Raw genomic sequence first — 72,089 nt, 5'->3', positions numbered from 1 at the left:
TGCAGCACTACTGGTACTCAGTTCTGAGTTTGGACTTCTGTCAGATGTTGAGTCATCATGGTCAAGAATACTACCAAGTATGTGCATCATATCAGAATGATATAATAAAACATGCTGCATGTGTGAATGCCATATTAAATCGTTATCATAACAAGGAACTATAAATGTATTTGAATTTTCTTTTTTAATTGTAATCATTATTTTATAACGTTTAACGGCATTCTGCAAAAATTTTGGGTCTCTAAAATGTGGTAGTGAAGAGTTATAATTAAAAACTCTTTGACGCATTGAAGCAGCAACAATATCATAGGAGCACTTAAAAGATTTTGTTGAAATAAGTGTTGGATTTGAATTAGTAAGATCAACTTCAAATGGAATGTCTTTATAGGTCTGTGTCCAATACCTTTTGGATGTTAATATCTTTTCAATAGTGAAATACATAGGAGCATGATCAATAACTTTGCCAAACAGATTTAAGCAATCACGTTGGTATGCAATAGGATTTAATATATGACAATGCCATACCCATTCTATGTCTAATGGAGCAGGCAATAATTCACTGTATTTGACAGCAAGAGGGAGCCAGTAATTTTCATATCGATAAACTGCATTACGTAATACATTTTCACAGTATAACACAGGATGCTGGTCAACTAGTCGCAAAAAATCATATTCCAACTGAGCTTTTTCTACCAAATTTAGTTTTGATGATATTTGAACTTTAGAAAAATCGTTACCCATTTTAAAGCTTACATGATGGTTCTGGAATGCTGAAAAATTTTTATTACAATAACATTTTATGCAATTTAATAAAAGTTATTCAAATATATTTAAAAAAAAAAAGTTATTTTACTTTAATAGAAATATGTAAAGGTTTAGTCAAATAGGTAATTATATTTAATAGTATTTAATATTATAATATTATTTATTAATATTAAAAACAATAGTTGGTTTATAAAAAAAAATATTAAAAAATTAATATAATGCACTTTATTAAAATTACACACAAAAATTTAAAACGATTTTGTTCTTAAATTAAAATGTTACAGTTGTTGAATTTTTGAATTATTTATTATATTGTTGATTCATATTAAATTTCTGAAACAAATAACTTTGTTTGAAAGTGATGCACTTCAGGCTTCGAAAACAATACACAAGATAACATGAGTAAATATCAATGGGCAAATGCAACAGTTAAAATAAATAACAAAAACAGCGATAAAAGCTTAATTTCAAAAGGAGAGTTTTTAAGTAAATTAAGGCTAAAGTGATTCTCAGTTAGTCACAAAAGCTGCAAGACTATGATCTTATAAACCAAATTGCTAAGATAAACGTGTTGATAGTCACGCATTATTTTAAGATGAATGTTTAAGAGCCGTTTTTTCTAAGAATCAGGCAAATTCCTGAAACTGTGGAAGTGACCTCCTCCAAATTGCTTGAATTTTTTATATATTGATCAGAATATAGAAAAAACCTGTTAGGGAAAAAAAAAATTTTCAAAAATGTTTCGTTCACTCGGAATCTGGGCTTAAATTTTTGAGATTTTTTTAAAAATTTTTAGAAATTTAGTTTTTGCCACCTTTGAACCCATTTTTTTGGCAAGGCAAAAAGTTGCACATAGCTTTTGTAGTTAATATCAGACGTAACCCAAAAGCTCTCTCCAAAAAATATAAAAAAGTTGCGTGACACTGTGCGGTTGGCTAATTATCATAGTTCAAAAGTACAAAATCAATCAGTTTTGTCAACTTTTAATCGGAGTTAATTCTAGCGGCGAAGTGTTGCACACAATTTTTCTTCTAGGATTTGAAATTATCAAAGGTATTGAGTCTAAAAATGCAAAGAAAGTTATGTGATACCTAAGGCCTATTAATATATTAAGGCTTGAAATTGGAAAAAAATGTTTTAGTATACTTACAAAATGAACCATTACGGCAGAGGCGCTTAGTTTTTTAAAAATGTAAACATATCCAACTGTCAATACAAAAAGGTCCTAACATAATAAAAAAAAAAATTCTTGTGATTTTGTCACACGCATGATATAACATGAATTAAAAACTGAACAAAAATCTAACATCAAGATAACTATATTGCTAATTAAATAAAACATAAATCAAACATTTAAATGTTTTTCCATTTAAAAATTAGTTTTTCATTTATTAATAGAGTCATTTACACACATTATCCACCACATCACACATAATTTCTACTCTGCTGCAGTAAGTTTCTCTAAGAATAATGATATGACTGTATTATAGTCTTCTTCGGATAATGAATAATCGCCACAACCACTGATTAGAAAAGGAGCATTTACTAAACAGATAATTTTATCAGTTTGGTTATTTATCTCCTCGGTAGTAACTGGCCAGCGAAAAGTATTCTTCTCTTGCCCGTTAATCATACAATTAACTCTGATCCCAGTTATAGATACCTAAAAGTATTAGCGCAACATTTAAAATAATATAATAAAGAGTTTATGATTTGTTTATTTTTGCTTACATTCAATAAAACTTGTAAAGTCTTATATAATGTCATTCTGAAATTATTTTTACATTTTATTTATATTCCTTTTATTTTAGAGCACTGTTTTGTAAAACAAAATAAAAACTTGAAACTAATATATACTTTGAATAATATTACCTCCACAATATATCCAATATTCCATTGTTTTTCATATGCAACAGCAACCCAATCATTCACTTTCCATACAAGACAAATTTCTTTTGCAAGATTGGCGATGTCTTCCTCATATTTATTATCATCTTCATTGTCTCCTGCCAGATTAAAGTCATCATTTTCGCCATAAACTTCTTTGTTATCGTTAACCTGACTATTTTCATTATTTTCTGTTGTCGGTTCTACCAGCTTACCTTTTCTTTTCAGGTTACTAAATCTATAACAATATCAATTGTACATATTTTTAAACATATGTAAACAAACACACAAAATTATAACTTTCACCTAAATTTTAATTTCATATTTGTAAAAGAACTATTTAACAGTCAGAAACATAATCTAATTTGCAAAAGTTTTGATAGCAACAATGCCTACCTTGAAAATAAAGATCTTATCTGTTGGCTAGTTACATATTGATCAGGCGGAAGTTCTCTCCTCAGCTGCATGTGAACCTGCTCAGGGCTCATTTTATTACCTGATTCTTCTCCACGAATAAAGTATTTATACAACAGTTCTTCCTGCTGATTTGAAAATATAAAAGAACTTCGAACTGGTAATGCCCAACCTTGCAATAGAAAAATGTTCATGCAATGTGGTTTGTCTTTTACGGAAGCACTGTTAGAGGATGAAGAAATTGGCATATTTAGTTGTGAAGTAATTTTCATCTTATGAACAAACGAGTTGCGAACTTTATCCAATGATGTTAATGATTTCGGAACTGTATGAAGACCGGATAGCATGTGTTCTTCTAACTCAGCATCGCTTTCAAATGATAAAGTACAATTCATTTCAGTGCAAAATCTTAATGAATATAATTGCCTGTCACTTCTTTTCTGTTTTTCCTTAAGTGACTTGTTACGCCTAATTGAATTATCTGTTTTGCTATATGGCAACAACAACTTAATCGAGGGTTGAATTTTAAGATTTCCATACTCTTGTTCAATTCCCTCACCGATATTGAAATAACGCCACATCTTCATACTTTTCTCACCAAACTCAAATGAGTGATAGTTGCTAATGTTCTTAATCTTTGGTCCAGTAACTACAGTTTTATCATTGCTAATTTGAGCAACTGCTACTTTTGCATCTTTAGCGCCAAAACTATAATGCATAGCCTTGTGTATATCTTCAGCAGTCAAAAGATTATTGCCAGAGTCAACGTAACTCCTTAAAATTGTCTTTACAACTGCACTCTCCCTGTCACATTGATCTTTTCCACAACAGGGTTCATTATAATCATATTTCAGCAACTTTATATCTCTCTCTTTGCATACATTGTAGATTGCTTCAGCTGAAAGATTTCCCTGATAGCAGCCGGCATTATCAGATTTGGTAAACATTTTCTTGATATGCGGTTGATCAATTCTGAATTGGTCTAAAACTGCAGTGGCTAACGAAACAACATCACCTATTCCCTGATCATACCTATACATTGAAGTAAAGTAAACACGTTTGAATAACTTTCCTGCTATTTTTATGAAGAATATATCCACATGTAAACTCATTCATTTCTTGCCAAAATACTCTCTTTGGCCCTCTCTGTATCGAACCGGAAGAATTTTTTGACAAAAATCTTTAAGCCAGAAAGCAGTTTCATCGTTTAATTGCTTAAAAGCTTCGATTTTTGCCTTTTTCTGTTGAGAATCTCTCATCAGGTGTTTTATGTAGTTGAATACATCCTTTACAGCAATTCACAAATCATAAATAGAATCAGCATCGTCAGAATTTTGAATTGTTAGTTCTTTGATCATCTCGATAGCTTTGCACAAATCATAGCAATCGGCACATACCACTTCTGATATCTCTGTGTTGGATTGAAGATTTTTTTCAGATGGATCTGATAAGGCATGTTTTGAGCTATGAGAAGAAATGTTTGAGTCATTGACACTACAATTGGTTTGATAACTTGTTTTCAAATACCTTTTTCCTTTTTCAAGGGCAGCTTCGAGAGATTTAGAACTAAATCTTTGTGCCAATTTTTGTAATGTTTGAAAACCATTCATGCCTGTAGCAGTAACATCATCTAATCCAGCTAAGCTTTTTCGACTTGAAGGTTTTATTGCATGCAATACTTTCCACAAACTTGAATCAGATAATGGTATATAATTGTTTTCACTACAACATTTTCGATAGAACATGATAGCGTGGCTATATTTTGTCGTCAGTATTGCATGCACTATCTTTTGTTCTTCACCGCTGTCGTATTTTAATTTGGTTATTCCATAAGCAACATCATGCAAAATACCGCTTGTAAATATAAAGTCTAAGAAATGTTCACACTTTGTTTGATCAAGACTAGATCGGACGAATACTTTCTTCTCTGGAAATGCCAACCCTTTATGAGATGCATGCCATTTTCTTGCTGTTTCTATACGATGTTTGGTACACTCAAATGTGTTCATTATAAACTTTTTGGTATACTTGGTATGGTCTAATAATGAGAGGATAACTAACTTTCCCATGGAATCACTTTGCTTATATACTTTCTGAGCACGAATAATTTCAATTGGGAGAGGGCTATTTATTTCATCAACATTTTTACTGTTAAGAAAATCTATAAGTATTTCCTCTTGTCCAGGAGCAACAGCTTCCGCAAATTTTTTCTTTAATAAGTTTTCTAGGCGAACATACTTGCGTTTTAACTTATCTTTAGTAGTATCTTCCAGATATTCGAACTTCCTTTTTAATCTAAATTTTATTGGACTTGCATTAAGAACCTCAGTTACACTCTCACGGCTTCTTAGAGATTCGTCCAAAATCTCCTGTGAAACATTAATTTCACCGGGATCAAATTCTTCATCTGGAGTAGCAGGTGTCATATATGTTTGTTCTTGTTGTGTTTGTGTTTCTGTACATAAATTGGTGTTTTCGTTGACTCTAGATAAAGCAGTTTCTTGCTTTAAATGGGTAAAACACAGCATTGCACCAACTGAAAATACTTCATTGTATCGCTTTGACATTGATATGACGACATGTATTGGTGACGCCCTTAAAGCGGGAGATTTTTTTCCTTTTATATTTAGATGGTGAGGATGAAAGCATGTTTTTGGAGGACTCCATGCAATACCAAACGTGTACCGGTGAAAAGCACATATTTGTTCATCCTTTTCAAGATTTCTTTTAAGTCTATTTGCAATAAGTCCATTTTCTTCCCAAATATTATTATCGTTTAATCGCATGACCTAAAAACAATTTTTTAAACAATTATTAAGTGTGTCATTTAAAGCATTGTTTATAATCTGACTCTTCACGAAAAATGTTTACAAGTTTGAAATACTTTGTTGTTATTATTAAAATACAATATTGCAAGAGTGTGATTAATTTAGTGATTATTTATTAAAAGAGTGAGGAATTAATTAAAACAGCTATTTTTTTTTGTTTAAAGAACTTTGTCTCAAAATCTTATCGCAGAGAAGTTATAAAGTATGTAATTATAAAAATTATATTACAGTCTGCGTAAATTTAAAATACATAATTACCTTTAAGTTGATGAGGTGTTTCTTAACATCAACATCTCCCAGCTGATGAATGTAGAACATTTTGTTTATAATTTTATGTTTTTTGAATGATCCACAATTTCCTTTTGAAAAGCAACAATAGTTTTCATAAAAATATTTGTTTTGTTTCATACTCAACTAAAAACAAGTTCTATTTATGCAGTACCTATTTCTCAATAGCAATGATAAAATATCTACTCTATTTATGCAAATTTTAAAGATCGTTAAAATAAAGTTAAGACATTTTTATGGTAAAGTAAACAACCGCCCACTAACTTGTTTCTCCACAATCGTGACATCAGCGATTCTTCTTCCATTCGATCACCACAAGTTATTTGGTTATGACGTAAATTTAAATAATTCACTTCTGATCATGTATTGTTTTTTATTATTATTTATTTCAATTGTTATGATTTCTATATCATAGTCAGAAACGCTTAAATTTTTTCTTAACATTACGTGCAATGTTTTGTGTAATGCTAAATGCTAATTTTGGATGATAGAAATTTTATTGTGAGCGAAAACCTCATCTGTGTGTCCAAAAAAATATCTCTTCGTACTTAATCATTTTTAACAATTTGTACCTTTATTTTTAACTTAATATCTAAAGATCACACGAATTTTTTTTATTATTATGTTAGGACCTTTTTGAATTGACAGTTGGATATGTTTACATTTTTACAAAACTAAGCGCCTCTGCCGTAATGGTTCATTTTGTAAGTATACTAAAACATTTTTTTCCAATTTCAAGCCTTAATATATTAATAGGCCTTAGGTATCACATAACTTTCTTTGCATTTTTAGACTCAATACCTTTGATAATTTCAAATCCTAGAAGAAAAATTGTGTGCAACACTTCGCCGCTAGAATTAACTCCGATTAAAAGTTGACAAAACTGATTGATTTTGTACTTTTGAACTATGATAATTAGCCAACCGCACAGTGTCACGCAACTTTTTTATATATTTTGGAGAGAGCTTTTGGGTTACGTCTGATATTAACTACAAAAGCTATGTGCAACTTTTTGCTTTGCCAAAAAAATGGGTTCAAAGGTGGCAAAAACTAAATTTCTAAAAATTTTTAAAAAAATCTCAAAAATTTAAGCCCAGATTCCGAGTGAACGAAACATTTTTGAAAATTTTTTTTTTCCCTAACAGGTTTTTTCTATATTCTGATCAATATATAAAAAATTCAAGCAATTTGGAGTATTTTATAGTATTGTTTAACGGCTCTGAGGCGTAACGTATCGTCGGCTATATAATTAACAAGGAATGTTAATATTCGATACTAGATCTATAAAAAATTTGGTTGTCTAATTCTATTCCATTTTTAACTGATTACAGCACATAGCACGCGTCAAATTATTAGTAAAACAATTATAAAATCTGAGAAATAAAAATGAATTCAAATTGAAGTTTAAGTTTTTTTTTATTATAACCTAACTAACTTAGTTTATTAAATTATAATTTAAATATTAAATATAGTGCAATTATTTAATCATTTAGCGCTGCTTAGAACAACAATCTGTTATAAAAACAATAATGAAGTGAATATTACAAACTGTAATAAATAAAATTTAACTCTTTATTTAATTAATTACACATGAATTTAAAAAGTTAATTAAAATTGTTCTGCTTCTTTAAGACTATCTTGAACTTAAGTTAATATCATAAAAAAATAATTAAAATCAAAACTTGAAATTCATGCAAGTACCTAACTATAATTTTTTTCATTAGTCCAAACATAAGTCCAAAATCATGTCAGGAAAACCAATGAGGGACAGAGATATAGGAAAAGCATGGGAATCTGGTGCATCAAAAAGAAAAAGAAAGACTGAAAAAGAGAAATCAAACAAAGCAATGTATCAGCTGTGACCTAAGAGTTTGAACACAATAAAGATTTAACAAGTGATAAAATTTGTGACTCAGTAAATCAAGAGCAAGCAATTAGAGGAACATTTTATTCTAGCGATTCATTTATAAACTAAGATGCGGGAAAATGGACGCTACCAATAACCGACTCTCAGCGTTATGGCTTAATTCAAAACAGTCCCCATATAATATAGAGAAATCTGATAAAAGTTACCCTAAAGACGCAAATAACAGACATTTTTCTAAATTTTATTTTAAGCGAAAACTGATTAACGGCGAAACTCAACACAGCTGATGGTTAGTTTACTCCATGTAAAAATATAGAGTTCATTGCTTTTCTACTAGACTTTTTTTGCATACACTCAGATAGTGAAAGAAGGATTTTGTGGCTGGAAAGATCTGAGTAGGATATTTCATAGATATGAAAAAATCTAGGACACATGGAGTGCATAGTTAAATGGATGGCATTTAGAGATCATCGTAAATCACCTAACCTGGACAGAAAAAATATTTGCTCGATTGCACCAGAGATACAACTATATTGAACAAATGTCAGTGATATTAAGATTTTGCCATTCCTCAAATGGAGCGATGGAGGAACATTTTATTGGTTTTATTGCCGTTACAGAAACTACAGGAGAGTATTTAGCAAACTCAATATTACAAGAACTAGAGAGAAATGATCTGTGTATACAAAATTGTCGAGGACAGGGATATTATAATGGCGCCAATATGGTTGGCATTAATAAAGGTATCAGAAAAAAAATACTCAACATTAATCCAAGAGCATTCTTCACACCGTGCGGGTGTCATAGCTGGAATTTACTTGTAATAGATGCAGCTAATTCTTCTTCAACATTTTTCGACTTTATTAATAAAATCTATGTACTCTTTTCGAAGTCAAGCAAGCGTTGGGAACTTACAAAAACTAAATTGAAACTAACACTAAAACCTCTTTCAGAGACATGTTTGGAGAGACACGTTTGGAGAGACATGTTTGGAGAGACATGTTTGGAGAGACATGTTTGAAGAGACATGGTGGAAGAGTAGAATAGGAGTAGTAAAAGCTGTTGCATTTTGATAATGTTATTAAATGTGTGAATGACATGAAAAATAAAACGGACGATTCGGAACCTCTAAGCAACTGCAAAGCAGTTTTAAACGAACTGTTAACTTTCGAACTTATTGTCGCTATACTCGCGTGGTATGAGATTTTATTACATGTAAATAATATAAGTAAACTATGGCAATTGATTCCAGTAAACTTAAAAGTTTCTGCTGATACTTTACGTTCATTTTGTACTTGGATTCAAGAATTCCGTGATAGTAGATTTGAAAAAAGCGTTGCAGATGCTCGATTTTTTGTGGAAAAAAGGTCTTACGAAATTGAGTCACAATTTAAAGAAAAAAAAGTAGCACAAAAAAAAAGAATTTTTGATTATGAACACATGGATGAACCTATACAACCTGCTGAGACACAGTAAATTTTTTCAACACAGTGATAGACACAGTCATAGTCGACACTGAATGTCGATTCAAAGCGCTTAATAAATATTTTGACCGTTTTGGTTTCTTTACGATATCAATTATTTGAAATTTTTGCCAAGAGAGGACTTGCTCAAGCATTGTAATAATTTAGATACAATACTTCGGGAAGGTGAAAACAACGACATTGATCCTTTCGAACTTTATAAATAACTTCAAAATTAAAAATCATTTTTACTGGAAAATATAAATGATGCAAACCAACTTATAAAGTTTTAGAAACTAATTTAGAAGAAATATCTAACTTTTACATAACAATAACAATCAGAAACATGATCACAATTACAGTAAGTGCAACTTTTGCTGAGAGAAGCTTGTCAAAGTTAAAACTGATTAAAACCTACTTAAGAAACACGATGAGCCAGGAAAGACTATCTGCTTTATCCATTTTTTCCATTGAAGTTGAAATAGCAGCGGGTGTTAGTTGTGACACAATTTTAAAAAGATTCAGCGAGGCTAAAAGCCTAAAAGTTTGTCTTTTTTAATTTGTGTTTGTTTATGTAAATATTGTTAATAATTAATATCATAATTAACAATAAAACTTATATGCTTCTCCTAAATTTTTCAATCTAAATATTTAAACTTATAATGAAACCTAATATTTAAATATTAGGAATAAATAAGTGTGAATACCTATATCAAAATTAAGTGTAAAATAAATATGTCTAAAATAATTTACAATAACAGCTCTGACTTGTGTTTATAACATGAAATATAGTACTCAATAAAAATTCAAGCCCGGATATTCGGCCAAATCAAGGTTTATTTTTAATAGTTCTTTTTTTTTACATAAAGGGGCCTCGCAAAGCTAATAAAAAAAAAACAACTATAAAATGGATTAAAAAAATATTGATGTTCGAAAGAAATCTAACGAAAAGGGGAATACAGATGAAACACAAATATCAACAATTGTTGATATTTTTCATGAAATGTTTTCAAAACAGCAGACAGATGTCTTTAAGCTTATCAGTGGTAACCTAAAAATAACTAACGATAAAATAAATGAGCTAATTAATGAAATACATAAATCAAAACAAATTTGCGACTCTTTAAAAAAAGAAAACAAAAAGGTAAACACAAAACTTAAAGAAACTACGGAAAGAGTAGGAATCCTAGACAAATAAAGATATCGAAGAAAGCCTAACAGTTACTCAAGACATCCAAGAAAAAAAGGTATGCGAATTAGAAAAGAAAATTAAAAAGAAAAACAGTATAGGTGAAGAGGAAAAGAATAAATTATGACAGCTAGAAGATAGATCCAGAAAGAATAACTCTCGCGTTGACGGGCTTCTCGAAAACGATCAAGAAACCTAGGATGAAACTGAAAAATAAATATTAATTTTATTTGAAAACGAATTAAATATTAAGAACGTTGATATCGAGAGGGCTCACAGAGTTGGAAAAAAAGAAGAAAATAAAACTAGAACAATTGTTGTTAAAATTCTACATTACAAAGACAAAATACAAGTATTACATTCATCTAATCGACTTTAAAAGATCAGGAATATCCATCAATGAAGACTTCTCTTTTGAAACAATGGTCATAAGGAAAAACTCGTAGAAAAAATCAAGATACATAGAAAAAATGGTAAATTCTATAAAATATGATAAACTTGTAGTTAGAAAATTTAGGAAAAATAAAGCGAGTGTTTAATTACTTTATAATTAGAATTTTTTTTTCTTTTTTTCTCTTATCATTATTTATTTTATTATTTTTATTTTTATTATTTTTCTTTTTCTTTCTATTTTTTCAGAAAAGTAATAATTTAACAGTTTATAAAAAATACCCTACCTATGAAGATAATGTTAAACTTAACTCAAAATTTAATTCATTACAAAATAAAAATAGGATACTTCTAAATAAGCATTCTGACCCGGATATTAATTATTTTAGTAATAACAAAGTATTTCAAAATATTAATACTTAATGTTATGACCCTAAAACTGAGCACATAATGCAAGGACTATATGCAAATTCATTTTCAATTTTGCATTTAAATATTTGGAGTTTTTCAAAAAATTTTGAATTATTTAAACAATTTTTATGCGAGGTTAAATTTAATTTTAAAATTATTAGTCTCAGCGAGACATGGTGTACTGATGAATATATCGAGACAAATACAAATTTTCAGCTGCCAAATTATAAAGTGATTCATCAACTTAGAGGATCTGGGAAGAAAGGAGGAAGTTTGTGTGTATTTATAAGCATGGCTGCCGAGAGAGGTGGGGGTAGACGGGAAGATTCCTGGGGCCCCGTGTGTGTACAAATAATTTTTTTTCATGAAGTCTTATTTATTCATCACTTATTTTTTGTCTTTAAGATTTTTAACAAATATTCTTCTTTTTATTCTTGCTATTTTTCTTTTGTAATATTAAAATTCGAATTTTTTCAATCGAATTTTTTTAATCGAATTTTTCAATCGAATTTTTTCAATCAAATTTTTTATGTCAAATGCGCGGTGGTCAAGCCATTTGCTGAAAAAATTAATGAAATTAAAATATCAATAAACGCTGTTTTGGAATTAAACTTAACGTCAGAAACTCGATCAGATCTTATTAGAATAAAAAAATATATGGAATCTTTTGAATGCTTAATATTGGCAAAAATATGGCACAACGTTCTTGCAGCTATAAACTACAGAAGCACTTTTTTACACGCTCGCAATGCAACAATTGATGTAGAAATAACCAATTTGTCGAGTCTTCTTGTTGAATTAAATACGATAAGAGATAGTTGGGATACTATTCTAAATGAATGTAGATTGTTGGGCACATTTTTACAGATGAACATAGAATTTTCGGGGAAAAAATATACTAAAAGAAAAAAAATAACACACGAGTTAATAAGGACACCGGCAGAAGAATATAGAATTAATGTTTTCAATGTTTTCATGGATAGCATTATTGGAAATATGACAAGAAGATTTAATGCAGCAAAAGAAATAGATTCTTTATTCAATGTATTGTGGTTGTTCCGTGACTTAAATGATCAAGAAATACAAAGTAAGTGTGAAAAGATGCAAAAAATGTATGAAAATGATATTGATGATCATCTTAGAGATAAAATACTACATTTAAAATCAATTTATGATGCCAATATACAAAATATTTCTCTTAAAAACAAACAAACTGGATGTGCTGTTTCCAAACATTATATTTGCAATAAGGCTATTTTGTACAATTCCAGTGACAGTTGCCCGAGCAGAAAGATCTTTTAGCATGTTGAAAAGAATAAAAAAGGTATTAAGATCAACAATGACACAAAATCGTTTACATGACTTGGGACTTTTATCTATTGAAGCCGAAATGGTTATGAAAATTAATTTTGAAGAAGTTATTAATTTGTTTGCGAGCCGAAAGGCTCGCAAAGCTCTATTATGAAACAGTGTTTAACATTGTTTTTAATACACTTTTTCCTAACTTTAACTTTTAAAAGATTTAAATAGTTATAACTTTTAAAAGATTTAATTAATTTTCATTTTTAATTTTTAATGACCAGAGCACGCTTTCTGGTCCTGGGTATATGATTAATCATATTGAGGGCCCGTAACGAAAACTTCCCCAGGGCCCGAAATTTCTCTCGGCGGCTTTGGGTACAGTATCAAAAGTTGTGTAACCAAGTAGAGTATCAAAAGTTGTGCAATAAAAATTTACTGTTTTGCAAAGTCGTCAAATTTTATATTAAAAGTTGTAATATAAATATTTGTAATATAAAATAATCCACAAATCAAGATTTAGGTATTTAGTTAAACAACTAAACTCTCTAACCTTTGTCAAATGTTTAAATTACTACAAGATATTTTAATATTTTAGTTAATATTGCATGCTTTTTTTTTATAAATTACATCTAAAGTTAAAATTACATTTTTGCTGATGACTCAACTTTTCCTGTCTTGACAATAAGTCTTCTTGTTTCGATCGCTTAGAACAGGGAGCCGATCTTGAATCTGATCTCACTTCTGTAACAGATTTGGGATTACAGTGGATTGTAAATTTTAACTCAAACAAAATTCAGTTATTTACTGCAATTAACTATCGCAGTACCGTCGACATTCCTACTTTAATGAATGGCAACTCTCTCACTAAGTCCTCTTTTTTACGTCTTCTTAGATTATTGTTTACTACTGACCTTTTATGGAAACCTTATATACAATCGATTGCTAAACTAGCACTTGTTAGGGTTGTTTCTCTTTATCGCACTTGCCATTTTCTCTCTCCTGATTCCGTTCCCTAACTCTACAAATTTCTTATACTTCTCTATTGTCATGTTAAGGTTGGTTCTTCTAATGATGCTCTTTCTCTTCTAGGCGAGGTCCAAAGACGCATTGTAAACGTAATCGAACCTGCTCTATCTGCTAAGCTTGAGCCTCTTTCCCATCATCATAAAGTTGCATCTCTTTCTACAAATACTATGATGGTCGCTGCTCAGAGAAGTTATCATTTCTGGTTCCACCAATTACAACTTATTCTCGCTTGACTTTTCCTTCAGCAAAGTCTCATTCTTATACTGTATCTGTCCCTGCATGCTCTTAAAAATTTTAATAATCTAGTTTTTTTTCCCGCACCTCAACTCTTTGAAACTCTCCCATCTTTATGTTTTCCTGAATCATGCAACCTTCAACTTTTCTAGTCATTTATCAACCGTTTCCTTGCTCTATAACTCTATTCTTTTTTTCTAGTAACTCCCAGCTTAATAATATTTACTTGCAGCCTTGTTGACCTAACGTAAGTGTGATAGCTGGGTATCAATGATTTATTAAAAATAAACTTCTCTTTGTATCATTAGTAAAAACAATAGTAGTTATAAATTATGTATTAATTATTAAATTTTTGCGAATATATTTCTATTTATTCCTAAATTTTTGCATATTTATTTCGATATATTTTTTAACTCTTTCTAACCGCTTTACTAAAGTCATCCTCAAAGACCAACTTTCTTCTTCATTTCCAGTAACTTCTCAGACACCTCATAATTCTATCCTTGATCCTGTTTTATTTATTATCTGCATTAATAATCTTTCTGACAGTCTTAAACCGAAAGTGACTCTATTACGCCTTGTATAAAATACTGTTGTCATATTTGTGCTTGTTCTTCTAATAATGCTCTTTCTCATCTGGACAAGGTCTAAAAACGTTGTAAACTTTGTTGGACCCACTCTATTTGCAGCTTGAGCTCTTCTACCATCGTAGTAAAGTTGCATCTCTTTCTCTTTTTTTATAAATTCTATCATGGTTGCTGCTCAAACGAACTATCATCTCTAGTTCTATTAACAAAAACTCATCAACTAACTTGTTGTTTAGCAAAGTCTCATTCTTTTACTGTATCTGTCCCTGCATGCTCTGAAAACTGAAAACTTTTTTTTTTCTATCCTAATTTCATATTTTTCTGACGCATACAACTTTGAATAAAAAAATTATTAATCACATGGCTAGGCCAAAACAAAGACAATTTTTGTTTCATTCACACACCCTATAAGCTGTAACGTACTTAGAAAGTAAGGATAAGTTAATATAATAACTTGAAGAAAATTAAAAAAAAAAAACTTTAAATGAATTTAATTCATTAACATCAATAAGAAGTTTTGCTAAATTTTTTTTAGGCACACTTGCCTCACAAATGTAAGATCAGTTGTTCAAACCCCACTTTATTTTTTTTTTATAATTCTTTTTTTTTTTGTTCTTTTTTTTTTTGTTATTTATTACAATATTTATGATACAGATACAAAAATATAAAAAAAAAGAAAAGTTAACAAGTCAAGATATCGTTAAGAAATAAATAATAAAAACAAATATAAAGAATGCGGAAACTCAAAGATGACCATCAGGTCTTGTCACAGAGAAACCGCTATTGAAAATATTTGAACATTTTTTTTTTAATTTTTAATGGTTATTTCTTTTTGTTATGGTGTTTACGGCATGATCAATCAAACTACTATGTCTTCCGAACAGCTGACTCATGCGAACAATGATGTCCATAATTTACTAGATGAATCACTTGCGCACACTGAATCTAATTTGCCGAAAATAATCACTGAAACTTAATTTTCGCTATATATTATTCACTATATATCACTAAATATAATCAATATAAGTTAATTTCATTTCCAGACTGAATATAATGCATTTCCAGATTGTTCAAAAAGTTGTGCAAAAGAACCTAGATAGCCATAAGATGGTTATCGCTGTGTGTTAAGAGAAATTACCAAATTTCCGTTTACGCTTCTGACAACAAAAAACACCAAGCCACTGCCAAATATATAAATTAACGTTTACTCTTCTGAAGACAAAAATGCCAAACCACTACCAAAAGATGGTTCACCTCCAAACGCAGCCAACATACATATATTGGGAGATACGCATACATTCATTACTTTTTATTTTCTTTTTCTTATATATATTTTAATATTTCTGTATATATATTTTTTAAATTTATTATTGTTATTGTTATTATTTTTTTTTTTAATGTTTTTATTCTTGTTATTTATTTATTTTTGTTCAATTTTTTTATTACAAAATTAAATTTAATAACAAAAGTATATAAAGTTCGTAATATAACATGATAAATTAAAATAAAAATAAACATACAATATTACAATAGAAAAGTTCTGAAACTTAAAAACTAAAACATGTTAAATAATTCACTAAAACTAAACATGTTCAATGGTTGCTTGTTGATAAAAAAACAAACATAAAATAAATAAAAAAGAATATAAATTAAATATATAGATATACAAATATAGATAGGGATTTTCAAAAATTTAAAAGTAGGTTAGTATATTTTCAGTTTAAAAAATGAGTTTTTTAAGATTTTGTTTAAAAGAATTAAAATTACATTCTTGAGAAAAATCTTTGGAAGTATTTAGAACTATACTATTCCATAAAAATGGTCCTCGAAATGAAATAAAACTAGTTTGAGAAAATTGTTGTCGAATTAAATTATCGTTCCTTAAATATATTTATTTCCATCTCTTTGTAAATACAAGTTACGAAAAGAAACGGGTGATTGATGGGTCTTGCATTTATGCATAAAACAAAGATTACTAAAAACATTTAACTCATAAATATTGAGTGCTTTCATATCATATAAAAGAGATTTGGCGTGAACAAAATGGTCCTTGAAATTTGTAAGGCGTGCTACATGCTTCTCTTGCCGTTAGAGAGATTTAAGTTTACTTTTATAAGTGCTACCCCAAACAATGTTTGCATAGTTAATATGGCAATGAATTAGCAAATAATATAATTGAATTAAGGTATGTTTATCAAGAACGTTTCTTATTTTAAAATGCCTATACTCTTTGAAATTTTATTGCACAAGTTTGCAATGTGGCTTTTCCAATTAAGATTTTCATCGATATATACATCTAAAAATCTTATCACTAGAACTCTTTTAATAATTATGTTATCGATAAAAAGAAAGGGTAAGTTGCTTGGCAGCTGGTGCTTTTTACCATAAGGATGAAAAAAAATTTCATTTAGTTTTATCAATATCTAATGATAGTTTGTTTAATCTAAACCATTCGGAAATTTTAGCTAGTTCAATGTAAAAATGTTTTTATGAGAAAGAATAAAGTTAGAATCATCAGCAAACATAATTGTCATTAAGTTAGAAGCTTTTGGTAGATCATTAATATATATTAGAAATAGGAGGGGTCCTAATGTATGTTCTTGAATAACTCCACATGAAATATTTAATAAATTAGATGATACGTTATCATCCGCATAAACAAATTGTTTCCGATTATTTAGGTATTTTTTTAGCCAAATTAATATATTTCCAGTAATTCCGTGCCACTCCAACTTTTTAAAAATAATTTTGTGACCAATAGTATCAAAAGCTTTTTAGTGGAATTATTTTTTCGGAATCCATACTGATTGCTGTATAATAAATTGTTTATAGTAAGACGATTATAAATTTTATTGTACAAAATTCTTTCTAAAACTTTTGAGAATACAGAAAGTAATGAAATTGGACGATAGTTACTTATATGTCACCACCTTTTAATATTGATATGACTTTTGCTAATTTTAGAGCTTGTGGAAAAATTCCCTGTTTAATTGATATTGAAAAAATCTCAAAGAGTTTCTTCCGTAATATGTCTTCAAAAGTTCTTCCGTAATTTGTCTTTTATCATCTAAAAATTCATTATTATGTTTAACCATGTTAGGCAAAGGGGACATTTTTTGCTGCGAGTAATTTCTCTTATTATAAACCAAGTTTAAAATTTATTTTATATTTATCTAGTAAGTTTGAATTTTGAATTTGATTTTATTTAGAATCAATAAATTTACAATCAATAATAATTTTTTTTTTAATGTTTTTACAAATTCAATAATACTGTAAATTAGACAATCATCAATTATAAAGTATATTGACGAAGAGATGCAACACCAGGCATCTCTATACTAACTAATGTGTAGGGCTAATTGTCAACGAGACAAGATGCCCATCATGATAGGAAACTTTTGAATAAGTTGACCGAGTGAGTGTCAATTGCTTCCTGTGGTAGCTTATTCCAGGACGGTGTGACACGATTAGTAAAAAAGTGATGTCGCTCTTCGCAATCGCTGACAATTTGTCTGTGTAGCTGTTTATTGTGACTCCTCCTGCAATATACGTTGTTAGAGATCCTTTGAGGAACAAAAAAGTTAACATCATCAATTTTATTTTTAATTTTAAACTGTTCAATAAGATCTCCTCTAGCTCTTCTCTCTTCTAGTGTTGTCACTCTAAATATATTTAAGCGTTGCTCATATGGGAGATATTTGATTGAGGAAACTTTTGTCGCTCTGCGCTGAACTCTTTCAAACATATTGATATCCTTTTTTAGCTGAGGAGACCATGCTTGAATAGCGAATTCCAGGTGTGGGCGCACATATGTGATGTAAAGCGTTCGCCAGAGATAAATGCTTCTGCTTCGGAATACTTCTTTTAGTAGGCCCAATTTGTAATTGGCTACTGAGACTGCAGACTCTACCTGGGCACGGACTTTGAGGTCATTTGATATCAGAATACCTAGATCTCGTTCAGTTTCAGCTTCTTCCAGGTTTCGACGAGTGCCTTCTGTGTTCGTCATTGGATAGACTTGATTAGATTTTCTGTTACCTCGACCGACATGCATTGTTTTCCACATTAAAGAACATCAACCATTTGTGAGACCATTTTATGGCTTGATCAATGTTTGATTGTAAAGCTAGCATATCTTCATTCAATTTTATCATGTTCATAATTTTACTATCATCTGCGTAGAGCTTGAACTGGCTGGTAATGTTGTCCGGCAGATCATTTATAAATAGTATTAAAAGGAGAGGGCCGAGGACACTTCCTTGAGGGACGCCACTTGTAACTTTTTTCCAATCTGATGTGAATATTTTAGCAGTTGAGTGAGTATCAATGACAACACGCTGTTGTCTATTGTTAAGCCAAGCATTTATCCACATGAGTGCTTTCCCGCTGATGCCATATGCTTTCAACTTGCTCAATAGGCGATTATGTGGGACTTTATCAAACGCTTTTGCAAAATCAGTGTAAATCATATCGACTGGATACTTCTTGTGTGCAGCTTCTGTGAGGAAGTCGCGAGTTTCGAGGAGATTAGTCAAACAGCTTTTTCTTTGAACAAATCCGTGTTGTGCAATGCTTATTAAACGGTTTAAGTTACAGTGTAGCATTATTTTTTCATGAAATATACTCTCGAATATTTTGCATGGTATAGATGTGAGAGAAACTGGTCTATAATTTGATGCTCGTTGTTTGCTTCCTTTCTTGAAAAAGGGGCGTGACGTTAGATTTTTTCCACAGGTCTGGTATAGTGCTGGTTGAGAAAGATTTCTTGAAAACTAATGTTAGTGGCAATGCGAAAGCTTCTGCGGGGTGTTTGAGTACACGAGGGTGAACGTTATCAGCACCAAGAGATTTAGATTCGTCTAGGTTTGCGAGTCGAGCACGGATATCGTTGATTGAAAATATAATCTCGTCTAATATACACTTTTTGTCAGTTCGGGGTTCTAATTTCGGCACAGATCCGTCTGGCTCGTTGACAAATACTGATTAGAAATAATTTTTCAGGGTTGTGCAAATAATTTGAAGATCTGTTAAAATTGTTCCATCAATTGTTTCTATGGAGTTGAATACACATTTTGAGTTGGTTTTGTTTTTGATATGAGCGTGTAGCTTTTTAGGGTCGTTTTTATATAAATTAGCTAGGTTCTCTTCATATTTTAACACTGCTAATCTCAAAGTTTTGGTTACATTTCTGCATGCTTCTTTGTGCTTGTTTTTGAGCTCTCTATGTGTATGGCAACCAGAGGCAATATATTTATTCCAAAGTTCTTGTTTTGTTCTAATAGCTTTTAAAACTTCGTCTGTTATCCATGGTTCGTGTTTCTTCTTGAAGGGAAAGGTAGTCGACGGAATGAGTTCTGTTGCTAGTTCGTCGTACACTTCTAGGAATAGATTGTAACATTCGTTAGTTGAGCAGTTTTCGAATAAGCCTTTCCAACTGGTTAAACTTAATTTTAGCGAGAAATTAGCGTAGTCGGCTCTGCTCCAGATATAGCGTTTTCACTGCACGATTGGTGGTACTTTTATCTTGTCGTTCAGAACAAATCGACCCGTGATTAGAGCATGAGATTGTCCCATTGGAGTGTCCCCGAACGAGTCTTCTTCTTTTATTTCTATCAAGAGATCTGGTTTGTTTGTTATTACTAGGTCTAGAGTACTGTTCGGCTCTGAAAATCTGTTACTACATATGTTTTGAAGGTGATCAATTGTGTGAGTAGGCATTCGTTTAAGCAATCTTGAAATTTCATGTCTCCTGGTCGTTCATTTAGCACGCGCGCTGTTGTCGCCACGCCACCGCCAATCTCAATATACTCATAAAATGTGTTGCTAAAATTAAAGTCCCCATAGATTATAATGAAATCACACTCTAACCTTTGGGCGGCAGCTTTCGAAGCTTTGATAGATGCTATACGGTTTTTGAGATTTAGGTCGTGTGGTCGATATATACATCCGAGAAGAATTGAGTTGTTGCCAAGCCTAATAACGCGCCACATTTTTTCAATGGAGTCTGAGTTCAATTGTGCAAAATTGGTTTCTAATGTAGTTATCTCTTCTTGTATATAAATGGCCACGCCACCTCTTCTTCCGTCTCTATCTCTTCGATGAATTTGATAGCCTGGTATAACCGTGTCGCTTGTTCCGTTGTACCAAGTTTCGGTGAAGAATAAAATGTGAGGAGTATTTTTAACTTCTAAGTTGTGTAAACGGGCTATGGCTTCGTCGCGTTTGTTTTTATTTAGCATGGATTGTTGGCCCAAAAGTGGAGATTTACAGGAGATAGATTATTTTTATTTATTACAGGAATGCTGGGCGTTACTTTGGTGTGTTTTTTTTTAGGTGGACGAGTTTTCTTAAGCGGTGCTTGTTGTAGCTTAAGAAAACTCGTCCACCTAAACTTCTTCGATATTTGTTGAGAGCTGTAGTTGTTGAGGCGAACACATATTTCTTTTGCTCGTTTGACATTGTGACATCAATACAGCATATTTGACCGGTTCTTTTGTGGATGACATTCCGAAACGGTTGGTCGAGAATCCCAGCATCTTTCAGCTCTTCGTTTTACTTTTTAAGTCTAGCTCGAGTTTCGTTGAACGCTTCTTGCTGAGCCGGAGTTCTGTCTTCTCGTGCGAAAACTCCGTTAAATTGTTGTAGTTGATGGCGATTGCAGAGATTTAAAACAGCGATTTGTTCCATTTCGTTTGCAAGAGAGACTTGAATAATATTAAAGTTATGAACAGTTTGTTTTTTACTTGAGTTTAGGCGTCGTGCTTGTTTGATTGTAAAGTCATCAAGACCACAAGCCTTGATGAACTCCGTGACGCTTGTCTTGTCGTCTTTGTTCTCGGTTTTGGGTAGACCAACCACAATGACATTCATGGAACGATCCTGCCTGTCTTTGTTTTTGGCAGTGACAATATTTATTATTACGTTTCTGTGTTTGACTGTTTCAGGTGCGTTTCCTTTGAGTTTCGAGGCGTAGGTAATAGATTTCTTGTCTTCCAGTTTCTTGTTGAGATCGTAAATTTGGGCAGTTAGTTTAGCCTCGGTTTCTTTATTCAATTTAATTATCGGTGTGAGCGCAAAGATTATTGCCACCTTGAGCATTTCGGCGACGCGGTTTTTGTAGTTTTCGTTGAATGTTTTGTTTGTGAATGTTGTTGCCATGGTATCTCTTATCGCTGCGTCGACTATTGATACGCAAGTTGTGTCGAGAGCTGCCGCAGCAGCCACTATTGATGTCATTTGATAATTGTCAATTTTAATAATTTACAATTATTAAAATAATAATAATAAAAATTTTAATAATAATGATAATAATAATAAAGATATTAAAATAATTAGAACTTAGTGTTTATAGCACAATCAATATATATTACGTCGTCTAGCAAATAATGTAATTTAATGGCCTTTACAAAATTATACAAAAGGAATTACGTCAATTAGCAAGCTAGAAAAATTTAAATATACTAAGAAATTTATTGTAGTTTAGAACAAAATTAACAATTAATAAAATAAAATAAAAGTTAGGAAGATTTTTCACAAATCACAATATAGTAGATAAACAAAATAAAACCAAAAATATTCAAATATATTATAGCAGTCAAGATAATATAGCAGTCAAAAATATGTACAATTCCGAATAATTATAAACAAGGAAAAAAGACGATCTTCGTAAAATATATATATGTGCAAAAAACTTTATAAATTATTGTATAATTATTTCAAAACAAAACCTTAACAAAATAAAACCTTAATTAACTAGGAAAAAAGACTCAAACAAAAACAAAACTTAAAACAATATACTAAAAAGAGATAGTACAATAACTTAGGAAAACAAATATATATTAAATACTAGATTTAAGTTAAAAAAAAAACAAAAAAAAAACTTAACAATATAAAACCTTAATTAACTAGGAAAAATTAGACTGAAACAAAAACTTTACAATATATTTAAAAGAGAGTACAATAATCTTGGAAAACAAATATATATTAAATACTAGATTTAAAAGTTAAATCTTACGCAGAAAAAACACGTCTTATCACTTTTGAAGCGGAAGTCCAAAAAAATTTAAATAATATATATATATATTTTTTTGAGGTTTGCAAAAAAGTTTAGCGTAATTTTTATGTATAATTTTATTTTCATTTGCTTTACATTTTAAGTAATTAATGTATAATTTTGTTTTAATTTTTGAAGATTTCCGCAATTCCTTTGTAATGCAAGGCAATTTAATACTTTTAGCTTTGAGATTTAATTAACTTAGGGAAATTAGTGTCGTAAATATCACAGAGAGTTTTAAAAAAGGAGTTATAAACTAAGTTTGTATTATCAGAGGCGTTAATAATGCTCCAATAAATTAGAGATTATTGTTCTTCAAAAGATTCAAGGTTTTTATTTGTAAAAAATGCGTTTTTTGAATGCTCGTTTTTTATTAGGAAGTAATTTATTATCTATATTTATAGAAAAGAAAATAGGAAAATGATCAGATATATAATTTTTAATTATGCTTTTTTTAAGGATACGTTAAAAGCATCAGTGGTTAAAATATTATCAATTAAAGAAGCACTTGATTAAGTAATTCTTGTCGGTTGGCTAATCAAAGGAGTCGCGCCATTTTCGAAAATGTCATTGTAAAACTTTTTAATGTTATTATTAACGTGGTATTGAAAACAATTTAAAATCAATTTTGTTCTCTGTCACTCTTGTATTTTATAGTTCTCTGTCACTCATATTGGCGAGATTATCTATTTATAGCACCAGTTAGAACTCTAGCTCAGGACCGAGAGGGTCGAGGTTCGATGCCGGTGTAGTATGAGATTTTTACTTCCACGTTTTTACTTCCCAGTAAAAATTTTATATTAAACTTTTGCTCTCTAGTAAAATTTAATATGGCATCAATTTTAATATTGAACGAAATACATAAATGATGATTTATAAATTGTGTACAACTTTAAAAATTTTTAATTTTTCTGGTCTGGTTTGATTTTTAAGTATTTATAGTGAAAAAATTTCTTTATTTTTCCATTAACGGAAACATTAATGTAATCAAAAAAACATTTTTTTAATAATAACAATCAGATGTGTTTAATAATATTTAAAATAAAGTTATTAATTTCTTTCAAGAAACAGATATCCTGACTATTAATAAGCCTTTTTTAAAACGCCTAATAAGTTGTCATGTTTGAACCCAAAAGTATATCCTGGATACGTGGAGGCAGTTTGTTTTTTTCCCAAACAATCACTACGTTTAGTAAATGCAAAAATTATGAAACAATCTTCTGCTAGCTTTTAAAACAAGTATGTAGTCAAATTTTTGAAAAATGTCTGAAAAATACAAATAATTCTAAAACATTAAATGAATAAACTAAACATAGTTAATTACCTAAAACACATTTTTTCGTAAACATTATGTTAATATGTTTGTTTAAAATAAAATAAGTATGAATCCTTTTTTTAATTTAAAAAGTTATGCAAATTTTTAAGTAAAAATTTTGAAAAAAAACACACGAAGACTTAATATATTGAAAGCCCTTATGGAAGGTTCTAGCGAACTTGCTTTTGTATGTAATTATTAAGCTTGGTAGAGTGAAGAACCTATGTTACAAAATAAAAAAAAAATGTTTAGAAGAATTGACAACTTAGTACCTTTGGTCATGAAAAAAAAATTTGGATAATTGTGCACTACGAGTTATTTTCTTAAGTGAAACATATGTATGAAGGAAACATTATAACGAACTACATTTGCGACAAACTGTTTCTTGACTTAGCGCTTTAGAAACTGTTTTTAGATTGCTGTTTCTAGAAACAGTTTCTATTTGCGCTACGAGGAATTTTCGAAAAGAGTTATTTTCCTAAGAAAAACCTATGCAAAAAGACATACTTAAAATAAACTACATATGCGAAAAACTGTTTATAGACTTCAAAAATGCATTTAATTTATGGTTTTTTTTAAAAAAAATTAAAGTTTAAAAAGCTTTCAAAAAGTACACATGAAATTTCCAAATTAGTTTTTTTTATTAATTTAATTCTACTTTGTTTTCTGTAATTTTAATGGTAAAAGTGTATATAAAATAAAGCCATGTTTGATAAATAAATCATTCACCACCACCTCCTCCGCAGCTACTACCACATCCTCCTCCCCCTCCGCAACTACTACCACATCCTCCACCACCTCCAGAATTACTGCCACATCCTCCTCCGCTTCCACAACTACTTCCGCAACCACCTCCACTGTTATTTTCACAATTATTATCACCAACACCTGCAGCCACACAACTACTGCCGCATCCAGTTCCACTTCCACAACCGCTAGTGTTTTCTATCCAATAAGTGTCACAACCATTAAAGTTAATTTTTTCAGAATCAAATTCGCTTTCACATTTATCTACACCACAATCATAATCATTGTCACCATTGTCACTACCATCATAATCATTGTCATTATTCTTACATTTAGAAACTTTAGGAACTTGAATGAAATAACCTCCCAGTGTCCCAACATGATACCATTTCGGGAGAGTAGTAGCATACAAGCCACCAATAACAAGCAAAGGCATTGCATCTAAATTTAAACGCCCGGGTTGACTTGGCGGTAAATAAACACCACCTGCTTTAGGTGGTGGAGGGCGCGGCTGACAAAGAACAAACAAAATAGCAATTGAATATGCAACACATAGAAACTCAGGAACATCCGAAACACTTCCAGAAAATCGAATATAACCACTAAGTAAGTCTACACTTCCACGTCCTTGTTCTGTAGCCCACTCAAATTTAACATCATTTATCTTGTTCACATTTTCGTACTTAGGGTTTTTTCCATTTAATGTAAACAACTTTATTTCCATTTCTCCGGGCTGACCTCTACGATTTTTTTTTGCCTTAGTAAATCCTTTCCATCGTGATTTTAGTAATCCCCAATCTTTTTTTGATCCTCTGATCAACATAGATCTTTCAAAAGATTGCTCATGCGTAAAAACATTATGAGATTTTAAAACCTGTTTTTCACTTGGTAAAGTAAACCTTCCTACTGTGTGAGAAGTAGCAAGTACATTTTCAGATAGATCAATAACTTCAACTACAGATAATATAGGATCGCGTGAATGAACTACTCTAATTTTAAAAGCTGATAATCCAAATGTTGTTTGCAAAATGTTGTCATTATATTGGCATTTAGCTTCATTTTTGTATTCAGACCCAGGAGATATCAACTGCAAGTTGTGCACGACATTTTTGAGATGAGGTGAGTCAATAAATAATCGATTAACTGATGACGCCTCAAATGAGTAGTTCGATAATGTTTCAGAATAACGCATTGTTAAAATGCAATTAATCATCTTTCCTGTAAGACTGCACTGTAACTGAATAGTTATTGAACGTAAATTCAGATCTTCGGGAACAGCTAATGGCGGAAACATCACACGAGATGTGTATTTTCTAAGCGCAGCAGGATATTCACAATATATTTCTAACGACCTACTTTGCTCAGTGCTGTATTGAAAATGACCCTCACCTAAATATAAAAAACATAATATTTAGGTATATAACCCTATAAAATATCAAACGTTACTGATATAATAACTTATATAAATATGTTATATAAGGTATTAAATATTTAAAAAATGTATTTTGCTAAATTTATAAACATTATGCATAAAATTAAATATCTTTATAATTTGTTTTTCAAACTTTTTATTTCGTTTATAAAAAATTATCGAATATACTTAAAAAATACTATTATTAATATATATATATATATATATATATATATATATATATATATATATATATATATATATATATATATATATATATATATATATATATATATATATATATATATATATATATATATATACGAAGAGCACAATGGAAAAAACAGCAGAGTCACATTTTTCACATTTTGAGAAAACCTAAATTAAAGGTTTGAAACCTTTTTATTACAAATTATGTGAGAAACTGTCAATTCTTTTAATTTTTAAGGGAAGGTCATCCATTTAAGCATCAAATTTTAACAAATAAATATTCTGAAAATTATGTTAGCTCATGGAAAATTTTGTTTTTTCAAAATGTGTTCAGATTGGACTGTTTTTTCCGTTGATTAGGACTTTGCCTGTTTTTCTATTGTAACACATAAGAAATAACTATATAAAACCATTAAATTTTAAATTTTTTTATTTTAAACAAATAAAAAAATAAAAAATGCATGAACATTCACTGGTCTTGAGCCTCATCTTCAACTTTATCGTCATACGGCAGAGCATCATAGAATGCCTCATTGGTGGTAAATTTTTTGAGGACTTGGAGGTCTTTGTACTTTGCAGCTGATATAGCCAGTCTGTCTTCATACAAAGCTACTGGCACTGCTGTGCATACTGAAAAATTATTTTTTCTCGTTGGAACAATGATGTTTGTTTTCAAGAAAATACCGTTCTATGAGTCTCTGTGACAAACGGTCCCTGGACCTTCATCCTTGTTAAAAACCATTTCCCGAATGGGGCGCGTGGGAAACGGGCAGCCTTTCTTATACAATGGCCTTAGAAAGCCGGAGAAGTTTTTGACCAGATCCTGTTTAACATCAGTCACGTTAAATGGTGTAGGATGTTTTCGTGCTTCACTAAATATTTTTATCCAGTCTTCTGGAACACTAGCACTAGACTTTGTATTTACTGGACCCATGTCCCTGTCACACTCCATATAAGAATGTCCGCGCTCAGGGAATGTCGCTGTCACTGAGGTAAACCTTTTTCTATGGTGCACCAAATAATCTAAAAACCGAATCAGGGTATAGTTCTTATTATGTCCTAAGCAGGAATTGCAGAATAATTCAAGGTGAGTAACCTCTTTGCTGACCTTGGTTGTGATGTGGTCATACAGGAAAGAAGCCACCTCATCTGAACCTCTTCTAGCGACAGTCTCATCATAGCAGTAAAGAAAAACATCATCAGTTGATAGTTGGTGAATGTTAATGATTGGTATGTGAGCTTTCTGTTGTAGTAAAAGTCATTGGTGGACTTGTTGGGTAGGTTGACATTTTTTTGGTAGTCAAACGTAAAGGCCTCAAGATGAGGTGTAATCTTGGCCCTTCGCTTAGCGTCTCTTTTTCTCCGGTAGAATGTGTCAGCCTTTCGCTGGTGGAGATCTTTTTGAAATTTTAACTGCTTCAGGTCCCTTATGAGGACTTCATTTGTTGGGTCTGATTCAAGAGTCTTTGTAGCAATTTCTATTTTTGCCAAGAACTGGTCGCAGGCTGAGCAAGTGTTGGTTCTTGGGTACCCAAAGCCAATGTTAAAATCGTTGTTGAATATAAGCCTGTATGACTCATACACTAAACTGACTCCTGGCCACTTCTCTTGATATAAATCAAACATCTTGGAGATGCTGAGTTCTTCTGGCAGGTACAGCCGTCTCGTCTTCTCTTGTGAGTAATGAGACTGCCGACCCCTAAACGAAGAGATGTGGTCTCTTATTCTCTGCCGCAGTTCATCAGATATTTTGTGATGACTGCCATGCTTTCCTCGTCCATCAACAGGAGGCAGGCCTGGGGTGAGTAAAAAAAATTAAAAAAAAATTAAAAAAAAGTTATAAAAATACATGTTCAGAGAATAACAGCACTCTTTATGAATTTCAACATTTCTTTTTAAATATTGAAAAATATTAATATATAGACAAGAAAGGATTATAGAAAAATGTGCATTTTTTTTACATTAACTATGATAAGAAAAAAAATAGCTTTTTTATTCCACAAACTGAAACAAAAAACTATTGCTAATAGTATAAATTACCTGTAGTAGCAAGACTTCTCTTGATAGTCTCAAGTCTCCCTTTCTTAATTCCAAAGATGGAGATGAAGGCTTGAAAGCAAACATAGGCAAATGAATCTGGGTCAACATCATCTGTACTCTTCAGGAATACTTTATAGTGATAGCTGTGACTGTTTGCACTTTTAGGCTCTTCCTTTCGAAGTCTTTTTCGGCTAATCTCCGCAACTGTGATCAGTGAAGCAAGATAGGAATCCTGTAAAAAGAAGCAATATAAGATTATTAACGCAACCGGTCACACATCTTTGGAAACACAAGCATTTTTATAAAATTTAAAAATATATAAGCCTACCTACTTTGTTAGAATTAATAAATTTGTATCCTGCGTTCAAATAGAACAATGAACTGTGATATTGGGTCCACCCCACTAAAAAACTAAGTCAAAAATGCCTATTAAACATACAATACCAGCCTTGGGTATCATAACACAGTAATACAACCAGATGTCTACCATGGTTATGATTCAGATGTACAGGTCTAGCTATTCTAGACCTAACTAAATTTGAATGAAAATGAGAATGAGAAACTCTTTGTCTTATTTAATCAACATGTTCATGGTGGAATAACAGGTGCATTAAAATTATGAATCTAGGTCTAGACCTAAATCTAGAGCTAGTATTATAAATAAAAAAATAGTCTAGAACTATATTTAAAGAGTTTAATTTAAAACTTAAAAGAAGAACTCACCTGAGCATCCTTTGTTGGTAATGCATTGAATGACTCGAGGAGCAAGGCTCTATTCTCTTCTTTGACTGTTTGAAAGCATTTAAGTCTTATACATTTACAGTCAGGGCCAGTTACATGAGATGACAACCTCTGTTTCTTTGCTATGTCTTTCTTACTGCCATTTTTCTTTCTCTTTTTTGGCTTGTCTGTACAATAGGTGTAGCATCGTAGTCAGCCATTTTGTTTTAGTATAGATTCTTTGTGTACTGGTTACTCAAATGAGCTTGTGTACTGGAACTCAAATGAGCTTAATAAAAACACCCTATTTTGATCCTTATGAATTTAAAATCAAAAAAGATTTAAGTTTACTTTCTATATTACACTTAAACATAAGAAGCATGCGGCAAAGTTTTGAAAAGTTTAAAGAATTTCTATCTATTATAAATTACACGTTCGACGTCATATCTCTGTCAGAGACTTGGCATGATTCAGAATGTCCTCTGGAGTTGAATTCTAATTATAGTTTGGCAAATTACAAACTAATTAGCCAACCACGAGGAAGCAATAAAAAAGGCGGAGGCATAGGTGTTTACGTGCTCAAAAAGTATTAATTTAAAATAAAAAAGCCATTAAGTGTAGCAAATAATAATTATGAAATAATTAAATATATGAAGATCACAATGGAAATCAAAACGGCAGAGTCACATATAACGTTATTATATGGACCCTGCCTTTTCTTTCCTTGTCACTGGTGGACACTGCTGTTTTTTCCATTGTATACCATATTTTCTTATTCCATTTTACCATAGACTATGTCGGTTTTTTCATTTGAAACGGCTTAAAAGAAGCATTTTTCAATGCTTTATTACCAAGGGCCATAACTGAAAAATTATAAAAATGTGACTCTGCCGTTTTTTCCATTGTGGTCTTCATATATATATATATATATATATATATATATATATATATATATATATATATATATATATATATATATATATATATATATATATTAATAATAGTATTTTTATATACTTATTTAATAAAATATATATTTTCTAGTTTGATACTTTTTGTTTTATTAGATAATTTTGATAAACTTTGAAAATAATATTTTATTTATATATAATTAAAAAAATTGCCCGTGGCATATAAGTAGACATTTGATAATAAGTATCGTGTAACTCGATACCGTTATCTAACGTAACGTGATACTGAAAAGAATGGTCTCCTATCGTTTAATTTTGCTTATATACTAATGTCGTTTACCATCAGTATCGGTTCGATATCACGCAATACTGATAGCAAAAAGAATTATAGGGTATCGAATGGTCGCATAGTTACGATAAAAAATAAAACAAGAATGTGATCTTTTGGATTTATTATTAACGAAATACAAGTAAAGTTGCTAATCAGAAATTTAATTAATAATCTTTAGTTAATAATTCCACAGGAAGCATAACAAATGATGATTAATTTACTTTAGTTGTTGAGTGTTAAACACAGAACGATATCAGACGATAATTACGATTCCAGGCGATATTTAATTAAAGTAGCGATACCGGATAAAAATTAAAATACAGAAGCGATACCACACAGCTAATTAAATTAAAATAAAAACACCAGACTAGAAATTAATTTAAAAAAGCAATATCACACAGTTATAATTAAATAAAAGTTACGACAGTAATTGAAACATAAAATTATAAATATGATCTCATCCGATACCACACAATCCTTGAGATTTTTTATTATACTATATAGTATATAGTATAATAAAAATTATATAGCCATATATATGAGAGTAATACTATATTAGAGTTATGTGAAATAAGATGCGGAAGAAGTGGGACATCACAAAAATTCCAATTATTATATAATGTAAAAATTAGATGACCCCCCCCCCCCCTTCTTCATTTAGCAAACATCGCTTTGTCTGTCTGTGTGTGATAAAAGCGATATCTTTCAAAAGTAGCCCAAAAAACAATTTTCAGAGCGGTGAAAAAAGCTAAATATTTATCTCCCGATTCACTTTTTTGTAATTAATGATAGTTTTTGTTAACATGTTGTAAATAGCACGTTTGTCCTATATCATCTCACGGCTGTTCCATTTTACCCCAATAACACGGTTCAACTCAAATCAAAAAAAGTGTTCTATATTATAAACTGGTCTCAATCTTAGGAGATAGAATCAGTGCGCCAAATTATTTGTTAAAACTTAATTGGTACAGTTCATACATTATATAAAAAAGATATTAAAATAAACCCTCTTACCAACTATTGTATTTTAAAAACCAAAAAAAAATTTAAAATTTTTATTTTTATTTTTATAACTTATTTTAAAAGTTTATTAATAGTTACCAGTTCATGTTGTATTTTATTCATATTATAAGCCCACAGTAAGAAACGCTGCCTTCAAACCCGAAGCCAGCGGTTTGTAGCCAGCATTTCTTACTGCGGGTTTTACATGAACAGAACAATACCAAGTTTTGCTATTGAAAAGATCAGCAGTATTAGCTATGGTTTCTCTAGAAATAATTGTTCTAGATATTGGAGAGTAACTGCATTCAAAAATAGAGGTCCATCTAACTGGGTGCAAATAAAATTACGAGAATGAAAAGACCTTAATTTTGATAGCAAGCCTATGCCCGCTTCATAATATTTTGCAAAATACTGTTTTTTTTAAACAAAGATAACCCAAAAGTAATAACAAAAATGCATCTGTATTTATAATTTGCTTCATTATGTAATCGTACTAAAAAATTACTAAATTAAAAAAAAAGTACACGCACTTAATATAACTTCAACTTTCATATAAACGTTTGATAAAGTTCATGTCATAGATAAATAAAAAAAAAATAATGAAAAACGCAAAATTTATTATTTATAGGTTTTGCTAAGAGCTAATGAGCAACTTTTGTAAAGTATATTGAAAGTTCTGAGAGCTTCAAAAGATATTCATAAATTTAGTATATATAAGGGAAAAAGTTGCCTATGTGTATTTGAATCAAATTAAATAAAATCTCGCGGCATTAAGATATCGCGAAAAATGGGCGACGTTAAAGATCATGCAAAGCACTTTTTTCTTAACCTGCTTCAGTTAGCAACTCAGCAACAGAAACCACATGAATTAAATGCTATCGGATAAAGTTCGGTATCGAGAAAACAAATTTAGTTATTAAAGCTGATTATTGTATAAATATTAATGTTGTAGATATCATTAATGTTAACATTCTGTAAAAATTAATGCCATTAATATTTGCACTGCAGGTGCTATAAAGAACATAAATAGTTGCTTAACTAGGAGATAAAGAAGTTTACATGTGCCTAGCGTCTCCAATAAAGTTTATATTTCAGTGTTGCAATCTCCCTCGACATTCCTAGAATAAAGGCTGGAACGCAAAACCGCTCTTGTTATGGTAACTTGTTTTAAAGTTATTCTTAGTTATATTATGAAATTAAAAAACTTTTAAATAACATTTTATATTAATTGAATAACGAGGGTATATATAACCATTAAAAGAACGCGGGACACTTGCAGAAGACCAGATGGTCTTGTCATCAAGAAACCGCTTGTACTAGTAATATTTTTTGTATTTTAATTTTACTTGTTTCTAGTTTCAAAAAATATAATGGTAGCTCATTTTATATTGGATTCACATATAATAAAATGTAAGATAATAAATAATTGATAAATGCTAGATTTTGTACACATAAATATATAATTAGGCATAAATAAAATTATATTGATTTATATATTTTTTATATTGATATTTGTTTTAGAAGTTTTTGGGATTTTCGTTTCAACGTTAATTTTGGTTCTAGTTTCAGTATTAGTTTAGTGTAAGTTCCAGTGCCGGATTAATCCTTAGGCAAATAAGGCACATGCCTTAAGGCCAGCAAAAAATCCAGGCCACAAAAAATTTTTACATAAATTTATATTTATGTCTTATCTTATTATGTCTTATCTTTATTGATGAAATTATTATAATTATTCCAATTATTATACACATTTTGTTCATATATCAATTTTACGATGTCAAAAATTGTAACTAATTCATTCTTATAAGTGATAATTTTTTTCTTCTAAATATCGATTTAAAATATTTCGAATAAAATATTCGAAAAATATTGTGTTTTTTTATATTTTTGAAATTTGATAACATTTGTTTTAAACAGTGGAACTCTTTCGTAAACAATAACAAAGCGTAGTAATAAAATTAATGGTTTTAGCAAATGAATATACTTTTTGATATAATTATTGTTATAAAATTGTAATCCTTTAAATTTATGAGTAGGTTTAAAGAAGAAAAAAGCATCACATTTACTGCAGAAAGAACTGGGTATAGCTTTTTTGTTCAACATGCCATGTTTTAAAAGTTTCTATCAAAACATATTTGTCACATATTTTATTTATTGTTGATATTAATATAATAAAGCTCACTAATATAATATGGATTAGATCCATGTATCTCAACTATACTGAGTGACTTTCATTTTGACTTTCACTATCATACATTATTATCTATATATATATGTATGTATGATTTGTTATCATATATATATAAAACAATATGTTTAATCATTATTATTTCACATATCCATTTTACATATTCTAATTAATATTATTTTAATTTATAAATTAGTTCTTGCTATAACATAGAAAACGTATATACACTATACATGTAGAACTTCAGTTCTGTGACCTAAGGGTATAAGAAGCAGATCATTAATAAGTCAAACAATCAATCCCATTGAGTAATTTGCATGAATTTTTGAACACCATGCTCCTGAAATAAACAAAAATAAAATCCTTCACTTATAGGAATTTATAATTTTTAATGAATTATGTTGACGCTGTCATCATTATTGTTAGATTTCTGTTGTAATTATTATTTTAATTGAACAAAATATAAATTCTGATCTTTCCAAGTTGAGTCTTTGTCTATTTATTGATGGATTACCTCTCTTTAACAGCACGGTGAAATGTTTTTTGGTTATATGTGGGTGCATTCTAGAAATCCCATCATCTGAATTCATAATTGGTGTTTATTCTAGTAGTTCAAAACCAAATTCATCAAATGATTTTCTTCTGGTATACTGGTAGTTTGATTTTAAACTATTATTTCGAATATTAAAATCTATATTATATATAGGTTTTGTGTGTTCTTATTATGCAGTTCACAAGAAATCAATTTTTAAAATTTTACATCATTTTATGATATGACTTTATGAATCAATTATTTTTAAATCGAATAATTATGCTATTGAATACATAAAAATACGTTTTTAAAGATCACTTTTACGTTTTACTTTTAGATTAATGTCGATACGTAAATGTGGTTGGGAGCGAGCAAAGAAGTTAGAGAAGAAAATGCATGATGAAGATGAACTGTTAAAGAAAATACTCAAATTCAATTCATTTTTCACTGCCACGAACAAGGTTGATGCTACTGATAATATTACTCTCAATTCCCCACCATCCTCATCAACATCTCAGGTAGATATTGATCACAAGGAAGAGGCTGCAAAAATTGCATTTGAACTTGGACATACTAAAAAATTTGAAGACAGAGCTGATACTGGTTCAGGAACCATTCCCAATGATGTTGGGAGTTTTGGTGACATAACAGATCATGTGCGTAACATGTGGATCAGCCTTAGAACAATCCATTTTCGAAACTTAGCAGACATTTATCCAGAAACAAAGCGGCAATACAGTGGAGTGAATCGCTTCCTAAATTCTAGTGTCTTCAACCGGGTTTTGCCAAATGGTGATATCGTTGATCGTGACTGGCTTGTTTATTCTCCAGCCAAGACATGTGTCTTCTGCTTTCCGTGCATTCTGTTTTCATCTGACCGGTCACAGTTGTCTGGCTCAGGATGAGGTAGGAATAAAGTTGTTGGCTCCAAAGAAAATGGGAATTATTTGGGCATCTTGGAGCTGATTGGTCAATTTGATCCATTTTTGTCCCAGCACATCTGTACTCATGGCAATTGCGGACGCGGTCATTCATCATATTTATCAAAAACAATCTGTGAAGAATTAATTACAATGATGGGTGAACAAGTTATGGGTTTCATAAAGGATGACATTTCAAAGTCACGGTATTTTTCAGTTTCAGTAGATTCCACTCCTGATATTACCCATTGTGACCAGCTGACCATCATTCTTCGTTATATTAATATGGTGGATTACCAGCCTGTGGAGCGTTTTTTGACATTTATCAATATATCCAAAAACAGTTTAGTGGACTACATTCCTTGTGCTGCCCACTCGTTGAACCTAGTTGGCCAGTCAGCTGTGGATTGTTGCGTTGAAGCAGTTTCATTTTTTAATATATTGAATCGCCTGTATACTTTCTTTGTAGCATCAACACATCGTTGGGATGTCATGATGACCCATGTTAAAAACCAACCAGAATGCCTTGTTCCAAAATACCCATCAGATACCCGGTGGTCTGCTCGAGCTGATGCTGCAAAAACAGTGTTCAAGGGGTACCACCAATTACAAAGTGCTCTTCAGGAGATCTTAGGTGATTGTAATCAGAATGGTAGCACAAGGAATGAAGCGGGTTCATTGGCCAAACACATGGATACTTTTGAAGTTGCCCTATTGTGTGAACTTTGGAATGACATTCTGCAGAGGTTCAATATTAATAGCAAGTTATTGCAAAGTTCTACAATCGAATTAACTCCAGCTATTGGTCTGCTGAAGAGCTTGCATATATTTTTGGATGAATGCCGAGAGAAGTTTGACGATCATAATCAGAAAGCAGGTGATAGCTGTGGCAACAGCACATATAAATCTAAAAGTCGAAGACAATCAAAGCGTAAGAGACAAATCAATGATGGAGATGCCGCAGATGCTATGGAAGGGATGTCAAGCCAGCAAAACTTCAAGGTCAATACCTTCTATGTCATCATCGATCAGCTGAAAAATGCTTATAAAGAAACGCGTTAAAGTTTACTCAATTGTGCTGCAGAGATTTTGAGTTCTGACTGAGTATGACTCCATGACCGATGAAGATATTGACATTGCTGTTAAGGAATGGTTACTGTGTACTCGAAAGACCTTTGTTCTGATTTTCCAACAGAATTTCGACAATTTATGTGCAGAGAAACTTTTTTGTAAGATTTTCAAACGATTTTGGTTATCTAATTTTGTAATTATGGCATTTCTGGATATCAGTTTATTATAGAGATAGGGACAGCGATATGAAATTGTGAAACGCGATAGTTTTGTTTTTCTAAACGGTACAATAAATTTTCCTACCTCTCGAGTGTCATATCTATTTCTATTGCTTTTAAAGAAATCTTTTGAGAAATGTAATGGGACAAGCCCGAGTTTATATTTCAGCATAAACATTAAGTTTTGATAAATGTTTATTCTGTAGACGTTTAGTGCATTAAGGTTTTAACAAAGGTTCAGCATGAGTAAACTTATCTTTTTTATAGACAATTCTAACGGCATGTTTTTGGCGTCTATAAAGTGATTTCAAATAGGATTTATTGGTACTTACTCATGCTACATTACCATATGTATAATAGGTGTGCATAAATGAGAAATAATGATGTTTTAGATTGTTGTTCTTTTATTTTTGTCAACATAAACTTTTATGCATTGTCAGAAGAAATTGAAGTTTCGTCTTGTTGATAAAGTGCTACTCTAATTGGTTTATTGAGAGTAAAAGTACTACTATATCAGATATCATTCTACATTCCTTCTTGTTCATCTTAATTAAATCATTGATTGGAATTTAATTCAAAGTCAAGAAGTGCCTTTTTAACACAACAACTTTTTAATTTTAACTTCACTAATCAGTCTACCATAAGCAACAAGTTGCTCCCTCGGGTTTTGGAATCCATGATTAATTGGATGATCTTTCTAGACTCAATTTGTACAAACTTTTGTAAATAGTTTTCATTTTTGTTTGGGGACCTTTTAAACATTTTTACGATTTTCCTGGCGTTTTTCTTATAACCAATTAATCATTTGAATCTCAAACATAATCTTCCTCTTCAAAAACAATTTTTACTTAAAATAATGATAACTAAAGTTTATTTAATAAACCTTATATATTTTGATAACTTCATTGATTAAACCGATGTTAAAAAAACTTAGGAAAATAACGCATGATTAAACGTATGATTAAATATAAAAAATGCATATATATATTATAATAATGCAGATAAGCAATAATGTATTTAGTTTGAGTTTTTGATAAAATAAAGAAAACACGGAAAATAAAAGGTAAACATTGCAAAGAGGATAAACAGTTACAAAACCAAACAGCAACTATTACAAAGCCAATATTTACAGTTTATGACGTACAAATTTCTTAATTACAAATCAGGACCAACGACACGGGTATCGAAGTGGAGGGGCACAATCGCCCACGTTTAAAAAAAAGTCCCCTATATCTAGAATTTTCTTAAAAAAAAAAGAAAGTCCTTTAGAAAGAAAGTGGGGTGCACGTGCCCCCTCCCCTTTCCCCTTCCGCTCTTACCCCTCCCTTGATGTTGTCGGCTCTGCTAATTAACATAAACTCTTTTTACTTTTACTTTTTGTAGGACAATCTCGTAATCCCGTGATCATTGTAATCATCGTTAATCCCGTGAAATTTCGTTAACTAATCATCGTTAATCCTGTGAAATTTCGTTAACTAATCATCGTTAATCCCGTGAAATTTCGTTAACTAATCATCGTTAATCCCGTGAAATTTCGTTAACTAATCATGATATGTATATACATATCAGTAACAGCAAAAATTAAAAAAAATGCTAGAATATTTTTTAGATGTTTCAAACTGTGTTTGAAAAGAAATAAAGTTCATAAGTAAAATGTACGGTGTTAATGACCTCGGTATTGAATTTCTAAAGTAACCCTACGGGCATTTGTTTTATAAAGTTACGTTCTAAATGTCTTTTAAACGTGTTTCGAACATCTTTTAAACGTTCTTTACGCAAGGATGTTTAGAAGACGTTTAAAAGACATTTAAAATACATTTAGAACGTAACTTTTAAAAATAAATGGCCGTAGGGTAAGAAAGAATAAAATATTTTCTCTGAATCAAAAGCAGCTTGTTTAAAAAACGCGCATAAAAAGATCCAGTCATTTTTAAAAACCATAAAAAACATAAATATTTTGATAAACATTTTTCTCGCATGAATAATATTTTTAGGCATTTTTTATAACTTAATTATTGTTTATAATATAAACATTATATACATTGCTATGTATGGCTATATTATAGCTATACGTAGCAATGTATATAATACGTCCTTCTTACATAACTATGTATATTTATGTAAGTAGGGCGTCTTATAAATCTTTTTTTTAAATCATTATGATTATGTTAGCTTTTAGTGAAAATTTTGCTCCAAGTCAACTCTAAAGTGTTTTTAGGCAGTTCCGATATAATAAAGTTTTTTAATATTATAAATCGAAAAATTCTGTAATATTACTTTCAAATTGAAAAAGTTTTGTTTTATGGTTGTACAAAAAGCAATTAAATTTAATGTGCTCATGCAATTAGTATGGTGGTTTTGAGAAAATTAAGAAAGCACTTGAGTGTTTATTTATGAAATCAATTTTTTGACATTTTTTAAATTAGTTTTTGTTTCTAATGCCATAGTTTTCAAGTTTAATTAGCAGTACATCATGGTTTACTGTATAAAAGGCTTTAGACAGATCAATGACAAAGATCAAGTGACCTACAGCTTTTCTCTTGCGTATTTATTTCACATTAACTTTATTTGAAAAAGGCATTTAAATTCTAGCATTATGCTGAAATCAATGTTGTAGTAATAATTAGCGAGAACATAAATTTCGTAAAAATATATAAATAAAATTAGTATAAAGAAATTCTTGATACCTTTATATATAAATACAAAAATATTTTAAAAAGTACTGTCTTCATAAACAAATAAGATGTGGATTAGATATACTATTATACGTTACCTTATGTAATAAGATTCATATTTATTTTCAGAAAAAGGTTGCCGAATTAGATTATCATTTCTTAAGTTATATTTATTTTTATTTTTAAGGTATATAGATTATGAAAAAAAAAAGGGGGATGCGTTGGTTTTACATTTGCACATAAAACTAAGTATATTAAAAATCGTTCTTATCATGGTATATTAAAAATAGTTCTTATCATTCTCACGGAAGGGAACGGACGTGTTTTTCTTACGTAAAAAAAAAAAAGAACGAAAAAAAACTTTTTTCGTTTTTAACTTTTAAGTTAATTTAAAGATTCTAAAGAGTTTTTGTTTTTATTTCTTTTTTCATCGCAGTTTTAATAACAAAATGGATAAATTTAAAGATTCCGAAAACTCAATACAGTTAATAAAGCAAATTTTTGAAGAGATGTTTCTGAAACAGCAAAAGGATATTTTGAAATTGATAAGCGGTAACTTGAAAATTACTAATGAACGAATCGACGGGTTACTAAAGGATATTAATACAATTAAAACCACTTGCGAATCTTTAAAAAAAAAATGAAAAGAGAAAAGCTGATCAAGTAAAGTCAAACAGTCAGTTGCTGAATTACAAAAAGGTACAAATGGACATTGAAGAGAGTTTATCGTTTCATCAAGATTGTCACGATAAAAAGGTTAGTGACCTAGAGAAAAAAATCTATTCAAAATCTAGTTTAGGAAGCGAAGACAAAACAAAAATACGACAACTCGAAGATCGGCAAAGAAGAAATAACTTAAGATTCAAGGGAATTACAGAAAACATGTCGGAAAGTGGGGATGATTCGGAAATAAAAATAATGAATATTCTTGAAAATAATCTAAATGTAAATGGAGTGAAAATAGAAAGAGCTTATTGGACAGGTAAACCTAATACCAACAAGCCAAGAACAATTGTGATCAAGTTACTCGATTATAAAGATAAAATAAAAATTCTGAACAATGCAAACAAACTTAAAGGTTCGGGAATATTTATAAACGAGGATTTCTCTGTCGAAACCTCGTTAATACGCAAAAAATTATTTGAAGAAAGAAAGTTACAAAGGAACAACGGTAAGTATTGTACTGTTATATATGATAAATTAATTATAAAATATTTAAAAAAATCAAATATTTGAATTATTTTATTTTATTTGTTATTAAGATTAGTCTTATTTAAAATGGCTGACGAAACTGACAGATCCGATTTTGAGTTTAAAACGATTGAAATTAATAATTCAACACTTTTAAATGAAAGTTCGGATCCTGATATTAATTTTTATAATAACGATGAAGTAATTAAACATATTAGCCCATTATATTATAACTCAAGCTCAAAAAATATCACGGAAGGAATGGACGATAACTCATTTTCAATTCTCCATAATAATATTAAAAGTATTCAAAAAAATTTTAAATCATTGAAACAGTTTTTATATAAAATCAAAATTAGTTTTAACATTATTTGCCTTAGCGAAACATGGTGTCATGATAAAAATATTGAAAGTGATTCAAATTTCAAAATACCTAATTACAATGTGGTACACCAAGTTAGAGGTTGGGGCAAGGAAGGTGGGGGTTTCTGTATATTTATTATTAACTCATTATCATACAAATTTATGTAAAATTTAAGCTCAACCACCAATGACTAAGAATCATTATGTGTGAAATCGTTAGCACAACCTCAAGAAATATTATTGTGCATGTATTATATAGACCGCCTACAGGAAATATTAATGCATTTAAAGACCACATTAAAAAAATAATTTAATAAAAAATCAAGTTTAAATAAAAGATGTATTTTACCGGAGACATTAACCTCAACATTTTTGACTATGACGTTAATAAGCACATTAATAATTTCTTTAATTTCTTTTTTCAATCTGGTTACTATGGTTACATACCATTAATCAATAAACCCACGCGTGTAACTAAGACTAGTGCAACATCAATAGATCAAATTTTTACCGATGAATTTCTTACATCAAAAATTAACCATGAGCGAGACTAGGTTTTTTCAAACCGAGAGGAGACCGAGACGAGAAGTTAGTACTTCTCGTGAGACCGAGAACGAGACGAGACGAGAAATTTAACAATTTTTGAAAACAAATTTATTAAAATCCAAATAAAATAAAAAAAATGTAAACATGGTTTTGACAAATAGACACAAATGACATTTGTCAAATGTAAACAACTTTTTCAAATATTAATTCAGAATTTTTTTGCCAAACTTTTCCAACAAGACAATGTTTTCTCTGATTAAGATGATTTGTTCTACTTTTTCTGGGTGTAAGTTGTGTCTGGATGATCGGACGACATTTCCACCTGAGCTAAAAACTCTCTCTGATTTAGTTGAACTTGCTGGAATAGCTAAAATTTGTCTAGCTAATAAAGAGAGTTCTGGCAATGTATTTGAATGCAATTTCCACCAATCAAGAATCGGAAAGTCTTTTTTGGAATCAGAGAAATATTCATACTGACATATTTCGCTCAAAATAGGATTCAGTTCAGATGTTGGCTCTTGTGTTTCAAGTCTGACGTTTAACTTGCGCTTCAGTTTTGAATTAGGGGACAAATCTGCTGAAAGGACTCTGGCAACAGGTTGGCACAGACATTATCCTTAACCTGTGAAGCTAACCATTCTTTTGTTGTTTAAAATTTTTTGAAGAGCTTCAAGTGAAGTCCCTTTAAAGCAGGATTTAAGTAGTTTGCTGCAGCACTCAATAAGTTTCCGGTGTGACAAAGAGGAAATCTTTTCTCAATGCAGCTTTTCAAGTTTTTTGCATACAAGACACCGTAGCCATTTTTTCCATCCGTCTCAATAAATTGATCAATTTTGTCATGGATTAAATAAAGAGAATCGACGACAGTGTTAGTTGTTGGAATAGACTCAGCCGACCACGTTTCTGTAGCTTCTTTAAGTGATGTCAAAATTTCTACTGTACCTTCGATTAATTACCACTGTGATGCACTGATGGTCTTTGAAGAAAAATATCTTCATTTGCACATAAGCTGATAATCGCACTCTTTAGATGTAGGACAGAAGCCGTGCAATCCAGTTCACTATTCCATCTTGTGTCAACAGATTGGCGTAACTGTCTAAAATTGATTTCTTGAGCGTCTGATTCTGATTCAAGCAACTCAGCTGCAACTGTTGACTGGTGAGTTAAAGAAGCCAAATCTTTGCATGTTTGCAACGCATCATCCATTCCAGCAATCATTCCAAATGAGTCTCGAACTGCACATTTCAAAATATGATTGTTGCACAAGTATTGGTCAAGGCGCTTCGACAATTTGACTGCAAGTTTCATGTTTCTTGCCTGGTCGTTCACGCAGTACATTGGCAAATCAGCAGGCAAATTTAGTTCTTCTAAGAAAGAATTCAGCTTTCCTTCAATTAAGATACCTGTGTGTCTCCCTGGGAACTGTTGGACATGGGGTGTCCAGTGATGTAGTCTCCAATTTTCGTCAATAGCATGAAAAGTCCAAGAGATGAAGCTGTCCTGAGCTCTAGAAGTCCAAAGGTCAAAAGTAAATGCAGCACTTTTTAGATTTGGCGTAATCTCCGTTATTATGCTCTTCATTCCAGCTTGAACTTCTCTTGAACGAATTGAAAGCTTTCTTGAATATGTTTTTCTGTGATGAAGGCTCAGTTTAGGGTTTGCAATGTCAAACAATTTCTTGAAACCTCTTCCTTCGACTGCTGAAAAGGATGCCAGATCAGCGCAAAAGTAATCCAGCATTGCAGAGTCAAACTGTTTTTGAATGGAATAGTCTTTGTCATATTTGGACTTTGTTTCAAGCATTTCGACCATGGTTTGTTGTTTCTTCTTAGGAGGAGGAAGAAGAGAGTCGTCAGTTTTTTCAGAATACTCAACGTAATCTTGGCTGTTTTTTTTTTCGAGGTGACGATGAAGCCCGCTTGTAATTCCATCTTTTGTTTTCAAAGACTTTTTGCACGCCTTGCATTCAGCACCGTCACTTGTTTTTTGAAAATATCTCCAGATTTTGTTTTTTCTTGGTGACATTTTTGATCGTTGAAATGAGGCAAGAATATTTCTTTTCAATATGAACAATATGTGTCAAGTTGAATTTCACTGGTAAACTAATGAAAGTCGAAACTGCACCATTTTATACAAAAAGTTTTTGTATTTAAAATCTAATTAAAAATATTTAAAATCTAATTAAAATATTTTAATTAGATTTTTAAAAAAAATCTAATTAAAAAATCTAATTAAAAAATCTAATTAAAAAATCTAATTAAAAAATCTAATTAAAAAATCTAATTAAAAAATCTAATTAAAAATCTAATTAAAATCACGGAGTCAAAATATTAATTAATTAAAAAAACAAATTATAAAGCATTTTGTAAATTATAATAATTTTTAATTTGGAAAATAATATAATATTTAAGTCTCGTGCTACCTCTCGCGAGAATTTTCTATTTCTCGTTTCTCACGAGAAGTCCCATTTCTCACAAGAAACGAGAACGAAACGAGATCTCGCTCATGGTTATCAAAAATAAAAACAGGAACATTTAAAACTGATATTTCGGATCACTTTCCGATTTTTATTATTTCTTATTATTATAAATAAATGTAATAAGTCTTATTCTCACAAAAGGAAAGTAACAAAACGACTAATAAACGATACCTCCATTAAATCTTTTCATGATATTATATCATTTGAAAAATGGGACGAAACTCTATTAAATTTGAATGCTGATGAAGCCTATCATATCTTCTTAGCTAAGTTTCTTAAATATTATAATAAAGCATTTCCCAAAGTTACAAAATTATTAAAAGAAAAAAGCATTTTAAGCCCTTGGATAACGAAGGGAATTGTTAAATCTTCAAAAATAAAACAGCGATTATATTGCAAATATCTTAAAAAAAGAAAATGAAACTAACTATAAAAATTATAAACGTTTATTTGAGTTAATTTTGAGACGTTCAACAACGAATTACTATTCAGATCAAATAATAAAAAAAAATGGTTCACAAAACACATGGCGCATTATTAAGGAAGTATTTGGCAAAAAAAATTTAGACAGAAATGCACTGCCAAAAAATCTAAAATTCAATAATAAATTAGTTGTTGATAAATCTATGGTAGCAGAAAAGCTTAGTAACTTTTTTGTTAATGTTGGTAAAAGTTTAGCTGCTAAAATTGAACCATCTAAAATAAGCTTTAAATCATACTTGACATCAAATAATGCTATTATGCCTAATAATGAACTTCTGAAGGAAGAATTATTAAATTCAGTATCCATGTTAAAACCTAACCAAAGTTCAGGTTTAGATGATGTCAGCAGTAATGTCGTTATTAATTCACTAAAATATATAACAATACCACTTTTACATACTTTTAATTTATCTTTAAAACATGGAGTTTTTCCTAAAAAACTAAAAAGTGCATAGGTTACACTAATTTTTAAAACAGGTGATCTTCTTATGTTTCTTTACTTCTTTACTTCTAACTTCAGACCGATCTCAGTTCTTCATTATTTTTCCAAGATTTTGGAGCGTGTAATGGATAATAGACTTTATTCCTTCTTAAATGTAAATAATATTCTTTACAATAAACAATTTAGATTAAAATCCGGTCATTTGACCGATCATGCAATAATTAATCTTGTACAAGAAATATTTAAAGCTTTTGATGAACAAAAATTTACTTTAGGCGTCTTTATTGATTTAAGAAAAGCGTTTAATACCGTAGATCATGATATTCTTCTATATAAACTCAAAAATTATGGTATCATAAATTCTAACTTTGAATTCTAGATTGGTTTACATACAAGATTTATTTGGTTTACATACAATTTATTTGGTTTACATACAAGAGTTATTTGAAGAATAGAAATAAACAGTTATTAAACCAAACTTGTTTGAAATATATATCTTTTTCTTTTATTCATTGCTATCTAAATTCCTAAATTAATTGCTAAATTAATTTAGGAATTTAGGAATTTAGATATCTAAATTCCTAAATTCCTAAAAATTAGGAGTTTAGATTTCAAAATTCCTAAAGGATATAGAAATCTAAATTCCTAAAAAAAAGGAATTTAGATTTCTATATCCTAAAGGATATAGAAATCTAAATTTCTTTTTCTTGCCCCAGCCGTGTATATACATTTTGTAGAAGGCTAATTTTGTAAAAAAAAATTTTATGGCGAAATACATACATAATACAAAAATATTCAGCTGATAAATATTAAGAATTTTCATTTGCAATAAATATGGTTTATATATTTATTTAGATATTTATATAGATGTTATATGGATATATATTTTTTTTAATTTGATCAGAAAAAGTTACTATATCTGAATAGCTTAAAAAAAAAACACCTTTAAATAAAAATTACGGAATTACATTTCTTAACTTTCCGTTTTTTATTGACTTTTCGTGTATTAAGTTTTGTTTAAATAAACTTTTTGCATTAATAATTTTGCATAATTACAAAAAATACGTTTTTTTATGCAGAGTAATTGATAAACCGCATGTTTTTTAAAGTAAAATGATAAATATGCATTGAAGTAAAGGTGTGGAGAAAAAAACTGGAGAAATTAAAATTTTCAGAGCATGCAGGAAAAGAGACAGTAAAATGATATGACTTTGCTGAATGACTAATTAAGCGAGAATGAGTTTTTTTTTTTTTTTTTTAATTACGTTTTAAATAAGCATTTCGTTACAATATTTAAAATACAAATATACAATAATAAAGAATATGTATATAATGTTCGTTACCCAGGAAAAAAGGTTCTATAGAATTTCTATAAACTTTTGAAACATATGGCCTACAGAAATTCTATAAAATTTCTATAGAATTTCTATAGAAGGTTTATTAATTTCTATAGAAATTGCTATAAAACTTTTTTTTCTATATAAAAAAATGGAGAAAAAAAAGTTCAATAGAAATTTCTATAGAAATCAACAGAGATTCTATAGAAATTCTATAGAATTCTTCAGAATTTCTATTGGCCATATGTTTCGAAAGTTTATAGAGATTCTAAAGAACTTTTTTACCTGGATATAAAAATAAAAAGAAGGCGTTATTAAAAAAGTATCGTTTTTAAAAAAATATGTCATTAAAAGATCGTTATTAAAAAATAAAAGAATAAAAGAGAGAAGGCTGATTGGACAATGTTTTATAAATTCAGAATGTTCTCTAGACGTTTTGAAACTTGGAACTACATATGCCATATTTCAACAGAGAGAAAAACAAGATCCACTTCAAGCACTTATTAAATAGCTCAGAGAGAATTGAAGAGAGTTTTGTAAAACATTTTTGTAAAATTATGACAAGGACGTTTTCAAGAACATAAGCCGTAGATGAGTTTAAATAATATATGAATTTATCAACAAAAGCTGGATTGATTTAAAGGCCTAACAATGGTTAAGTCTGTTTAACTGGAACGGCAGGAAGAATATGGACATTTAATCAAGAGTCACATAAGAAGAAAAGTTTTAAATCGTTCTGACATATTCTAGGAAAAAGTAATAAGTTCAGTCCGAATTAGAGACGGAATGTTAGATCTACTTTTGTTAATGACGTTGTTAAAGATTTTCCAAAAGTCCCTAGAGCCCCACGTCTAAATTGAATGTGAACAGGTTCATTTTTAGTGATTTAGCATCAGTTAGAATGGTTTCGCTATATCTTGAATGTTTAAACTGATTTGAGTTGGTAGCACGAGGTTATAATCTTGTGATAAAATGTATAATGATGCAAATATTTTCTGTTAAATTGTGCAGATAACATTTAATTTATTAAACAAAGCTATCTTTTAAAATATATTGCACAAAGATGTAACATTGTGTAATGATGTAACTGAAGACATTAAAAGATATATAAAGATATTTCTTTAAATTTGCATAAAAGCATTTTTGCACCGTTAAAAATTTAAAAAAGTAGAAAAACATAAGAATTTGAATTTAAACTTTTTTATAAAAGGCTGCATGTTTCTCAGGGCTCTTTACACCCTTCAGGGCTCTTCATGAAAGACTTAAAAAATATTAGTACACATTATTTATTTTAAAAAATTTATTTTATCTATTTTACTTTTAAAAATTTTCTACTTTTATTAATTTTTACTTCTAACTTAATACATTAATTTTTACTTCTAACTTTCGTTTTATAAACTTTATTTGATTACATTATTTGTTTTATACACATTACATAATTGTTTTAAACACGTAACGATTGTAAGCGGTTCTTGATGACAAGATCATCTGATCTTCTGCAAGTCTCGGCGTTCTTCTTTTATATGTAATAAAATTTGTAATTTTTTATTTATATACATTCTTCTTTCATTTATTTTATTGTAATAGTTATTATCAAGAAAGGTAAAAATAAAAAAAATTAATAAATAAAAAAATACGTAATAGTTATTAAAATGAGTTCTTATTAATTTCGTTATAATTAATTTTAAAGATTGAATTATTTTTAATATCACTGTTTCCGTTTTGGATGGTTTAAGTGTTTTTATACTCACTTGATTGGAATAATAATATAAAACCAAATAAATAAATTACCTTCTAAAAAGTTATAACTTAGTTCTCCATTAACAAGACTAATTGTTTTTGAGAACAAAATCACTGAATCTCCTTGAAGAGAAACCATTCCAATATGAAATTTAACTGTGGCATTATCAGCTACCGGGAATCTACCAATGTATATTGACAATGGGGAACACTGACAAATCTAAGAATAATTTAAAAAAACAAATCTAAAAAATAAAAATTGATTAAATATAAAGCGTTAAATAACTACTAATAAAATGTCAGGGGCGGATGCAGCATTATTTTATGTTTGAGATACTTATGTAAAATAAGCTTTGCAAAAAATGGCGAAGATTAAATACTAGGGGATAAAAAAGCCATAAAACTTTAGCTATACTTGCCCCTAACGTGAAACAACGTAAGAGCAACGTAAGAGCAACGTGAGAACAATGTGAGAGCAACATTTTTGCAAAAATTAGAACTCTAAAGAGTTTGAACCCCCATTAATTTGAGGGTGTTACATAAAAGTTTGAGAGGTTAACGTCAAAAAATGCTGCATCCGTCCCAGAATGTTAATATAGTTATATATTATTAAAATTGTATAATTTTATTATAATATTAAAAGTATTCACTTCTATTAAATATGAAAATAAGGTTTTGTTTAAAACTATTAATTGATAACACTTTTATAAAAATTTTATGTATTTACATTTTTATATAAATTTTATTTAAATAACTCTAGTAAATTATTAATGTTTTACTTTGTTAGCTAAACTCAAATAGTGTCCTTGATTTATAACTGTAAACTCAGGTAAAGGTGGTTCTCCTCTAAACATAGCGCCAGATACACCAAACTTTTGATTATATTTTTTCCACAACTTTTTAGTTGCAGCACTACTGGTACTTAGTTCTGAATTTGGGCTTCTGTCAGATGTTGAGTCATCATGGTCAAGAATACAACCAAGCATGTGCATCATATCTGACTGATATAATAAAACATGCTGCATGTGTGAATGCCATATTAAATCATTATCATAACAAGGAACTATAAATGTATTTGAATTTTCTTTTTTAATTGTAATCATTATTTTATAACGTTTAACGGCATTCTGCAAAAATTTTGGGTCTCTAAAATGTGGTAGTGAAGAGTTATAATTAAAAACTCTTTGACGCATTGAAGCGGCAACAATATCATAGGAGCACTTAAAAGATTTTGTTGAAATAAGTGTTGGATTTGAATTAGTAAGATCAACTTCAAATGGAATGTCTTTATAGGCCTGTACCCAATACCTTTTGGATGTTGAAACCTTATCTAAAGTAAAATACATAGGAGCGTGATCAATAACTTTACCAAACAGCTTTAAGCAATCACATTGGTATGCAATAGGATTTAATATATGACAATGCCATACCCATTCTATGTCTAATGGAGCAGGCAATAATTCGTTGTATTTGACAGCAAGAGGGAGCCAGTAATTTTCATATCGATAAACTGCATTACGTAATACATTTTCACAGTATAACACAGGATGCTTGTCAATTAGTCGCAAAAAATCATATTCCAACTGAGCTTTTTCTACTAAATTTAGTTTTGATGGTATTTGAACTTTAACAAAATCATTGCCCATTTCAAAGCTTACATGATGGTACTAGAATGCTAAATATTTTTATTACAACAACATTATATTAAATTTAGTCAAAAGTTATAATAATATAATATTATTATCATTTAAAAAAAAAAATTTTTTTCAAGTAGGTACTAATATTTAATAATATTATGTAAAACTATTTACTGATACTAAAAGCAATAAATGGTTAAATAAGGTAATAAGGTAAATTAATAAAGTGAATTTAATCAAATTTAAACATGTATAAAAATTAAAAAACCTTTTTCTTATATAACTTTGACAAATTATATATATATATATATATATATATATATATATATATATATATATATATATATATATATATATATATATATATATATATATATATATATAAATATATATATATATATATCTGTGTGTGTGTCTGTGTGTGTGTGCGTGTGTATAAATATGACATACATACGTGCTTTACAATAAAAGTTCATTGTAAAACTATTATCTAGCTTATAAAAGAGTTTAAAATAAATAAATATTCAAAATTTTAATATTGAAATCATATAGGTTTTAATAAAAAATCATGAGGATTAAAATGAAACAAAAAATGAAATAAAACTTTTACTTGTTGTTGTACATTTCACTGTTTCTGTCTTAGAAATCAGTTCATGCCCATTCAACTTTAACAACTGCAATGAAATATGTAGTGGCAGTGGGGTTGGATTGCTTGCTTTTTTAGTAGGAAATTCAGAGTTTTTTCTTTACCCTGGCCCTGCTTGTAAAAGTTACAATGTTATAGGTTTCAGAAAGTGCTATAACAATAGTCAATGAAAAAAATTGAGAAATTAATTATTTGGACATTCTTAAAAAAAAACAAACATCTTTTTAATTCAGGTTTTATAAGTTAAGTGCTGCTTTCTCATGTACTTGTGTGAAATAAGAATGAGACCTTTTAAATTTGTCATCATGATAATTTCGTTTTTAATGATGTTCGATTACACATTTTTCAGTAAAAATTATATTGAAATATAAAATTCTTAAATATAAAATTCAAATATAGAATTTATTGAAATATAAAATTCTTTATCTCTTTTTTAGCGTGCCATTTTCCTGTCTTAGTTACACATTCAATGGAGCAAAAAATAATATAAAAAGAACAACAGTCAGATCCAAGGAGCATCTTCATTAGACATATTAAAAACATCTAATTAGTAAATAAAAACAGACAATTAAAATAACCCTTATTTAAATAAACTATATTATTTTATTAATTTGAAGTTGTAAAAATTTTACAATTTTAAACAAAAGAATAATTAAAAAACAAAATAAATTTCAACTAAAAAATCTAGATATTACTTAAATCATGCAAAACTCAATTAAAATTCGTAATGTATTTATGCAATTATAACTATTTAATTTTATTTATAAACATTTAAATGTTAAAAAATATGCGATAATCCTTTGCTAAAACAACATTTGTTTTATTCATAACAAAAGTTAGAAAAATAATTAAAATGAATAACAAACTGAAAGTATGACATATTTGAGTTAAAGATAAAGTTCAATGAAGCACTTTGCGAGTGGAAGCAACTAAAAGGATACAATGAATCAATAATATTTGATGTTTTATTTTTGATACTTGTTTGCTCATGCAAGGTTTAAAAGTTCGATATCATACTTTCAAATTTTTTAAAATTTTAAAAAAGTTTTTTTTAAATTATTTTGTTTCAAAGTTTGTATTAAATATCTTATCATCAATCAATTAATTTCACTTTGTAATGATGTACACAGAAAAATGTCAAACTGCGAAAAAAACGTGTGAAACTTTAAAATTAACAAATTAATAACAAAAATAACAATAATAATGCAGTTTAAAGTCCTAAAAAAGTATTTCTAATACTTTTTATCCTAGTATTTTATACTTGTTCCCGATAACTCATACTGTTTGCAAAACCTCGTTTTGCAAACAGTATGAATTATCGGGAACAAGTATGAAATACTAGGATAAAAATCGGGAACAAAATAGTTTCTGATAGTTCATGTTGTTTATGATGTTTTTTGTAATTCTCTGTATTTTGTTTAGTTTAAAACTTATTGAATAGTTTATAAAATTTTAAATTGTTCGAGATGTTTTATTATATATGGTTTTAGGTCAGATTAAATAAAGATCACCATAATCAATCTGCTGCTGATAAAATATAATTAAGTACCACTTGTTAATTTGTAGAATGTGTTTACTTTTTATGAAAGACTAAAAAAAGTTAACTTGGACTTGAGGCTTTTTATTCAGCAAAGACAAGAGTTAGTGTTTAAATATAAGTACTGAAACTGAAAAGATGTAAACTATATATGATTACTTTCTTTTAAATGGCCTTTTAGGAATATACATCGAAGGCAAAAAAAATTAGGTAGACCTTGTTGCACCTCTTCTTTATCTAATAATAACATAAATGTAAACCGTGGTTACATTGTTTTCTTCCTAAGAGAAGAATAAGTTTTAAATATATTGTAACTTTTTTTTCAACTTTTAAAGTAAAACTAATTCTTACAACGTTTTATAAAGAAGCGATCATTGGTTTCATAACCAAAGGAAACTGCAAGCTTATTACTTAGGTAAGCAACTGCTAACTTATTATTTAGAGAAAAAAAGACTCTAACCACTGCGTCTGTGGCGCAGTGATTAGAATTCTAGCTCAGAACCAAACCAAAACTTTAACCACTGCGGCCTTGGCGCAGTGATTAAACTCTAACTATTGTCGCAGTAGTTATTTCGGGCCCAGCCCAGACAAATTAATGTTAGCAGAAGTTATTTCGCCGAGGAAAAGAATATAATGTAAAACTTTCTTGTTTTATGTTTATTACCTATGGTTTTACATTACTTGATTAGACAAGTGATTGTCTAATCAAGTGATTTAAACAAGTTTCGATTGTGTCTTTTTTAATTCAAGTTTTACATCATAGAAATTTGATTTGTTTTTTGCTGACCTAACCCAAACCCTTAAAACCCTAGCAGCGACTCCATTACATGTTCTCTTTATGTATATATATATATATATATATATATATATATATATATATATATATATATATATATATATATATATATATATATATATATATATATATATATATATATATATATATATATATATATATATATATATATATATATATATATATACACACACACACACAATATACAAACAGTTTTAGATAAAGTTTTATATAAAAGCACACACACACACACAACGTGATATTTAATTAAATATTTATTCGATGTTTCAATATTTATTTATTGAGCTTTGCTATATACTCATCTTTTTTTTTATCAAATCTCGCACAAAATAAGTATCAGTCTCATTCATTTATTAATAATTATGTACACTTTATTAATAATTATGTAAACTTTTATTTTTTATTTTTGCAGTAGTAAAAATAAAAAACAAAAATTTTTTCAATTATAAAAACAAATGCATAAACATTAAAAAATAAAAATTAAAATGAAACACAGCAAAAGAAGTACAAGTTTAGCTATTAAATTTAATTTTTTCGGTTTAAAAACACAAACTGATATTAATTGTTTTTTATTAAAATCAAAAATGAAACTGTGTTTATATTGTATTAAAAATAAAACATATACATAAAATTTTAAAAACTTCAATACATTTAGCTTTTGTATTTAATATAAAAACTATGTTAACAAAATTAGTTGACTTTTTAGAAATATGTAACTTTGAGAATATGTTACCGATGAGAAAGATCAGCTCAGTTTCAAAAAAAGGTTTTTATTTTTTTTATTTTTAGGGCAGTTGTTCAACTATTTTAAGTTATTTATTTCTGTTTTTTTTTTTTGCTTATTTATTATTATTTACCTTTTTGTGTATACTTTTTTAATAAATGCTCCAGCTTTATTTTACATTTAATGTCAATACTTTTAGTAAAACATCATATAAAGCCATGATTTTACTCTCATATCTTTACTGTCATGTCTTTATGTATATTTCTAATTTCGAGTTTATTAAAATTAAAAAATCCTGGATTTTGTTTTTAATATGTTGTTAATATTTAGCAATATAATATAACAATATAATAATATTTAATAATTTATAGCAAAAAAAGATGTTGCTATAAATTCAAATAAATAAATATACTTTACTTTTTTATTTAAAGTGAAAACAAAATGCTGTTTTTCCAAAGAATTTATTTTAATAAAGAAAGTCGTTAGTAAAAATATATTAATTACTTTAGTGCTGTTTTATGCTAAAAGTTCTTTATGAACATTTACATATTTTTATGTAATTATAAATAAGCATTATAGCTATTTCTAGCCGTAACTTCCCGAAAGGATTATTGCATAAATAATAAAAGCGCATTAAAAAGTATACAATAGATTAAATAAGTAAGAATGGTTTTGTGAGTTTAGACTTTATACATTTTAAGTCGATATACTATCTACATTTTATATACCTCTATATTTGAAAAAAGCTAATAAGAACAAAGTAAATAAACTTATTGAAAATGCAAAATGAAATAAATAAATAAACTGACTCAAAGTTGTGAAAACCTCTAATTATTGAAAAATCTATTTAGTTTCTTGGAAATTTCAAAAAATGTATTAGAACATAATTTTATTATATAGAACGCGAACTGATAGAATAAAAGATGTTTGCAAAGTTGAACTTGAAACAATTTGGACTGTAACTGTCGAGTTTGTTTCAAGTTCAACTGTTATAAATGTTATAGCAGTTATAACTGTTATAAGAGTAATAAACTTTGGCGAAACAAATTGAGTCTCTCGAGTTTTTTTTCAAAGTTGTTCACAATATCTGATATATTTTTATTGATGTTAATGAGATCATGAGATAGTTGGTTGCTACATGGTATAAATGTTTTGCGTGATAAATATTTAACAATTCCTAGTACCCAAATGCGCTGAATAAATCCCGAAGAACACCGGCTAGTTCAGTTCGTGGTTTTCTTTTGTGTGTGTAAGTGTGCTTATCAAATTGATTCAAGAAGATTTTAAGGTCTTATAATAAAACGGATAAACATTTAACAAGGTAATTCACACCTGCTTTCTTCCCGATTTCGCAAGTGTTGCTGAAACTGGGATCAAACCTCGGACCTCTTTCTTCTGAAGTAAACACTCTAATCTCTCCACCACGATTGCTCAGCTTGATTATGTACTGATTGAATACCAATATCTTAGCAGCGTTCCTTACTGTTGTTTGGCTTGATTTAGAAGTGTTCCAAGAGCATTTATATTTTCCAATAAAAAAAAGGTCAATATACTGCTAAGCAATGCTCCGAAAAAGGTCTCTAGAAGGAGCAGTAATGGACGCAAAACGTTTCAACTGCCCATTAATTGAATGTGTTTATAGAATACCAAGTATAGCATATGTTACTAGTTAACTCAATAGAAGTTAGTTTTTAGTTAACTCCACAAAAAGTTAGTTTTTGACCATTTTTAAAATAGGCGTAATATTTGTTAATTTGAAGAAAAAATTGCTGATTTGCGGGAAATGGTTGAGATTGGAGAGAAAATTAAAGTATGCATTTCATTTAGCATTTATACATATTTTTTGAAAGAATTTTTAAAAATGCCTAAAATTCTGAAAATTTCAAAAACACCGTGAGATTAAGTTACTTTTGTTATTAATGTGCTCAGGTAATTAGTCCTAATATGCTGCGGATGGTCTGAAAAAAAAACTATGGGTTGAAACCCTAACCCTGATAAAGAGAAAATATACAGTCTTGCTACTCGTGTGCTGTTGCACTACTCCGGTAGCGCTGTGGAGGCAATTAAAAAAAAAAAGTTTTTTTTCTAGCTACTAAACAGCTGCTTTTCTTGCTACTGTACTGCTTTTTTACTAGCTACATGTAGCTTTTTTTTATATATATATTTTTGTTACCTCCATTGCAGTATCTTTTTTTATTGCCTCCATAGCAGTATCTGTATACAGGTACTGCTATGGAGGCAATGAAAAAAAAAATTTCTAGCTACTGCAGTAGCTAGAAAAAACTTTAAATTTAACAATGAAAAGTCTTTTTTGCTCTAAATATATACGGCCAGATTGAAAAATTGAAAATACATTATGTTAAGGGGCGGATATGAACCCTCACGCAACGGCACTGATGGCAGCGCATTAAACCACTGATCTATCGAATTTATGAATGTAATTAAGCAATAAAAATAAAACAAACCATTTTATAAAGTCTTATACCGATTGCAATTAATCAACCTTTTTCCAGCGGGTTCTCTACATATGCTTAGCTTTATTGCATAGGAATAAAGTTGCGCTTACATATAAACAATATATATAAAAACATATGTTGTATGCAAATGTAAAAAATCCACTTATCACCATGATCGGTTGAAATTTGGACGACTTTAAATTGAGTTTTCTCAAAAACCATTGAATCAATTGTTATGATTTTTTTTTATAATGATGCTAACATAATTAGTTTTCTTCCCAGTGGGCACAATGACGTTGAAATAACGTTGAAACAACGTCGCAAACCGACGAAATGCAATGTTGAAACAACGTTGAAATTTGGTGGAATTGGAAACAAAATCCGACGTTGAAAACCACGACGTTGAAACAACGTCGATGAAAACGTTGTTTCAACGTTGTTATAACGTCTTATCGACTACATATCATCCATATTTCAACTTCGATAAAATGAAAATTAAAAGTTCAACGTTGGAATTACGTTGTTTTAACGTCTTATCGACAATATATCAACCATATATGGTTGATATATTGTCGATAAGACGTTAGAACAACGTTCAAACAACCTAATTTCAACGTTAAATTTTGGTCATTTGATAAAAATTATACAGCCTATTGGATATAACTTATATCCAATAGGCTGCAGCCATGTTAAATTGTCATCGTTAACGTTTTAAATTGTCTCGACTTGGATTGCGATAAAATAAGACAATAAAAAAGCAATATTTTGCGCTAAAAGTAGTGTATTTTATGTTCAAAAAATTATTTTAAGGGAGTTTATATAAGAAATATATAGAATGTTACCATTTTATATATACATTTTATATTAACATATTCGAATTGTCATTTACGCACCGACCGCCACAATTGGATCTGTCGGGTGCATATTTCAACAAACTCATGATATCTGTTCTGACTTCAGCAACCGTAGCAGTCGCTTTACTAAGCATGACGCTCTCTATAAAAAAAGGTATTGCCTGAGTAATTTGCAACAAGTACAGCAAGAACTTGAAATTAAAGTAGCACCAAAGCATCAAGTTGTGTTTTTCACTAACAGATAACATTACTCATGACTTACCAACAACAACCTTACAAATGTTTGTGCCTTTAAATTTCTCTTTACCCTTGCCGCCAGCCATGTTGAACTTTGATTGTAAGCCATTGGTCATCAACCTACAACAAAAAGTTATTATTTTTATAAATACATTAAACTTTGATACAATATCAGGTTAGGTAGCCCAATGGCACCGCGTATACCGCGGAATTCCGAATGGCTTTAAAATTTCAAAAATTCAATGACTTTTTTTTTTGTAGAAATAGGTCAATTTCAATAAAAATTATACATATATATAATAGATCATCCAGGTCAAATTTGAAAAATCCGAAAAATTGTTTGCGGAAAAAGTCCCGAATATCCCCCCCTCCCCCCTTATTTTCCCTCTTAATTTGCTTTCATCTGAGTTGCTTTTTATTTTTTAGTTTTAAATTTCATCCTGTAAGATAGAGTCTGAATTATATTTAGAATCTACTATTGTAGTAGCCTCACAATTGCTGCTGCTACAGACATCTTCATTTAATGAAGCTGAGCAATCAATATCAATGTCACTATTAAGAAGCTCATTAACCAAAACATTATTCCGTCTCCATCGCTTTAACCGGGTAGCCATTTCCCTAAACAACAGAAGGCACTTTTATAGTATGTATATATATGTTATTATATGTTTATATGTTGTCTTATATGTTGTCTGAAAGTTTTCTTCCATATTTTGTTGACAAAAGTAAAAGTTAAAATGCAAGACCGGATTTATTTTATTAATTGATAGACTGCCTGCCCCAACCAAACCCTCAGTCGATGTAGCAGCACTCCCTTGCGAGTCAGGCTAAAAGGTAGTAGATGTAGCAGCACTCCGTTGCGAGTCAGGCTATTTATCAGTCGATGTAGCAGCACTCCCTAGCGAGTCAGGCTTTAAGATAGTCGATGTAGCAGCACTCCGTGCATGATTTACAGTAAAAAAAATAAAAATAAAAACATTTTATTAAAAAAAATAAAAATAAAAACATTTTAATAAAAAAAATAAAAATAAAAACATTGTTTATAGTGTTAAAAACATTCAGAATGTTTTAAAAAACATTCTGGTCAATTAAATTTGCGTTTTTGCGGCTTTTTTAAAAAACGGTTAATTTGTAATTAAATTAATGGTTTTAACTTTCTGACAACTCCGCAAATGTTGGACGAAAGTCAAAAGAAATTAAAAGTGACGTATGTATTGGCGTAAGAATCACTTTTTTCCTTCCGCTCTTCCCAAATTTAAAAAAAATATAAAAATAATAATAACAATAATAAAAATACTATAATATAGTATTATGATTATTATAGTCTATCTGATATATTATTAACATATCATATATTTTATGTTTACATCATATGTTATATATAATAATATCATATATATATATATAAATATATCATATATTATATGTATATATAAATATATAAATAAATATACTTATATAATATATACCGTGAAAAGGGGTGACTATGAACAACGGGGTGAAAATAAACATCGATGCCAAGTTTACTAAATGGTGAAGAATCACGCACTATATAATTAAATAGTGTGTTTTATGTTATTTTAATTTAGCTATTTTATTCTAAAAACTTCCACTTGTAAATATATATATATATATATTTGTAAATATAAAAATAATAATAACAACAATAATAAAAATACTATAATATAGTATTATGATTATTACAGTCTATATGATATATTATTAACATATCATACATTTTATGTATATATCATATGTTATATTTATATATATATATATATATATATATATTTATATATATATTTATATACATAAATGCTTATATATAAATATATATATATATATTTATAAATATATATATATAAATTTATAAATATAAATATATATATATATATATATATATAGCATTAATAATGTATATTTTATATTTATATAATATAAAATTAGTATAGTCAAATATACTAACATACATAGTAAAACAATTTAATCAAACTCTAAAAAACTACTTACTTAAACAAACTCTAAAACAAATTCAAGCAAATTCTTCATGCAATACACACTGATGAAATAAAAAAAAAGATCTATTTAATATTTATCACTAATGCATCGCAAATTAAGCAATGTGGTATCGTTAAACTGACAAACTCAAAACCTTATGAAATGGCAATAGATGGCCTAATCAATGACTCGTAAAGTCACGCATGCGGATTTGAGTTCTCAAAATGCAAAACGAACGGTGGAACTCATAATATAGACGTTGAATTAACGTTGATTCAATGTCGCGTTAAGTTGATCGTTTTCGACGAATTTTCAACGTTGATAAAATGTTGATTTTTGGTTATATGACGTCGCGACTAAAAATCAACCGTAAATCAACGTTGAAATAACGTCGTGTGTCCACTGGGTTGTGTGTGAGTGTAGTTTTGTTTACTCCTCATTAATTTTCGCAATGTTGAGTAAAGAGTGAGAAAATCGTTCTCATATTTTATGATTTCAAAAGCATGTAAAGTTCTAAAATCAACTGTTGAAATTATTATAAAATGTTATGAGGAAGACAAAACTGTAAAATAAAATTGAGAAATGGTGAAAAATCAAGATTTAATTCCAAAAATAAGGCAAAATCAATAGTCGACTCAATTCATCAAAATCTGACTCAGTCACAACAAGATTAGCTACGAAGTTTAAATGCAATAAAGTTTTCGTTCAAAGAGTATTCAAAAAAGAAAATCTGAAAGAATATTGCAAGAAAAAAAAATACCAAAAAGGTCGCTTGATGGAGAAGTCACGGCAATTGGATTAGCTAAAAATTAATTACCAAAAAAAATTTATACATTTTAGAAGACGATGAAATTACTGTAAAAAAGATCACTCGATGCTTTCAGGTAATCAATACTATTATCAGTCAAAACATTATAAACTTCTAAAAAATTTAACTACATTTGAGAAAGAAAATCACTTTCGAGTATGGCAGGTTCCTTGTATGGCAGGCGATTTGCAGCAAAAGCTCTCCGTTTATAAGAAACCAATATGTGACACCAGGTCTATATGTATGTGAATGCTTGAAAAAACCTCTTCCTCTAATTAAAAAGCACAAATAGTTAACCTTATTTTGGCCAGATCTGGCATCGATCCCCAATTCCAAAAAAGTAGTTCAGTGGTATAAGAAAAAAAGAGTCAATTTCGTTCCAAAGGATGCTAATCCACCAAACTGTCCTGAGTAGCGAGTTATCGAATATTATTGGGCTATAGTGAAGGCAATACTGAGGAAAAGAGGCAAATGTGAAAAAAGTTTTAAAAATTTCCAAGATTTATGAATTAATGCTACAAAAAAAGTGGCGCAAAGTAAAAATGTGGAGATGATGGCGGGTACTTTACAAAAAACTAAGTTACTTGCACGGCGTAAAGTTAAAGCTATATTTATTTTTATTGAAATAAAAAATAATTATGTAAGCATCATTAATTATGTATGCATCAGTAATTATGTAAGCATCATTATAAAAAGAAAATCATTACAATTGGTTAAGTTGTCTTTGAGAAAACGCAGTTTAAAATTGTTCAAATTTCAACCAGTCGTAGTGATATATAAAGTTTCATACAGGCAATGTGTAATATAAGAATTTTTTCTAATAACCAAAAGTCTTTTTTCCTCAAACTTTGTTTTAAATTTATTTATTAATGTTATTTTAAAAATTAATATATTTTAAAAAGTTTACTAGACTGAAAGAAAACGAAACATATTTTTTCATCCAAGTTGAGAATTTGAAACTTCAATTTTAGATTTACCCCTCTCTTGATAATTTTTGATTGCTAAAATTATGTCATCTTTCTCTTAAGAACTTCATCTTCTTCTTAAGAAGAAGCTGACATAATTTTAGCTATCAAAAATTATCAAGTCTATTAATGTCTATTGTCTTTTATGTCTATTTGTCTGTTTTGTCTATTTATCTATAATGTCTATTGTCTATTATGTCTATTATCGTCTATAATTTTTTATGGTCTAAGATCTTAGACCATAAAAAATAATAGACGCGACTTTTTCGTAAATCATTAAGCAAAAATATTTTTGTGTGTGACGTCACTTTGTGGCAACAAAACTAGAAAAACGAACTAGAAATATGATTTTATTTAAGTTTTTGAGGAAAACTCCTTTTATTAAGAATATATGGAATATATTTTTATGGAATGTATTCTAAATAAAGACAAAAATTATTTATTTATTACTATTGTAATAAATACAAACTCTTATCCGCAAAATGATATATATGTTCCACTTAAAACACTCGTTTTAAGTCGAAATAAAATAAAAAAAATTGTTAAAAATTTCATTTAAAACCTTAAGTGGTTCTTTTGTAAACTTGGCAGGCATATTGAACCTCAAATTGAGAAGACACACTAAAACTGAAATTAAATGCTAAAGCATTTACAATTATATCTAACAATATTTGAGATTTCAGTGTATAAATAGATGATAGATTTTAGTGTATAAATGAATGATAGATTTCAGTGAATGAGGAAATAGAATTAACTCAAAAGTTTTATTTTTACTTCTTACGTAATCCTATATTTAAAATTAAGGTGATTTACCCCTATTAAAAATAAAAAAATAATTTTTTTTTTTGAATTATGCTATTTTAAACATTAAAGTACAAAATCCATAATCAATTTTTACTATTATGTGCCTTAAAAGTATTAAAAATACAATTATTGTGATCAATGCACTTTCCTACTCCTTAGCAACGCCTTAGCAACGGTGTAAACAACTATTTTATTAATTACTTCTTGAAGATTTCCACTAGAAATTTTGAAGTATTTCTCAGTGTTAGATCTATTATGCTTATGTTAGATCTATTATGCTTTTCTATTGTTCTACAAAATATATCATTTAAAAAAAATGTGCTCTGTAACATTATTCTAATGTATTTTAACTGAAAACTTTGTCTGAATTTAACCAAAAACTATCTATCTGAATATGGCAAACAAAAAAAATAAAGTTAGAAATTTAAAGAGAAAATATCAAGGAAATAGATACTCAAGGAAAGCAAAGGAAGTAATTGAATGTAGCAGGAAATCAGAAACAACAAGTGCAACAAAGCTTAAGAAAAAATATAACTTTAGTGCTGAAACAAATTGTGAATCTGAACTCGACAATTTTTTCTTTATATGTAACTTTAGAATTATTAAAAGTATATTTGAGCAGTATTCTACATGCAGTGAGTGTAATAGCAAGCTAACTGTTTTACATAATAAATCTGTGCGTATGGGATTTTCTATTGGAATTATTATACAATGTTCAAACTGTGACTTTGAAAGTACATTTTATTCATCTCCGTATATAAATCAAAGTTCAAAACCTGGTTCAAACTCATATGAAATAAATTTACGTGCATTTCGCGAAATCGGACGTGGTAACGAAGCTATGTCTACTTTTACTGCTATAGTGAATATGCCTACTACTACTATGGATACTCTTCCCTAAATGGTGTTGTTGCTGGTCTTTCATATGAAAATAAAAAGGTGATTGATGTTTTTTCTTTATCTAAGTTTTGCATGCAGTGTGAAGTACATAAAAGAATAAACAATCCTATTGATTTTGAATGTTAGAAAGCTACACACAATTGCCAGGTTAATCATTTTGGCTCAGCAGGGTCAACGGAAGCTGCTGGAGCTCAAGAAATATTTCATTCGTTAATACAAAAATATAATTTAAGATATACCAAGTACCTTTGAGATGGTGACTCAAGTTCATTTTCTAATGTTGTTAAAAGTAAACCATGTGGTGATTGTATTATCGAAAAGCTAGAATGTATTGGCCATTATCAGAAAAGAGTAGGCTCTCGTTTGCGTCAAAAAATTAAAGATTTTAAAATCAGGTTGTTAAGTGACGGCTTAAAAATATTTGGAAAAGGAAGATTAACCAATAAATCTATTAACACAATGCAGAACTTTGTTGGAATGGCTATAAGACAAAATAATAATTATCTACTGTGTATGAGAAATTCTGTAATAGCTGTACTTTACCATTGTTCAAATTTTCCTTATGAAGTTCCTCGTCATCAATTTTGTTTAAAAGGGAAAAACAGCTGGTGCAAATGGCAATTAAATAAAGTTACAGGTAAAACAAGCTATAAACAAAAAATTAACTTACCAGTTGCAATTATGGAGGAAATTAAACCTATATTTGAAGAGTTGTCAAACCCTGAAATGCTAAGAAAGTGGTTACATGGAATGACACAAAACTGCAAAGAGTCATTTAATGGTTTCATATGGCATCTAAAGCTACTTTTACTGCAAGAAAAATTCTTGAAATAGCTGTTTATTCTTCTATTTTAAATTATAATGATGGATTTACTTCCTTAAGGTATGTTTTTAAAATGCTTGGTTTTCCTGGAGATATTTATTTCGAAAAAGGAGCTTTCAAAAAAGATAAAAAGCGACTATCAAGTATGTCAAGAAAATCAACTGATATTAATAAAAAGAAACATTTAAGATTGATAAAAAACGATGAAACATTTAAGATTGATAAAAAAAGGCTATTTAGATATTAAGAAGGAGAATGATGATGGAAACTTTTATACAAGTGGCAGTTTTAAGTAACTTTTCACAAAATAATTTTCTTTGTGTTTTTGAGGACTTTCTTATTTTAATATATTTTTCTTACGAAAACGTTAATATTTTTAGTTTGGTTAAAGCTTATATCTTCAAGTTTTCACAGTATGTGTATTAACTTATTTATGAGGGCTGGAACTAGAGTTGTAACATTTTAAGTATAAATGAGTTAGTTTCAATGTAGTTTGTCATACTGACACAGGCAATTAATCAATTTCTGCACATTTATTGTTGTCATTTTAGTTTTTTTAACATTTGAAAAAAATTTTAGTTCAAGTCCTAAAGCAACTATTTAGCTACCATTTGGCGAAATATGGTGTAATAAGTGCAAATTTTACTCAAGATATCATTGTTTTAGATAAGGTAAGATTTTAAACAAACTATGCTGACTTATCATCAAAAAATGCAAATTTTATTTTTATTTTGAAAAGTTAAAGTTTTAAATTTCCTTATATAAAAAATTAAAAACAAGTTTAGAAGTTTTATAAATATAAAGTTTGACTTAATGGGGGTGAGCCACCTTAATGGGGATGAGCCACCTTAAATACCTCCTTCCTCTTGTGTTTTAAATTCTTTTATTTGTTATTTTTCTTTAGCTTTTTAGCTCTTAATTTATGACGATGCAACTTGTATTAAAAAATTAATTTTTCGATCGACAATTTACTGTGTAACACCCACCTGTTCAGTTTTTTATAAATTAGGATTGGCTTTATTTAAATGTTAAAATTGGCTACAAACATTTTCACCACACATTGAAGGTGCTGCAAACACACCGTTCAATGAGGAAAATCTCCCAAGCTGCCAACTGTCATCATATAAAATACCAATATTCAGAATCTCATTATCGCCTTGAAACTGAAGTCTTAAATCAAATAGAAGTTAAGCAACTGTTTCCTGTGCAGCCTCTGTAAAACTAGTAATTTTTAAAGTTTGCGGCGCCATTGGCTTTAACCTGTTTATTAGAGTTGTAAACTTTTCCATTAACGAATCCTAATCTAAGTGTCATCATTGTGCATACTTTTCGAGTGTTTATAGCAAAGTTTTATTTTGTTGATTAATTTAGAAGTTTAAAAGTCACTGTGGTATTTACTCTATGAAAAAAGAAAAGAAATTTTACAAGCAAGTTTTTGCTTTTTGTTTTCAATTAAAAATTAAGTAAACGACTTCATTTTTAATTGAAAACAAAAAGCAACAAAGGAGACAAGTTGGACAACACACAATAATATTGGACAAGTTGGACAGCACACAATAATATTGGACAAAGTTAAACAATCAATAATTCTATATCCCATCACGTCTATTTTTAATATTGGGATATAATTTTTATATTGAGCCGATGACTGCTTCAATCTTTCGTAAAGAGAAGCTTAACGTATCAAAGATATTTGACAATTTGTATAAGATTCAGTATTTACACTTGAAAAAGGAGGAAAATTTACAATTTTTACACTTACACAGCTACGTAAAACTATTAAAAATCCTCTTCCTTTTTTTTTTGCTCTTTTAGATCTTGCTTTAATTCAATAGGGCTTAACCACGTTTGAAAATTTAAAAGTATAAAATTTATGGCACGGGAATGCGACTGAAATTTAATTAGAAATCAACAAAAACGAACTTAGACTTCATATAGCAAAAGTGATTAAATCAAATAAGAAGCCAAATATGCTTTTAACTTGTTAAATTATTTTTTTTTTTGACTTACAAGTGATTTATTTATAAAGAACAAAAAAAATTTTTTTTTGTACCCAACAATTTATAAAACTTTTATTTTAATTTTTAGAAATTATCTCCGGAAGTTTTACAAAAAGATTTGCATTAAAAAAAAAAAGAAGATGTCAACGTAAGACAATAATAATAATAATAATAATAATAAAAAATAGTTAAGTTCAATTAAATAGGAAAGGTTGCTATTTAAACCTTTTAAAGCATTTATTTTTTAAGCTTCAACATTTTCATATCTTTTTTTTGTCATATGTATTTACTGTAATTATTATGTTAGGGTATATATTATTTATTTTTCTAGATTGTCATCATTTGAGATGTTCTTTTTTTTTTTTTAATGCAAATCTTTTTGTAAAACTTCCGGAGATAATCTCTAAAAATGTACTTATTATAAGGTAGCATCATTCCACAGCATCAGACGAGGTGCTGTGGAATGATGCTACCTTATAATAAGTACTTCCTAAGTCGATTTCGAAGGTAAAATAATAACATTCGGTAAAACTAGGCCGTTGTAGGGGATCTTCATTCCAACAACACAACATATGGTCAAACCTAAAATTTAAAACTTAAAAGTCAGCATTGAAGCTGTCTTCAAAAAAGTTTTTTTTGAAGACAGTTTCAATGCTAACTTTTTCTTTTATTTCTTTTTAAAAAGTAATAAAACTAAATTTTTACATAGTTTGAGAGCAATTATCTGGTTGATCCATTCGATAACCAGTCTTCAAAAGAGTTAGAAGCTTACGATTAAGGATAAGGTGTTCCTCCTATAAATATACATAAAAAAAATATTACATAGGCACGTGGTAATTATTACACTAAGAGTAAAATACCATGCACACACTTACCCAGCGTTACAATTCAAAAAGAACAACTCCATACTCCCACCTTAAACATTCATAACGTAAAATATTCCGAAAAAGCAAAAGTCAAACACAAAATATTAAAACATCAAACAACAAATACACTCTATTAAAAAAATTAGAAAACTTACACATCACTATATGACGTAAACATTTGGTCAAAAACTGCTTTAACTGACATCCATTTAACTGGTAAACGACGATGATTGCAGCCCATATAGTTGAATTCATCATTGACAAAATCAGATATTTTAACTTTCTTTTCAGCGCCAACTAAGATGTTTCTTGCAGAAAAGATCACAATGTACCAGTTTAATACATTAAAAATTTAAAACATTTTTTAAGTAAGAAATAAACATTTCTTGTTAATTATATAATTTATCGTTCAATTCATAAATTTTCCAAACAAAACTAGAGGTGCCACAAATATTCGGCAATTATTTGGTATTCGGCCTATTCGGCTACTTTTTTTACTAATTTGTATTCCGTCAAATATTGCAACGAATACTGAATACCAGATTGTAACCAAAAAAACGCATAAGAACGGATTACATATAACTATTTTTTTAATTTTTTATTTTAACAAATAGTTAGCATATTTAATACATATAGTCTGTATGTGGTAAGATAAAAAGATTTTCATTGTTCGTTGATAGCAAATGAATCGCGAATTCCTCATAATTTATACATACTTCCAAAATTAGCCATTCACTATACTGCCATTCACTTTACACACTTCCACTGGAGAATGATAAGAAAAATTTTGAAAGTTCTGATAAGTGAATGTTTTGCGTTTGCTGAAAAAAACTTGTAAGAACTTGCTGTACAATTTGAGCAAGCAGTTTCATGTAAAAACTAATACCATTAGTAACTTGCCTTTTCTTTCCACATCTACATATGTGCGCATACTGTAGAGATTAGTTTGAGCGTTTTCAATTACATATCATTTTTTACGAAGTATAAAGAGATATAAGTATAAAAATAAAAAGTTTTAAATCATCACCGGTGCTGTTAGACAACGGTGATGATTTATTGGTGCCAAGCAGCCTTCAACTGAAAAGGATTAACCTTTGACTGACCTAATCTTTCATTGAAAAAGATTTAGAATCATGTCTTGCATCGCAACTTTTTTAAAAGCATTTTAAATTTTTGTTTTTGTTTTGCTCGCTGTTTTTTAACTAATCGCTTGAAATTAGTTTTGAAATGTCCATCAATAAAAGAGGCAACCGTATAATTGATATTCCCAACAAAATTAGACAATGCTTTAAGTTCAGGTGTAGTAAAAAGATCATTTTTAATAAGTTTTGAGTTCTTTGAGCTATATCTTTCTATAACCACTTCTGAAACTATCTCAGCTTGTTATTTTTGTAATCTTTTTGAATGATTTGGAGAGTATTATTTTTTTATACATAACTATACTTAAAACAACTTGATGTATATAAACTAAGTATTATAGCAAAATAACTGTCTCGCTGAATATTGGGCAGCTGATATTCGGTGCTTCGGCCGAGTGCCAAGACGAATATTCCGTATTCGGCAGAATCACTATTCGCGAAAACTGAGTTCGGACGGTCTGCGCAGATGTGCGCAGATGTGCGCAGACAGTGTAATTTGTTTGCGCAAACGTCGGCGCCGACAGAATTTACTGCTGAAAAAATTTACTGATTTGAAATCAACAAAAAAAGTTTTAAACTTAAAAAATGTTTTAAGTAATATTTTAACTTTATTATAAATTCAGTGATTAGTAACAATAGGAGTTTTCAAAGATTCTTAGAGTAATAAAAAAATATAATGCTGGCAATGAAATTGAATGTCAAGAAATCACCGAATAGGCATTCAGTGATTTGACATTCAATTTCATTGAGAACTGCACCTTCTTCAAGAATGTAATCAGTCTTGTCATTTGTGTCCATCAGCACGCTATTGGTATACAAGAATACCAGCTTTTCAACTCTCTCATTCGTAAAACGATTTCTTAGTCACGAGTGAATAAATTGGAAGGTTGACCAAGCTCTTTCTGCTGTAGCCGATGAGCAGATCATTTCGTTAACAGGCTTAGCAATTTCGTAAAGAGCAGGATATTTATCGCGACCAATAATGTTCCAATAATTTCACGCGTTCATCTTGAATATTGTTTCCTTTCTTCTCTCAGGCAACGCAGCCATTTCTCCTATAAAAGCAATCAATTCTTCCTCAGCTGTCTCAGCAATTTCATGTTTGATCTTTTTGGCGAATTCAACTGTTGCAGTAATAAAATCGGTTTTATCTTCATTCAAATATAAACCTTCTGCGACATTTTTGGGCCTTAATATGAAAGCAATTCCAATACCTGGTGTAAAGAGAAAATCGAGGCGAGATTGCACTTTTTGTTGTATGTCTTTATCGTCCATATATGAACTTTTTTTCATTTGACCAAAGTAATCATACACGAGAGACAATGGAGCTTCATCACTTTCTAGCTTTCCGATCACGTTAGAAAGAAATTCAATGTTTTTGACAAGCCTAGAGAGACGGAATCAAAATGGATTAGATTTTATCAACGCCGTAACATCAGCAGATGTATTCTTTGGTTGAATTTCCTTCAGTAATGTACTTTCTTTGTCTACCAACTTAATAAGAACGTATTTTGATTGCTGGAGACTGCTCATTGATTTATAATTACTAAACCATCGTGTAGATACAGGCATGGACAATGAAAGAGAAATTTTTGCTGTATTTCGTCTTTCATCAAACTTTGCTTTCACGATGTGATGATTTTTCACATATTTGATAATTTTCTCTGCATTTTTGACTGTTTTTGTTGCCTTAGTTGTACAAACTATGTCCTTTACAAGCAAGTTGACTCAATGAGCTCCGCATCCGCTAGCCGAGATGTGTGGGTATTTTTCCTCGATGATCCTCCACGTTGATTTCGCAACAGGAGCATTATCGCCTTTGAAACTGGTAAATTTTTGTGAGCTAATCTTCTCAATAACTTGTAAGATTGCCGCGGCAGCTGCAGATGAATTTTGAATGATTCCGGATGTATTTATCAAGGTGTAAAAAAAAGGCTTCTGATCGGGCGCTTTAATACAAAAATTCACTATGTGATCATCTCTTATGTTCGTCCAGCCGTCAGACATCAGAGTTAAGTTTGTTTCAGAATTAAAAATTTCATTTACAGAAGTAGAACATTTTGTGTATTGTTTGTCGCACAGAGATCCTGAGGCTTTAGCATTCGGGATGACAGATGCGTACGATGGATTGAGCGACTTAACGAAATCCTTAAAGGCCACCGATTCGACTAAACAAAATGATATACCCGTACGGTAAAAGAAATTAGCAAGCTTCGTATCGATATCATTTTTGAGCTCTTCATTAATTGGTGGATGCACACGTTGCGTCGGTGAATCAGACCTAGACGGATGTTGCTAAAAATCATTGATTAGATGTGACAATTCATATTTACGCTTAGAAAACAATCTTTTTTCCTCGACACTGGCCTTTGGACATGTTGATCTTTTATGCGCTGCAAGGTGTTCCTTCGACCATTGAACAACTTTGTTACATGCTAAACAAGACCTAATCTGGACTAAATAACATTTTTGCAACACATTCACTGATAGGATTAAAAAACACATTCTTTGAAACAAATATACACTCTGTATTTTTGCTTTTTTACTAGCAAAAAATGTTAATATTATGTTATCTTACGTCAAAGTTGTGTCCAATTCATTTTCAACGTGTATGTCCAATAAACGTTCTTAAATCTTTTGTTTTTTAGTAGTCCTACAATCATTTTTTTAAATTAGTTTTAGTAAACTTAAAGATCGTTCACCTTCTGCGCAGGTACTGGCGTGAAAAATGAAGGCTACTTAAAACTATTAAGACACAAAGAATAGGACAAAAGGAGCATACGTGCCCCGGGCACCAAGTTACCTTATATTTCAAGCTTTAACTTTTACCGGTTCTTAATCTTTTAACCAGATAAATGAGAACCTTAAAAAAACCAGTTTTCACAATCCCAGTTTTAAATTAAATTTGTTTAATGAAATTATAAAGCGCAAAATTAAAAATATTCACGTCAATATAATGTTCGGAGAACTCATAGAAAAAAACTGCATAGGTTCATTTCGACTTTGCAATCATTATTTGCTTTGCAGAAAATTCTGTTTTATTGCCAATACCAGTCATCTGCTCATCATGGGTTGATACTTTCTTTTAAGCTAAAGTAACAGTTTTAGAACATCGTGGTCGTTTGCAATTAGTTTTGCAGCGGCAATCTGAGCTGAACGTCTGGTATCCAAAAACTTATAAAGCAAGGTCTTTTATCTTATTGTAATTAATTTTATGTATAATTTTCGTTAATTATTGTAATAAATAAAAATCGTTCAGATTTTTATTTATTACAATAATTAATGAAATTTATACGTAAAAAGTCTAATATTAATGAAGGAAAACAACACCAGACTTTTATAAGCTGAAGATTGACATTGAAACTTTTTTTAATAATATACTGAGTTTGATGAGAAAGTGTAAACGTTTTTCAACTTGGTTTAAACAACCTTTTAATTTTCAGCGGTTCTCCGTGACAAAACCTAATGGTTATATTATAGTTTTAAATAATTTGTTTTTTTAATAATTTATTATAGAAATAAATTGTTTAAAACTATAATTCGTTGGTAATATAAACAAAGTATGTTTGTTGCTATGCACATCACCGAGTAAAATTATTTAATACCTCGTCAATAAAAACAGTTTTTTTACTTAATTTAATTAAAATCTTATAATAATTTTTTTTGCCTTTCATTTTCTGGGGCCCTAATACATTGGTGCCCGGGACACGTATGCTTTTTTACCCTATTCTCTTGACAGTCCTGAGCGGCATCTCTCGTAAAAATAATATTTTCATGGAATGTTATCCCTATTTGTTCAATTTTATAAACTTTCGTTGGATCGTAATATGTTTATCGTGACAGGTGATTTGTTTTGTTACTATTCAAATAGTGATATGAGTTTTTAGGCAGTTGGTTTTTAATCTGGTCTATAAAAATAATTATTTATTAGATCAGGTCTGGTAATATTATAAAGAAAAATGACCGTTTAGTGTTTTGATTGATGCAATTTTAAAATTAACCAGAAAACTTGTCCTTTTGAAAACTTGTCAACTTTTAAATTAATGAACTAAGATGGTTATTTTTATTTGCATTTATGAAAATGTCAAATGTAAGCTGTATTTGTACAATTTATAATGGACTAAATTGAAAAGCACCCGAAAAATGAGAATGATAAGCAGAAACTTAAATTTTTAAGTTAAAAGTTATATGATACAAAAATACTCTTCAATAATATCTTTTTCTAATTTCTCATTACAAGGCTATGTGCGGCTGTGCACAAGGCTATGAGCGGCTGTGACTTAGACTTATATACGACAGAAGTGTAGAAGTTGTAGAGTTCGGTAAAAATTTAATTTGACATGGGTTATTGGAATAACGAAGTTATTTTCTGAAAATTTGGTTGGATATTTATAAGAAAAAATTTGGTAGGATATTCATAAGAAACTTCATTCAAAGTAAGAATAAAATGTTGCTGAATATAAACCACAATCTGCTTTGACGTAAATAGTATTTCTTGGTAAATATTTAAATATTTCTTATAAATATTTAAAATCCAAGCTCACGTAAGAGAAGTATTGCAACATGGATTGCTTCTTTCTCTTTTTTATCTTGAAATTTTTATCTTTTTATCTTTTGTTTACTAATAAGTTTTTTTAGTTCAGTGTGATTAAAAGCACTTTTATTCTTATAATTAATGATAATATTTTATATAATTTATATAATTAATGATAATATTTTATATAATTTATATAATTAATGATAATATTTTATATAATTTATATAATTAATGATAATATTTTATATATATATGTGAATGCACACACTCACATATAAATACATGCCAAAGAATTAGGGGTATTTTTTACATACAATTTCAAGAATATATAGTATAAACTGTTTTACATCTTCAGTAATAAATAAATGATAAAATTAAACCGTGTAAAATTATGTAGTCATTGTAAATCACAATTGTCATTTTGTTGTTGTTGTTTTTTTTATATGTATATATAAAACTAATAAATATATTCATAATTCTATAAATCAAATCATAAGAGTACTCTTATTTAACGCCTTAGAAGAAATTTAATTCATTGTCGTTTTGTAGAAAAATTTTGTTTTAAATTGGTTAAGGGAATAGAGTGTTTTAAGATCATTATTTAAAAGTGTATTCCATAGTTTAGGTTCTCGATTTATAATTGAGTATTTAGTGGCTGAATAATAGGTTTTGGATTGATTAAAGTATTTTTTTGAGAATCTTGTGCTGTATATATGATTTATTTTTTTAAATAATGAGTAAAATAAAGACGGCGCCATTTTTTTA

At 29.3% G+C, this 72,089-nt stretch overlaps 2 protein-coding genes and 1 long non-coding RNA gene across 5 annotated transcripts in view; all 3 read right to left on the bottom strand.

Moving 5' to 3' along the window:
* The window catches only part of LOC100207090 (uncharacterized), a 30,775-nt gene extending 29,984 nt beyond the window's left edge, over positions 1-791 (bottom strand). The window contains exon 1 of the mRNA XM_065814799.1: positions 1-791. This exon is cut by the window's left edge and continues 126 nt beyond it. Coding sequence (XP_065670871.1) covers positions 1-741 — 741 coding nt within the window. The 5' untranslated portion in view covers positions 742-791.
* Positions 792-24,641: 23,850 nt separating this feature from the next.
* LOC100209113 (uncharacterized) lies at positions 24,642-53,427 on the bottom strand. 3 transcript variants are annotated; one of them, XM_065814797.1, is made up of 5 exons: positions 53,355-53,413; positions 49,824-49,970; positions 48,356-49,251; positions 47,628-47,796; positions 24,642-26,155 (listed from the first exon to the last, which is right to left on the bottom strand). In XM_065814797.1, the coding sequence occupies exons 3-5, from the start codon at positions 49,220-49,222 to the stop codon at positions 24,741-24,743; spliced, it is 2,451 nt and encodes an 816-aa protein (XP_065670869.1). In that variant the 5' UTR covers positions 49,223-49,251; positions 49,824-49,970; positions 53,355-53,413; the 3' UTR covers positions 24,642-24,740. The 3 variants fall into 3 exon arrangements, with proteins under 3 accessions (XP_065670869.1, XP_065670870.1, XP_065670868.1); XM_065814798.1 differs by lacking the exon at positions 49,824-49,970 and having other exon boundaries at positions 53,355-53,427; XM_065814796.1 differs by lacking the exons at positions 49,824-49,970; positions 53,355-53,413 and having other exon boundaries at positions 48,356-49,255.
* Positions 53,428-56,301: 2,874 nt separating this feature from the next.
* On the bottom strand, positions 56,302-58,645 carry LOC136088559 (uncharacterized). The gene is made up of 3 exons (XR_010642263.1): positions 58,495-58,645; positions 56,510-56,604; positions 56,302-56,389 (listed from the first exon to the last, which is right to left on the bottom strand). It is a non-coding gene; the product is annotated as an uncharacterized LOC136088559 (long non-coding RNA).
* Between the last annotated feature and the right edge of the window lie 13,444 nt (positions 58,646-72,089).

This window comes from Hydra vulgaris, chromosome 12 (genome assembly GCF_038396675.1).
Source record: "Hydra vulgaris chromosome 12, alternate assembly HydraT2T_AEP".
NCBI classification, from domain to species: domain Eukaryota; kingdom Metazoa; phylum Cnidaria; class Hydrozoa; order Anthoathecata; family Hydridae; genus Hydra; species Hydra vulgaris.
Note: the sequence above shows the minus strand (reverse complement) of the source record. Positions and strands in the feature narration are given on the sequence as shown.

What these genes read in the sequence shown, in the direction of transcription:
- LOC100209113 (XM_065814798.1), bottom strand. Translation starts at nt 49,222, where the DNA reads ATGGGCAATGATTTTGTTAAAGTTCAAATACCATCAAAACTAAATTTA. An exon ending in ATTTGAGTTTAGCTAACAAA is followed by an intron (nt 47,797 to 48,355) that starts GTAAAACATTAA and finishes AATTATTCTTAG; the next exon opens with ATTTGTCAGTGTTCCCCATT. An exon ending in AAGTTATAACTTTTTAGAAG is followed by an intron (nt 26,156 to 47,627) that starts GTAATTTATTTA and finishes TTTTATATTTAG; the next exon opens with GTGAGGGTCATTTTCAATAC.